The 60948-nt window shown below is 36.3% G+C and overlaps 3 protein-coding genes across 3 annotated transcripts in view; 2 read left to right on the forward strand and 1 right to left on the reverse strand.

Annotated features, from left to right (window-relative positions):
• LOC126976384 (conserved oligomeric Golgi complex subunit 3) overlaps positions 1 to 3854 on the forward strand; it is an 18130-nt gene extending 14276 nt beyond the window's left edge. Inside the window, exons 10-11 of the mRNA XM_050824689.1 lie at positions 2148 to 2327; positions 3472 to 3854. Coding sequence (XP_050680646.1) covers positions 2148 to 2327; positions 3472 to 3738 — 447 coding nt within the window. The 3' untranslated portion in view covers positions 3739 to 3854. The remainder of the gene's footprint in view (positions 1 to 2147; positions 2328 to 3471) is intronic.
• A 9071-nt stretch (positions 3855 to 12925) lies between these two features.
• On the reverse strand, positions 12926 to 14605 carry LOC126976400 (mitochondrial-processing peptidase subunit beta). Its single transcript, XM_050824711.1, has one exon. The coding sequence runs from the start codon at positions 14506 to 14508 to the stop codon at positions 13105 to 13107; it is 1404 nt and encodes a 467-aa protein (XP_050680668.1). The 5' UTR covers positions 14509 to 14605; the 3' UTR covers positions 12926 to 13104.
• A 9902-nt stretch (positions 14606 to 24507) lies between these two features.
• LOC126976418 (mitochondrial folate transporter/carrier) lies at positions 24508 to 51266 on the forward strand. The gene is made up of 6 exons (XM_050824739.1): positions 24508 to 24853; positions 26382 to 26535; positions 30660 to 30909; positions 40678 to 40791; positions 41819 to 41964; positions 48219 to 51266. The coding sequence occupies exons 1-6, from the start codon at positions 24706 to 24708 to the stop codon at positions 48361 to 48363; spliced, it is 957 nt and encodes a 318-aa protein (XP_050680696.1). The 5' UTR covers positions 24508 to 24705; the 3' UTR covers positions 48364 to 51266.
• The last annotated feature ends 9682 nt before the right edge of the window (positions 51267 to 60948 follow it).

Here is a 60948-nt window from a genome sequence, read left to right on the forward strand (position 1 = left end):
AGAATGTGGCTGTTTGTTGAAACTCTTTGAGCATGAAGGGAATGAAAAAAAATAGCAGTGTTGTTATGAAATTCAGTACAACATTACAACAGTCTTTTGGATGATGTAATGGTTATTAGAACATTGGGTGTTTTAATGTTGGCAATAAGCTAACTGTTTCAGAATCTTTAAAGCATGGGTGTAGATAAACATACTTACCTAACTCAGTGTGATTATTATTTTTTGTACTCTTCTACTTTTATCTGCCATTTATATAGCCACGTTACTAATATGTATAAACATTTAGAACATACTTTAGTGAGTCTTTAAATAGACTTTATTCTATTGCCGTTTATTGGTGCAGTTTTATTGGTGCCACAGACAACTAAACCTGAGTTAGGTATGGCAGGTTCATAGAAATATTAGGATATGAGTAGTACATACTATACTACATATTACATACATAATATTTCTATATTTAAATCATTAGACTAAACATTTTGATGTCAACTTAAGAAAAACCTTGTTAATATAATTTGCCAAGATGCAGCAAGGTATATTCTCACATTTTCCGAATGAATGGGTGTACCTTTGCCATTCGAATAAGTACCTGTGTATAAAATGCATTTCCCGCCCATTTAATCGGTAACTCGAAAAATTTTGGTTTTTGTTTAAGTTTTTTCATTTAAAATTACCCAGTCGCAAAAAAAAGTTTTTATGCGACACGTTGTATAACTAGGTCAAAAAACGCACATTGTGGCATCATTCATTCGCAACCCACGCCCAGGGGCGTGCATATCATATAGGCAATTAGGCAGTGCCTACCTCGTTATGTACCGAAATAAATATAGCACTAGTGGTTAAGTGAATTTAGTTTAATTTGGTTCCGTTATTTTATTACCAAACTTCTATTGAACACCCACTCATAAAGTTTTTCATTACGCCAAATACTACATACTTACCTAGGGAAAGCAATCTTTGCATATTCAAAAGCTCAACTACGACTAGTTAGATCCACAGTGCCTACCTTGCTAGAAAAGCATTCCATGCCACTGCCCACGCCATTCACCTTTTTTGACACTTCTTATACAACTGTTGCATAAAATATTATAAGAGGAATTTAATTTTTTTTTGTTGTAAAACAAATGAATCTTTTTACTGAATGTATCATAGAATTCAAGTATTAAAAAGAAGCAAAACATATTTTCTGCTATAGTGTGCTAATCCCTTTTCCTTTCCTTTCCTTTCCCAATCAACAGAGGCGCCAGACAAGGTGATCCATTATCACCAAGACTGTTCTCAGCAGTGTTGGAAAGTATATTTCGGAAGATAAACTGGGACGAGTTGGGTATCAATATAAATGGCCGGAACTTAAACCACCTTAGATTCGCAGACGATCTAATCCTTCCAGAAATTGACCCCAAAAAACTTGAAAAAATGATCCAACAGCTAGCGGAGAGCAGTGAGGAGGTGGGACTAAGAATGAACCTGGAGAAAACGTTATGTTATGATCAACTCGTCTCAGGTGGAGATTTAACTTGATGAGACATAGCTTGAATATGTAAGTGAATATGTTTACCTTGGACAAATAATATCCTCAAGGAACCAGGTGACCAAAGAAATAGAAAAAAAATAGCAGTCGGATGGAAGATGTACTGGTCTCTCAAGGAGATCATGAAAAGCAAGGAACTAAACATAAACATTAAAAGGAAAGCGTATACCACCTGTGTCATGCCCTGTATAACTTATGGCTGTGAAACTTGGGCCCTCACTGAATAACATAGGAACAAACTAGCAGTGTGCCAGCGGGCAATGGAGAGAAGTATGTTGGGGTTAAAAATTAAATTAAATTTTTAATTATATTTAATTATTTTAATTATATTATAATTAAATTAAGCGTAGCCGAGGACGACCAACAAGACGCTGGGAAGACGAGCTTCGCTATACTCTTGGTACACACTGGACTAGGGTGGCTCTTGATTGAGTACATTGGAGAGAATTAGAGGAGGCCTTTGCCAATAGACACTCCGGAATTAGAGATATAATTTAGATTTTTATGCCCTTTATTTATTATTAGCATTTTTGTAAATTTTCGGAGAAATAAAGGCCTTTTTTTATTTTATTTAATTTATAGTGTGCTAAATCAGGTATCATTTTTTTATTCAAAGGTTCATTCAACTCCTGTGGACCAAATAAAGCTTCAGCCCTGGGCAACACCTTCCCAGATAGCAATAGCCGTACATGAAGCTCAAAGACGTATCAAGTTGCATCTGGCAACATTGCAGCGTTCTATGCAGCTCTATCTGGCCAATAAGGAAACGGAATTTATACTATTCAGGCCTATACGGGTGATTATATTATATTTAATTTCATTTTAATTTTTTCATAATATGAGAGAAGAATTTTTCATTATATATTTCTAATAAATGTGTAATGACGCTTCAAAGTGAGATAGTCATTTTTTATTTTTCTTTTTTTTCCTGGTGTTAAATTATCCAATGTGGTGTCGGCGCCGACTGTTTAGGATTCCTTGGCAGCTCACCGCACAAATGCCTCTGTCTTAAAAAAGATCATCAGTCGTCTCAGCTTTGCTCTAAGCCACCGACCGTAACTGACGAGGTGTGCTGTAGGACAGTCTACGAAGTCACGACCCTCAGCAGTGAGGGGACGATGAAGAAGAAGAAGAAGTGATCACAACCGCCATTACTCTCCCAACAACCTCTGCTGTTGCATTGCCGGCCTTTAATGGAAGTGTACGTGATTTTTAAGGGAATTTGTCGTATCGACCTGGAAACATAAGGAAGTTCTTTCCATTGCTTGTTAGTACATGGTATTATTTCTGAAACGAACGCCATATACCCAGATTGTAAGGTAGATAATATTTGATATTGTGGTGCGAAAATGGCATGGGTCGCAGGGATCAGGTCAGACAGCTCTTCGGAATACTCCCTGTGGTAGATCCGGTAAAAGATACACATCTAAGTGACGTCTATAATCATTTCGTCTCAGTCATTGAGCCGTAAATAGAATGAAGAATGTTCACCCTTTTTTTTTAGCTTTTCGTCTACTCTATAGAAAATATAAAAATTATTTCGATACTTTAATTAGTTTCCGAAATATGGAATTGTAAACGTGGCGCGAGTTTCGACCGGCCGGTGTTCGCTACGTGTGACGTCATAAGTCAACACTCACGCAGTACTTTGCGCGCTCCGGTACGGGTCACTAGGAGATTACGCAAATATTGTTTGACATGTTTAATTTAAGAACAAGAAATTCATGTGTTGTGCCGAAATATAAAAGCACAACCACTAAATAATGAAATAAATGAGTGATTGAGTTGACCTGTTTTATGGGAACTTTCGATGCGTGTAAAATCTAAACTAATAGGTATTTTGCTAAATTAATAAAAGCTAAACTAACAGCTACACTTTAAATTATATAAGCTTACCATAATAAACTTGACTAATGGACTAAAATATTTTTTTTTTTCAGAATAATGTTGTTGGCCTTTTTATGCAGCTTGAGCAATATCTCACCAATAATGGCTACACACATGACGACATCCTAATTGTAGCTTGTCCAACTCCAGAGCAAATATCTGTCTTTATTTCATCTGCCAGCCTCATTAGCCACAGCGAAACAGTGTTGCCATATGGCAAGAAACGGCCGATTAGTGCAATCCGAAAACCTAGTGCTACCAGCATTCCAGAAAAAAAAGGGGAAACGACTGTAGAGAGCATTCAAAGTCAAGCAACTTAATGTTATTTAGATCTCATATTTAAGTAATAATTATTATTTAATGGATTTTATTGTTGTTATATTGGTGTAGAGAAACATATTATTTTAATATATTATTCAATTTATTAGATACAAAACTGTGTTTTATTTTTAATTAAGTACTTGTTGTCAACTTGGAAGCGATAATATAAATAAATGAATATTTTTTTATGAGACCAATACGGGATACACCATACAATAATGTAAAAGTATTATGCATAGATCTATTGCGTATTCTGTGGTGCGTGACCATTCGGCATTAGGAATTCACCTAAGACTACGATTTCAGCACAAGGGAACTGTGCAAGTGAAAATCTACGCCAAAGAGTAGATAAGTCTCCACACTCAAAATTGCCGAAATGGTGACAGCAGATATCATCCCTAACGAACAGAAAATGATGCTCAATTTTGTTCCCAGGATATGTTAAATTTGCAGTGTCAAATCAAATCAAAAATAGTTTATTTCCTAGGATGACATTTTCTTCATACAGCTCATTCGGAAGGCAGATTTGCTTAGAGAAGAACGAGCAAGAAACCTTCGTGTCTAAACACACTATGTCGAAAGTAGGCGACCGAAGTTCCGCGGCTGATTTTACGTTCAAACGTATTCGGCTGATATGACACACATAAGTGCCGAACTTTCGCGGTATAAATTAAAAAGAAACCCGAAAAATTTACTCTGCGCCCGGATCTTCGTCCGCAATGTATTGTTAAACGGAGAGGTGATAGAACCGGTGGAATCTGCTATATTTCTTGGCATAACTCTAGATTCCAAATTACAATGGGGCCCCCATATTGAAGGATTGGCGAACAGACTTAGTTCTGCAGCATACGCGGTTAAAAAGATTAGACAATTAACTGACATAGATATTTATTATAGATTAGTTATTTCCATAGTATTATGTCCTATGGTATATTGCTATGGGGCAACGCTGCCGATATTAATACAATATTTGTGCTGCAGAAGAGGGCTATTCGCGCTATTTATAACCTAGGTCCTAAAGAATCATTGAGAGCAAAATTCAAAGAAATTAACATCTTGACTGTTGCTTCTCAATATATTCTTGATAATGTAATGTATGTTCATAGGCACATAAGTGAATTTGCCAGAAACTGTCATAACCATAATGTTAACGCCAGGAACAGACATAAACTTATGATGCCTACTACTCGGCTAAGTCGAGTTAGTAAGTCTTTTGTGGGGCGATGTATACAACAAGATCCCAGAAGTTGTTCAAAACAAAAGTATAACGTTATTCAAAAGAATTGTTAAAAAAAGTTTGTGGTAAAGGTTACTATAACATAAATGACTTTCTCAATGATACCACAGATTGGGAATGGAGTGACCGCCCTCAGGCTATTAAATAATAAGTTTAATTGTACAATATTACTTTGTAAACATATTTTTTATTCGATGAAAAAAAAAAGCCCGCTGAGTTTGTTGCGCCCATTCGTCTCAGGTCTGAGGCATTCATTTTGGAATGGGTGGTAGTTTTTTGACTTTCAAAAAGTGGTGTCACATCCTATTTTGAATAAAAATATTTGAATTTGAATGAAACCGAACATCAATTATATTGTAATGTGTGTAATATTTGGTCTACAGAATAAGTTGCCGCTGAACTCAATGTTATTTCGGCATAATGTGTCGTTAGTAATTCAAATAGCATTGCAGGCGTAGTCATGCCGAACTTCGGTCGGTTCCCTCGGCATACTGTGTTTAGACACTTAAGGTTGCTCTTTTCAAAACAGATTAGGTAGATAGTATTACAAGTTCTTATTTTCAATTAAATTTCAATCTATAATTTCAAATACAATATATGCAAAGTGATGCAACAAAAATTCTCAAACGTCAAGTACTAAATGCCGCAAATAAATTAATAAGTAAAAACACAAGTTATTGAGTACAGTAGATGCGTTAATCCGCACATACCGTAAATAAATAAAGGCATTAGGTATGTGAGTATTTTATTAGCTATTATATATGGACGAGGAAAGAACCTCTGCATTGTTTTTAAAAGGTGTGACGTCATTACTGTTGACAACACAATTGCTATCTTGCTGAAGATCACTCATTGGTTCTTCCAAAGAAAACTAAACGAGTAAGTATTTTATTACTTTCGTTTATTCAACGGGCAGCGTAACGACGCCCCAGAGAGATCCGTACCGTACGACAGCCCGAGCACGACTGACTGCAGTGTCGTCGTCGAGTTTTCTTCTCACCCCCTGTGTGAGGGCGGAAGGAGGGTGTCAGGGCGGGGCCCTATACCCTGGCACTTCTTCTCCCAAGACGTTGGGAGAGTCATTTGATTATATTTGGAGTCTTCTTGGAATATGGTTGTGGTCGCTACATGTGATGTCATCTCACGCGCGCCTGAAGGGCGCGTGGGGGATGATGATCGAGGCGATAGCCTCCTGCATCAGGAATCAGCGCTGGACATGACTACGACCAGGTCGTTGGGGTGGGGTTCTTGCGTCCCCCATGACGTTTTTCCTTCCGTTTATCAACATTTTTGTCTTCATTAGGCTTCTTGGTGGGCGCCCCCGCTTGTCCCGAGCGATCGAACCCCGTAGAAAGGATACACGGGGCGATCGGCTGGTTGGCGAGGATTCTTGGCTTCAAGGCTTCCGGACTAAGTATTCTAGTTTGAGTCCTTCTATGAGGATGCCCAAACTTTCTAATGCCCCATCACTTAGTTTATCCATCAGTTTTTCCATCGTGAGGGTACTCTTGATTTTCTTTTTTCCTTTGGCCTCTCGAGGCAGGGCTTGATTTGCCGAGGCCATGGGTATGGAGTCGTCTGCCGCAACATCTTCTGATCGTGGGGGTGGCTCTGGATGGTTGCTTTCTGGGCGCAACAACTCTTCACAGTTATTGTGGGTATCTTCATTATTGTAAGTATTTTCAAAAAACTCACTGCGGGTAGTTTCATTTTCCTCAGCTTGTAGGAGGGGCGGTAGGGGAGCGGCGTCATACCTCTTCGGGTGGCTGCTCTCAGTGTACAGCAACTCTTGGTTGTTGTGCGTGGCTTCTGGTTCTTGCTCCACATCTTTCGGTGGGGGCGGCGTGGGGGAGGCAACAGGTTTTCTTGAGCCGGTGCGCGTTACCGTGCTTGCCCTTTTGTTGCGAGCCTCTTCTTTGTAGACCCGGCAGCTTGTGTTGCTTGCCGGGTGGGGACCATCGCAGTTAACGCACGTGGCGGGCTCCGTCAGTGGGTGGCTGCAGTCTCTGGCTGGGTGCGGTCCGCCACATCGTACGCAGCGAAGAGTGTCGGAAGCCCTGACAGCGGTCGCACTGTGCTGGCCCTTTCTTCGAGTGCCACGGTTCTTCCATCACCATCTTAATGCCCGCCATGTTGAGTAGTTCAGTTATCTCATATATGGCGGGGGTAATTCCAGGAGATCTCTTCAGGATTATAAAATATATACATCCTGGCCGGCCTCTTCTTGCTTGCACTTGCCGGCAGTACTCGGGACTGTATCCCCGTGAGCGCAAAGCATCTTCAATTTCTGCTGGTTAAGTATCGACCGGCAGGGCCCGAATCGCAAATTAAGTCTGCGATCTGCCGGCAACGAGTAACTGAACCAGGGGAGCTTCGTGGTTTCCTCTTGACTTGAGAGGTACTGTTGTACCACTCTGTACTCTTCTTCGTCCGCTGGCATGAAGCGGACCCCTTTGATGAAAGGGCGGGCATTTGGGGCCCGACCCAACTTTTCGCGCAGGATCTTGAAGTGTTGGATCCAGTTGGGCATTTCTTCAACCACCAGCGGCGGCATTCTTCCCTTGCTTGGTGGCGGCGGCCGTGGGGCCGGTAGTGGCTGTGGGGGCAGTCTGCGTTCTCATTTGGCGCCCGGGAGACGATACAATTTCGGCGAAGCTCAAAGTTGGGGATGCGTTCTGTGGCGGCATCTGGGGTGTGCTCATCTGTTGATGAGCGCTGGCTGCAGGTCGATGGAGGTGCGCTGTAGATCTACATCTCCTCGAGGATGCTCTCCACACTAATAGAATGATAGTTTGGAGAGAGCTTCTTTTCAACCGCGTGGCAGGCGGTCGTGACCAGACGCTCGTATTCCGCCTTAACACCCGCGACCTCGATCCCCAGACCAAATTGCGCAACTGCGAAGTTGAGCATGCTCTGGCTACACAACATAATGTTGTGTGCTAGGGATTCGGTCTTGGGCTTCAGGGGAGCGCACTGGATGGTCTCGACTGACGTGTCGTCGCGGGTCTGCTGTGGCGTCTTGCTGGGCGCAAAGCGTGTTTTAGACGCGGCGGGCGCTCGCGGCGGTTCTGCGCTGATGTGCGGCGCGGAAGCGATAGGCGTCGTGTCCATCGGCGATTGTGGTCGCACGACGGACGGCTTCTTTTTCTTTGACTTCTTCGAAGACATGGCGTCGGGCTCCAACGTCGGTGGAGCTGGGACCGTACTTCACTGCTCAAGGCTAGCAGCATATCCCTCCCTGCAGTTGTGCCGTTCTCCGGGGGATCCCGCTGGTGGGAAGCCGGGTAGTAGGTACTGAGCCTGGAGGGCAGCTACGTAGCCGGAGATCGGAGCTGGTGACGGCGTCCTCGCACCACGGATGATGGCGCGGCGCTTTCTTAGGGTAGCTTTAAAAATAAAGCGACTCAGAGAGCAAGGTTGACAGCGAGCACGAGTGAATAGCAGTACGGTTGCCAATCCCTGACTGCAGTGTCGATCGTTCGGGCTGTATTTATAGGGTCCGGCGCACGTGCTACTGCACGTGTTTTCAATTCGTGTTGTAGTATTTGCGCCGATACGGCTATTCTGACAGGCGGTGCGCGCTCTGCACCAGCCTGGTTGGTATTTGTAAGTTGTAGTGGATTCCTATAGATTCTCGTTAGTTCTTATCGACTGTTATTGTAACCGTAGGTTGTCGAAGGTTCTCGTAAAGTTCTCGAAGATTCTCGTAAAGTTCTCGAAAATTCTCGTAGAGGATTGAGTGTTCTCGTAGATTTCTCAAAGATGTTCTTAGAGAATTGGGAGGTTCTCGGATATTTTCGTAGAGATATATGGATATTTTGGTAGTTTTTCGCAGAGTTCTCGGAGATACTCGTAGAGGATTCGGAGGTTCTCGTAGAGGTTTCGGAGGTTCTCGCAGAGTCCTCGCAGATTCTCGAAGGTTCTTGTTGACCTGCAAGTATAGGAAGTTTTTCTGAGTAGTGCATCTGTTATCAACTTGAGTTGCTTTGTTGTAGTTACATAAACACAAATGCTATAATTATAACCGAGGGTTCTCGTAGAGTTCTAGGAGATTCTTATAGGATCTCGTAGAGTTCTCGTTGAACTGCAAAAATATAAAGTTTTAAGAGGCTTTTCGGAGGTTCTCGAAGAGGTCTCGTAGAGTTCTCGGAGGGTCTCGTAGAGTTCTCGTTAAACTGCAAAAATATAAAACAAATTAAGAGGCTTTTCGGAGGTTCCCGAAGAGTTCTCGGAGGGTCTCGTAGAGTTCTCGGAGGGTCTCGTAGAGTTCTCGGAGGGTCTAGTAGAGTTCTCGTAGATTAATAAAAGGTTTTCATCAGGATGTTTTGAATTATAGAATAAAACTGTTCACATTGTGTATCCATCAAGAGTCCGTGGTTACCACAAGTGTGTAACGTGAGTAGGTCAGAGGTAACACGCTCCAGACACTCGTATGCATCTGTGGTGTGTACGTGTCTAATCATAATTCCACAAGGCTTCCCAACGGTATCTCCATGGTTCTCTTATGGATACATCATGGGTCCGTGGTTATCCAAGTTTATGAGATGATTAGCTCAGAGGTACCACTCTCCAGATATTCATACGGATCTGTGGTGTATACGTGTCTAATCACAATTCCACAAGGCTTCCCAACGGTATCTCCATGGTTCTCTTATGGATACATCATGGGTCCGTGGTTATCCAAGTTTATGACATGATTAGCTCAGAGGTACCACTCTCCAGATATTCATACGGATCTGTGGTGTGTAGGTACGTGTCTAATCACAATTCCACAAGGCTTCCCAACGGTATCTCCATGGTTCTCTTATGGATACATCATGGGTCCGTGGTTATCCAATTTTATGACATGATTAGCTCAGAGGTACCACTCTCCAGACACTCGTATGGATCTGTGGTGTGTACGTGTCTAATCACAATTCCGCAAGGCTTCCCAATGGTATCTCCATGGTTCTCTTATGGATACATCATGGGTCCGTGGTTATCCAAGTTTATGACATGATTAGCTCAGAGGTACCACTCTCCCGATATTCATACGGATCTGTGGCATCTACGTGTCTACTCAATATTCCACAAGGCGTCCCGACGGTATCTCTGATAGATACATCAAGCATACGTGGTTATCACAAATGTATGACGTTGTTAGCATGAGCTACCACTGCCAGAGGTACCACGTTTCAGGCACTTTTCTCGTAGGACTCCCTCGTGGATTTATAAAAGATATTCGTCTGGTTGTTTTAAATTATTGAATAGAGGTACTTCGCTTTACTCTGATTATCCTCACACTGAGTCTTAGTGTGGCTGCAGTGACAGCCTTTCTCATATGATTGATGGAATGGGCTGGATGTGTTGTGCAATAGGATTTCGGTGAGTGGGTAATTCGTTTTCCGCCGATACGGTCAACACGTAAATAAGCATGTACAGGTGCCATCCTGCAGCACCACGAGCTGACACCAAACTGCATCGTTCTGCACTACGCATTGCAGCGCACTCGTTCCAGTCAAATAAAGTAGACTTGAATCCTTTATCTTCGCTTCGGTACATAAAGTACATAAGTGTATCGACATTTTCTGCATCGTCTCCATCAAGAAATGACTTGGTATCCCTCCCATCTGATTTCCATACTATGGGTATGCTTGCAGTCCTTGTGACCCTGCTTCCAATGGCGTATTGTTATCTACCAACGGTCCCTTCTGCTGGATGTTGGTTGGTCGCAGTTGATCAGGTCATATCCCACTTCTGATGACGAGGAAAGAACCTCTGCATTATTTTTAAAAGGTGTGACGTCATTACTGTTGACATCACAATTGCTATCTTGCTGAAGATCACTCATTGGTTCTTCCAAAGAAAACTACACGAGTAAGTATTTTATTACTTTCGTTTATTCAACGGGCAGCATAACGACGCCCCAGAGAGCCCGAGCACGAGTGACTGCAGTGTCGATCGTGCGGGCTGTATTTATAGGGCCCGGCGCACATGCTACTGCACGTGTTTTGAAATGCGGCCGTATTTATGGGGCTCGGTGCACGTGCACGTGTTTCCAATTCGTGTTGTAGTATTTGCGCCGATATATAAAAAGTATAACAACATTAGTAAAAAAAATTGTGAGCCGTCACGGGACGACTGGCAAATGTGAAACATCGAAATTATTTTGTACAAGTAATAGGAAATTATTTAGTACAGATTATGACAGGAACTAATTATGGCATGATAAAAAAATTCAATATGACGAATTTTCTCCAGAAAATGATGTAATACTTATATAATTGTTAAAATAATTATGTAAGTTCTGTTTTACCACAATAAACAGGACTTAAGAAATTCGAAGTTACCACAAAAGAAATTACTACGTAATACGTATAGATGGCGGTAACAACAATATAGCGTGGCGATGCGTCGCCACGGCCTGTATCGCCACGATATTAAAAAGAATAAAGCAGACGAAGCGCCTGTTCACGAGCATGACGCGTGAACCAACGAGGCACCCTACGATGCCGCCACAAGCAGTGGCATTACGAGAGCATGACGATGCCTGTCACTTGAGCGAGATATCTGCGTCTCTGAAAATAATAACAAGGCCCGCTGTGCAGTCTCAAGGTGGTGGCGTTTTAATTGCAGTGGATTCCCCTAACGTTGCAAAACGCCACATTGAGCGTGGAGCGGTGCCGTGGCGTTGATGCGTCGTTTCCTTCGAAATATGTGGTTCTGTGCTGCTCTCCCCAGACTATGAGGCGCAGCCCGAGCTAAAATGTTCAAGATGCGATTCTCTAATTGCTGAGTCATACCGTTAACCTCCGGGGATAAAATCTCTTTATTTTTGATGAAATGAAATGAAATGAATGATGGATAGAGCATCTGCCTAATATTAGACTGTATACCCCAAGTCATATTGATCCGGGAACTCAAACTATCCTAAAACCTCTGGTACTTCAGATATCCATCTCTTGTCACCCAATTTTTAATTTGCAAGTGGTGAGCTAGCTGTCCCCCTCAAATATAAATGTTATTAATAATGCCTATGCCTAATGCCTGTTACTTCAAATTGTATGAAAAGTTATAAAATTACTTATCCAGTTATTCCTACACAAAAAATTGATCAATTGGTGTTGTGTAGAGATGTCGCTTCATTGTGTCTTCTAACCGCATTTATCAAGAGGAGAGTTCCGAAGAGCTCTTTAACCTGATTCCTGCAGCCGAATTCCACTTTCGCACAACACGCCACAAGTTAGGATATCATCCTCACCATCTGGATGTGTGGCGGTCCTCCACAGTGCGGTTTTCAAGGAGCTTTCATAGACATACTACAAAGCTGTGGAATGAGCTGTCTAGGGTGGTGTTTCCGGGACTATATGACATGGGTACCTTCAAAAAAGCGCTTACACCGTCCTTAAAGGCCAGCAATGCTCCTGTGATTCCTCTGCTGTTGCAAAAGAATGTGGGTGGCGGTGATCACTTAACACCAGGTGGCCTGTATGCACGTTTGTCCTTCTATTACAATAAAAGAAAAAAAGTGTGACAATTGGATTAACTTAAATTATACCATACCAAGCAGTTTCATTTTAGATATAGCATTTCTTTATCAAATCAGTATGTTAATGTAGTACATCTTTATAAGATCTAGGTTGACTAACAGCCGTTTTCAATAACCTATCAGCTATCCTTAGTTTAACTTACTAGACGAAGACAAATCTATCCTTTTGCGCTTACCTACATTTCAATAACCTATTGACAGATAGCATTGGACTTTAACTATATTGGACATAACTATGGATAGATAAGATCTTGACATTCAATGGTGACAGCAATGTATCTGTAAGCTAAACTAAGAGTAGATAGGTTATTGAAAATGGCCATTAACCTGTAGCTCTGTATAGTAAATACATAGCTACAACTTATGGTTACAAACCAATTTTATAACACAATAGGGATACATGCATAAATAAAAGAAAATATTAATTAGATTGTTTATTTACAGGAAATCATAATCTTATGGAGCTATAATAAATACATAATATAATAGAACACCATAGAAAGTGTTTTAATTGAATAAAACAAACAGACATTCTGGTGAGAATATTTTTATTTAATCTTAACTGATTTTTAAATGGATCTAAAATACTTCTACATGAATTTATACTCTAAGCCAGTACATACCAGAACGGAGCCTAGTATATTCGGGTAGTGCTTCTGTAGGACCAACAGCAGCGACTGCTGGGCATTTGTCAAACAGATACTTGTAGCAAACATCACGAACATTCTGCACAGATACAGATTCTATACGAGCATCAAGTTCGTGGAGAGGGATACGACGGTTGTAGCACAAGATCTGACGGCCAATGTCCTCACATACTGGTGTAGTGCCATCAAGCTGCAGAAGCATATTTGTCTTCAGAAGATTTTTTGCCCTCTCAACTTCACCTTCAGTTACTGTATTACAAAGCTTCATCCATTCCTTATGGATGTTGTACACCATATCGTCAATCTGCATTGGTTCAGCAACAAAGTAAATTCCCCAAAGTCCAGTATCCTTGTAGCATGTGTTGAAGGATTGGAAGCTGTGGCATAGATTTTCACAAGATGCTGCACGGGCCAAATAAGATGCATTATTGGCACCACCACCCTGGGATCGGTCCCAAGCCCCAATAAGAGTGTTGGCAACCATCAAAGGAATGTTATCAGCATCAGTCCAACCAGCACCCTCAACAGCAATAGCAATGTGAGCCAATGGCATTGAGTCATCTCTTACTCTTATCTCTGAGCCTGTGTAGCGGCATGGAGTAATCTCTGGTACATCAAGGGCAGTGTTCTTTAGACCACCCAAATGTTTAGTAGCGAGGTCAACAAGTTTGTTGTGTTCAACACCACCAGCACCAGAAAGGACTATTCTGCTAGGTTGGTAGTGTGTCTTAATGTATTGCTGGAGGTCAGCTTTAGATATCTTCTTGATGTTCTTGGTAGGTCCTAAAATTGTCTGTCCTAAAGGTGTACCTTGGAAAGCAGTTGCATGAAGGTGATCAAACACAACCTCTTGCAGGTTGCTTTCGACATCTTGCATTTCTCGAAGTATTACCCCTCGTTCTCGTTCGATTTCTGGTTCGGCGAGTGATGAATTTTGGATGATATCAGCAAGAATTTCGATAGCTGCAGGGACATCATTAGCCAAACATTTGGCGTAGAAAACAGTTTGTTCCCTTGAAGTGTAAGCGTTCAAATGTGCACCCATGTTTTCAACAAGGAGCTCTAAGTCAGTTTGAGATCGTTTACTTGTACCCTTGAAAGCCATGTGTTCAAGGAAATGTGCAACTCCATTATTTTTCGAAGTTTCGTACCTTGACCCGGCGTCAATCCATAGTCCTACGGTTGCAGTTGGTGCGCCAGAATCTTCAGTAGCGACACGAATCCCATTATCGAGGACTGTCAGCCTAGTTGGTGGAACATTAACTAGGGCTTCCTTTTGCTGCGCTGCAGTGGCAAACGACCGGGTGTTCTTGCTTTGCTTTGAGAGAAGCCTCAACGTTGCAGAAACTTTCAACATTTTTACTTATATTCTCAATTTCAAATTTCTTGCCGATTTACGTAATTGTGTAATTTCTGCTTCTGGCAGTAACCCTTTTTGATCAATGACAGATAACAGAGAACTCAAAAGTCAAGTCAAAAGGCAAATATAAATTGTCATTTTTGTCACTGAGTATTGTAAGAGACTGTCAAAAACCTCCGAGCAATAATATTAAGCCTGACGAGCGCATATTTTAATTGAACATTTTCTAAGTAGTTTGCACTCTTTCATCAAATAGACCTAGTAATGCGATAGAAAGAGACGACTTGCGGCAGTCTACTTTAATTCAAATCTATATGAAGTCGGTTTTTATTCCAGTAAGGTAGTGTTTGGCACTATAATATTATAGACAAAATATGTGTTGTTTTTGTTAATTTAAGCCATCCTCATGAAACTTAAGTATTTATGTGAGGAATAGCGAGTTCACTTATTCTCAACTTAAACTATTTTAATATTAAATAATAATTGTTCTAAAAATATCCAATTAAAGTCGAAAACTTTTTTACATATAATAACATGACTGAATTAAATAGCAAAGGAGACAAAGCAAATTAAAAACAATAGAAATAATGAAACAATGAGACACCCAGGCTATGCTCATTAGTAATAGGCATTTCTTAGAGTATGTATCCATGATCAACGTCACTCATTTCCAAGAAATGTCTCTTACATCAACCTAAAAACAATGATTTTGTATTACTGGTATCTCTAATAGAATTTGGAATGTCATTATGATTTTGGGCAACATATAGTTCCATTTTCTTTTACTATATTATATGTTATTGGTTTTTGGCAATTCAAACCTATTATATTAAGCCAATTTACGCCAATTAGCGTTACGCACCCTACCTTTTAATCCTTCATGTTAAGATATTCCTCCTTACGGATTGCTAATCTTACTTTAGTCCGTAATAGCAGTATTTTACAATCGTTAAATAATTGGTCATTTCTTATTGTATTTTACTTTTTTTTTCTGGGCACAATTGTTTTTAGTACTTATTTTTTGTTGTAGAATATATATGAGATCTAGATAGGTTTTAAAAATCTACCACAACTGCCTAAACCGTAGTCAATTATGGAATCTGCCAGTTTGTATTTAAGAACATACAATTTACTTAGAATAGCTCTTAATTTTTTACAAATATGGATTGCATGAGGTTCCCAGTTGAAGCGATAATCGATTTTGATGCCGACATACATATGTTCACTAACCATTTCCATCGGCGGACAGTTACAATTGACTATGTGGTCATGTAGGCAAATGTTAGTATGAGCCACTATAGAAGCTTTACGACACGATTTGCTATGCGCAGTATATGCATTGCTTTTGTTTTATTAGTATTTATAACTAACCCTACGTCATGTTCCCATTTATATAAGGTATCAAAATTAGCTTGCATTATTTGTTCGGCCACTTGGACATCCTTGTTTGCTGCAATGAGACATATGTCATCTGCAAATTGATACACGGATTCTTCCTTGAATAAGTTACGAGCAAGAATCGAACCCTGAGCTGTTCCTCTATTCGTTCTTATACTATTAAAGGCATCATCGATTTTGACATGACGTGCTAACCTATTTCGATGGTAGTCTTTAAACTACTCATGTGTCCATTTTAGTACACAGCCTCTCAAAAATCAGTAAAAAAAATGCCTTAATATTAAAAATAATTCCGTATCTAACCCCTACAGAATAGCAAATGAATTTAATGATTACTTTATCGAATTGACTGATGACATTTTGACTACAAATGGACATCCACAAGCACCTACCAATCAAAGCTTTTTGCGAACTATTTTCTTAAGACCTATGTTGGAAGTTGAGGTTGGAAACGAGATTATGTCATTAAAAAATAATAACGCCGAAGGGTATGACGAGGTGTGTACAAAGGTTTTGAAGGCAAGTTGTGGTGGTCTAGTAACTGTTCTGACATTTTTAACTAACTTATCTTTTGCCGGTGGTACATTACCATATTTACTTAAACTATCAGTGATAAAGCCTATATTTAAGAATGGTAATATGTCTGATATTAGCAATTATCGTCTCATAACATTAATTTCAAACTTTGCAAAGGTTTTTGAAAAATGCATTCACAAAAGATTAATAGAATTTTGCCTCAAATTTAATGTAATTAATACTGATCAGTATGAATTCCAGAAAGAGAAGTCTACGACTCAAGCAATGTTTTCACTACTACAGAATATCTTATCTAATCTCAAAAAGAAAATCTGGACTACTTGGCTATTTTTTGATCTTTCAAAGACTTTAGACAGAGTATCTCATCCTATATTAATTAAAAAACTTGAAGATCATGGTATAAGAGCAACCACCCTTGAATGGTTAACTTCATACCTTTCAAACAGATCTCAATATGTTATCATCACGAAACTTGACGAACATAACGAGATGAAGTCCTACGCATCTGACCATAAATTTACTAAATACGGAGCTCCTCAGGGAAGGGTTCTTGGCCCGTTTCTATTACTAATTTATATTGATGACATAATAAACATAACAATATACAAATGTGTCCTCTTTGCAGACGATATTTCCATAGTTGTGGCTTCTGACAAAAATGCCCCCGTAAGTGATCATGAAGCTGATAAAATGCTCCGTAAGTGACTAATTGAATTTATCGTCATCTTTATCATGACGATGAATTCAATTAGTCAATGGATTAGACATAATAACCTTAAGGCGAGGTTTTCCCAACACTTCAGGCAAAAATCGCTCGAACTTAAGATTCGATAGGTACGCATGGACACGGCCATGGCTGAGAACCAACCGAGCGATGCGGGTCGACGACCGCCGACCCGGAAGGACCGCGTAATATTTTTTGAAACTTACAGTTGCGCTAGAGTACGAATTACTGTGATATTTTTTATGCATTTTTGAAGTAAATCTTTTTTATAGACGTATGAGACGTATTAAGCGCAAAATTATGATTTCCACATTATGGATATCGTATCCGAGATTCTCGAGGCTGCAGAGAACGAATTTGGGATCATTTTTGAAATCCAAGATGGCCGCCACGCAAATTATTTTTTCAACAATATGGGTATCATATCCGAGGTTCTCGAGGGTACAGACAACGAATTTGGGATCATTTTTTAAATCCAAGATGGCCGCTGCGTATAATTATGATTTCAACAATATGGGTATTGTATTTGAGGTTCTCGGGGGTGCAGAGAACTATATTGGGATCATTTTTGAAATCCAAGATGGCTGCGTGGCAAAAATATGTATTCAACAATATGGGTATCATATCTGAGGTTCTCGAGGGTGCAGAGAACGAATTTGGGATCATTTTTGAAATCCAAGATGGCCGTATCGCAAAAATATGGGTATCGTATCCGAGGTTCTTGAGGGGGCAGATAACGAATTTGTGATCATTTATGAAATCCAAAGTGGCCGCCGCGCAAAATTATGATTTCATCAATATGGGTATCGTATCCGAGGTTCTCAAGGGTGCAGAGAACTATTTTGGGATAATTTTTTAAATCCAAAATGGCCGCTGCGAAAAATTATGATTTCATCAATATGGGTATCGTATCCGAGGTTCTCGAGGGTGCAGAGAACTATTTTGGGATAATTTTTGAAATCTAAGATGGCCGCGTCGCAAAGATATGTATTCAACAATATGGGTATCGTATCCGAGGTTCTCGAGGGTGCAGCGAACGAATTTGGGATCATTCTTGACATCCAAAATGGCCGCCGCGCAAAATTATGATTTCAACAATATTGGTATCGTATCCGAGGTTCTCGAGGGTGCAGAGAACGAATTTGGGATCATTTTTGAAATTCAAGATGGGCACCGCGCATAATTATGATTTCAACAATACGGGTATCGTATCCGAGGTTCTCGAGGGTGCAGAGAACGAATTTGGTATCATCTTTGAAATCCAAGATGGCCGCTGCGCAAAATTATGATTTCAACAATATGGGTATTGTATCCGAGGTTCTCGAGGGTGCAGAGAACGAATTTGAGATCATTTTTGAAATCCAAGATGACCGCTGCGCAATACTGTTTTTGGATCCATACGTTAATGCGTGGAGGTTATAATGATAATCCTAATGCCAAACACCTAAAAGTAACACAAAAACATTCGGAAATTGTTGTGCCATGGAAATTAAATCGTTAAAATCAGGACAATGTGTGCTAAAGAACACGAAACACTAGAAAACGTCACTATGTGTGTTTGTTCTTCTTCACTGCATAATACTAAGGCGAGGTTTTCCCAACACCTTAGGCAAAAAGCGCTCGAACGCATATATCTATAGCTTTAGATGTATGTTCGACGCGGGCATGGCTGAGACACGAGCCGAGCGATGCGGGTCAACGACCCCACCCCGGAAGGAACGCGTAATATTTCATAAAACTTATAGTTGTGCAAGAGTACGAAATGCTGTGATATTTTTATGCATTTTGAAGTGAAACTTCTTTCGGCGCTTGAGGGTAAAAATTTTACAAATGAAACGGAGTAGAGCGTCACGGAAATTTGAGACGTTTTTGTTCAAGAAGAGGAGGAGGTTTATGCTCAAGGGAGAGAGTGATTGACACCGATTAAGGGAGAGTATTTCTTACCCTCGGACTTGCCTACTAGCCGTGCAGGCTTAGCGCGCGGCTGCTAGTAAGTAGAACATCTTCCCTACTAGCCGTGTATCGTGCAGTTTTTTTTTATTGTTCAACCTCGGATTCGATATCCATATTGTTGCAATCATAATTTTGCGCCGCAGCCATATTGGATTTAAAAAATTATCGAAAATTTGTTCTCTGCACCATCGAGAACCTCGGATACGATACCCATAATGTTGTTATCATAATTTTGTGCGGCGGCCATCTTTGATTTCAAAAATGTTTCCAAAATCGTTCTCTGCACCCTCAAGAACCTCGGATACGATACCCATATTGTTGAAATCATAATTTTGCGCGGCGGCCATCTTGGATTTCAAAAATGTTTCCAAAATTGTTCTCTGCACCCTCGAGAACCTCGGACACGATATCTATATTGTTAAAATCATAATTTTGTGCGGCGGCCATCTTGCATGTCAAATTGATCATAAATTCGTTCTCGTCACCCTCGAAAACCTTGGATACGATACCCATATTGATGAAATCATAATTTTGTGCGGCGGCCATCTTGGATTTATCTAACTTCCCTAAAGTACATACATACAAAAATCCCGCGTGGCATAATATTACGTACATTTTATTTTACTACTTTCCGACTTCCATTTACCTATATATTTTAATAGATACGCTGTCGCATCATCATCATTTTATTACTATGATTCCCCATTTGTACTTGTTTGCTAAAATCTTACGCAATGTGAGCCCGAGAGAAACGAACACAGTACCGTCCTTGACAGTGGTCACGGGCGTACTGCTGGTATCATGGTATGAGCGAACATGCAACCAAGGCGTCGCGTTTGGTTTATAACGAAAAAAAATAATATAAAATAATTCATAAAGCGAATTGATAAAACCCACGCGGAATATTTATAAATTCTAATAAACTATCGAATAAAATAAGACTTGACGACGTCTAAGTTAGTAAATAATTGCGTTGAATTCCTGAATTCATTAGGCATGAAAAACAGAGTTATTCTCAGATGGGTCCCAGGGCATGACGGAATCATAGGCAATGAAATGGCCGATGAGCTCGCAAGAGCTGCGGCTAAAGCAGTCCAATATGGTCCGGAACCCATTTGTGGACTGCCTAAGAGCGCCATCTGACACACCCTGAGTAACTGAGTAACCAATGTAAACAAGAAGCACTTAAACGCTGGAACAACTCTTCAGGTTTAAACCACTCTAAAGCATTGATAAGGGCATTCAACAGCAGCTATGCGCATGAAGCTCTATCTTTGAACAAGAAAAATCTATGCATACTCACTAGGTTAGCATGCTACTAACCGGGCACTGTCGCCTAAACAAGCACCTCAGTGTGGTCGGCATCAAAAGCGACAAAACTTGCAGATTCTGCCTTGAGGATGATGAAACGCTTATTCATCTACTCTGCGACTGGGGCCCACTAATGCATAAGCGTAACACAATCTTTGGCGACTACTTCGTGCCACCAGATAGTGTTTGCAACACTCGCGTCAAGGAATTACTGCGGTTTCTAAAGGCGGCAGGGCTTGACGACGAGCTTTAGTATGAGTGGCGAACACAATAGTTCAACTTTGGACGCGGTGTTACTAGGAATCTTTAGGACTAGGAAATAGCCACCCTCTTCAAATAATAAATAATAATAATACCTACTCTAAAACTTGTTTTAGTAGTTTGATAGTTCAGCTACCTATATACGCACTTGTTTATTAAAAATTATGACATTCACTGCAACAATGAGTTTAATCATCATTTCCTAAAATATTCTACCGCGATCATCCCGCAACAGACAGCATCAATATTTTTTCATTTCTGTACGTTAATCTATGATCGGCTTGGTGGCGATCGGCGTTGTCATGGCGACTTATTTATTTTGTTAGTTAATAATGAAATCAAATAAAATGTTAAAAATCATGATTTCTTAACTGTGGTATGTATTTCTATGATTTTTTTACTTTCGTAATTAATGCATCTTCCCTTTCACAAGACAGCATTTTAATGTTTTACCTATATCAAATTGTAAGCAATTCTGTCAACAACAAACGCGTGTGTACCGTTTTCGTATCGAGAGAGCGACTACGACCAAAGGAACCAATTGACTCAATTTAGGCGATTGATTTTCGGCGCGTTCGTGACATATCTACCTCTTTTAATACTATAATATCATTGGATCCAAATAGACTAATTTTCTACGAAATCCCACTGACCTTGCAATATGACATAAGTTGTCTTGCTATGGTTTGCTATTAGGTTAGTGTCAGAATATACAATAAACTGCCCATTTATTTAAAATTATTAAATGACTTTTTAAGAAAACACTCAAGCACTGGTTAAGTGAGTGACTATTTTATACGACAAATGAATTTCTGAACGCTAGTAATGTGATAACATAAATGTGAAACTTTTTGTTAATAATTAATTATTAGACAATATTTATTATTATTATGTGAGTCTGCAATTCTGTATTATTTTTTCTGTAATATTTATTGTTTCTGACATGTAGCACATATCATCTAATCTTGTTATGTGTTATTTACCTTATACTATTTACTGTATTAAATTAATTTGCATGCCTAGTTAACCCTGGCACAACATGTGAAACTGTAAGATTATACCATCGTAATATACCATGTTTATACGCAAATAAAAAATATATTACTAAAGTCAATGGAAAACAACGATAACATGCATTTTTCATTCATGTAATCGTTGATTTCATTGGTAAACTGGCATAAAAGTTGAGAAGTAGGTATTTCGTTTTTTTTGAAAACCAAATTGTATAACCAATTATTAATAAGATTGTTATTTTAAATTTTTGTTTTATTTTAATTTATTTGAAAGTTTTAATTTTGTCACTGAAATACTTTTCAACTATCTTGTTGTAATACAGGACTATATCATAACTGGTCGATAATTGTTAAAATCTTTGTGATCCCCTCCTATAAATATAGGTCGAACTAATCCTATTTTAAGAGCATCTGGGTAGACAGAGCTAACAATGCAGGAGTTTATAAGATGCATCAAAATCGGCGTAAGTTCTCTACTTATGTCCTTTATACATACGCTCTAATTTTATCGAAGCCTGGACTTTTTTTCCTGTTTAAATTTTTGATTATTGTATAAACTTGGTCAGGTGAAGCTCTAACTAGTTTCATAGCTACCTCTGCCTCCCCCGGGCCTCCATGCATAGTATAAAAAGGTTTATTTCATGATACAGAAATTGATTTAACTCTCTTGGCATACCAATTATATCTAACGTGTTTTCCATTTTGTTCTGTTCGAAAGTATTTAGTGAAGTGTGCACGGATTCAAAGTTATTTTTAAGGTTTGTGTATTTTTACTTAAGTCTTTGCACTGGTTATCTATTATTCTGATTATTTCTTCACACAGATCTATGGTTTGTTAATAGTCTTCAATTTTTTCTGAGTAAAACTGAAGAGTTCTCTTCAGTTCATTTTGAATCGTGTTAACCCTTATTTCGCAGCGTATGGTAGTAAGCACATAGATAATATTTTTTGGATGTTGTTATCAAAACCTTTCCCCGGTGTTATTGAGTCCGTGTCTGTAATATCGCCTTCCTCTTCCTCTGGCAGGATGACGGAAATTCTTTTCTTTTTCGCATTGCCGGTACACCCACGGCACTTCCAGTCTACAGCTTCGGTGGAGTATGATGCCGATTACTATTCGTTGCTTATCGAAGCACATGTCGCGTGTAACCACTTACTACACTTCCCATATTGCAATCCAGGACTTTTCTTCGTAACCATTTTGTTACGACTTGTACACTTTGCCATTTTAGAAACTTATTATCGTATTAACTTGTAAGGTAGATATAAAATAAGCCGCCCGCGCAGGTAACACTTCAGTCACACTGGAAACACGTGCACACGTCCTTCGACAGCACGCGCTTGCTGTGAACTTCTTTTTTGAGGAGTGTTATCAATAGGTACGCTTAGTAAATTATTCAGGAGTAACGGGCGCAGCACACGAATATCTTGATTGTTATTTCAACAACAGTTAGCTCAGCAGGTTGAAGGTTTCTAGGGGTAGGGCGAAGCTTTCTTTATAAGTCTATTATTTTATTTCTCGCTTAGGTTAGGTTTAAAGATATTTATTTCTCATTAAAAACATAATATTGTCACTTACATGAGAACATAAATTGATGTAATAATTTATCCGCCGTTCTTTACATGTTCAGTTCATACATATACATTATAGTACTTATTCTTCTACACAAAATGGCTTACTTTAAAGATTCCTGCAATTCAAAAACAGATAATATGTAAGTATATATAAAAAATAATATACTGCGTATAAAAATTTATGTAAAACTAAAGATTTATATTTATGACAATTGAACCAGTAGTTAACAAATAAATAAAATTGTTTTAATATCAAAAAAATTTTTGAACTCATAGAAAGCTTTCGAAATTTTCTAGTTTATTGTCGAGACAGAACTTTGAATTTAGACTTGATTCAATTATTATAATTAAAAACAAACATGACTTACAAATTATTCTAAATTAGCACGTGCTATTTATATTTATTTAAAAATTGAGCCGATTGATCAAATCTTTTGTTTGAATACAGACTAGTAGCAGGCTAATATAAAGTAGACTGAAGCGAGGTAATCTCGCTTCGCTCAAATATAGCGGTACGATGAGCGACTGCGGCATCCTAGTATTTTTAGTCGTGTCTCTGAATTTGAGTGCATCTCCGTGTCAAATATCGTAAAGAGGTTTTTTAACACAGAAGTATCTAAAGATAAAACCAAATCAAAATGTGTGATAGTCCGAAAATAAGTGATTGTCATTCAAGATAGTGTTTGGTTAACATTTATACACGTAAAGAAAAAAAAAAATGTGAGCCGTCACGGGACGCCTCGCAGATGTGAAACATCGACATTATTTTGTAAAAGTAATATGCAGAAAAGAACATATTGTGATAGGAACTAAATATGTCATAATGATAAAATAAAATATTACGATTTTTTTCCAGATAACGATGACTATTTATTGAATAAACATTTATTTTCCTTAAATACAAAAATTTACGAATTTATTTCAAATCGTGACTACTTAATTCGTTTAATCAGTGACTTCGGTAATAGTTATATTCGATGTTGCCTCTGAGGACGGTATTACTGTGACAAGGCGACGCGTCGCCACGGCATGCGTCGCCACGCCTGAAATCGGTTTTACGTGCGGCTATAGATGTTTCACATCAATAGACTATAGTTTCAAATGTATTTACTATAATATATCTATCCGCCGATTTTGTTAACATCACTTTTAGTCAAGGCAAGAATTGTGGCTTGAATCCTGTGCCATTATTTAAATATATAGCGTTTATGTTGGCAGCACCGAATAGAAGTCAAAAATCATGTGGAAATATCCATCATTTTTACAAGCACGTATATTTCATTTGGTCGAAATATTAGCGAAGCAATGATGTGCAGTGACAAAAGATTCCTAAATTTTGATAAAGATTCGTGGGAAAGTGTGAGGAAAGCGTAATTGCAAATTCGACACCAACAAAATGTTTCCGCTCTGATCGATTCAAAAATGTCTACAAAGAATCCTAATTCGTCGTCTTCAAAGCTAGCTCTCCTCAGTCATATAAAGTATGAGCATCTGGTTGCTGGAATATCAGGCGGTGTTACATCCACACTTATTTTACACCCTTTGGATTTGATCAAAATACGATTTGCAGGTATGTGTAATGCTTACTTTTACTTTTCTAATACACGGTGTTATGATGAAGGGGCGACTTTTTAAATTTTTGTCATAAATTTTAGAGTTTAGAGGAACGTTTTTGTTATTGTTTATGAATAATGTTATTTTAGTTTGAGACACGACATTATGCTACATGGTATGCTATATAACTTGAATTTGGGAGTGGTGCATTTTGAATTTTTTTCTACTCCTAGCAAATGATGAAATGTGTTGCTGATATTTCACGATTTACATGTGCATGTTCATTAAGTTTATCTTTGCATTCAAATTTGAATCTTGTGGTCGTGATTTTTTAGGATAGTGTTGTTCTTGACTCAAAACTTGTTCACATCCCCAAATTATGTAATATTATAGTTCTGTTTGGAGTGTATATTTTTTGTTACTGTTTTTTTTACAAGATGAAGTACACAATTCAAAATTCATATGAGTTATTGAAGATATTTATTATAACATGCCATCAATTTTATGGTTAAGGATGTTTTGTTATTATTTAAATTGTGGTGAAATAATAATATTAACTAATTGAAGACATATACTTACTGTGACATTGCATATTATATTATTTGAAATTAAGGATACAAGATTTGTTGTTTTATCATGTACCAATTTTCTTAAATAATGTTGAGGTACTCAAATAATCAATAATAAAATAAAACAAAATAACCACTACAAAGTCATTTTATTTATGATGTCATAATATGAGATACTTAGGTATAAAGTGATGAGATATGATAAATTTTATATAATTATGTATAAAGTTAGTTTAAGGTGTATTTTTTTGTGTTTCCATTGTTCAGTGTGACAAAATTCTTATGAGCTATATCTTGCTTGTTCTTTATCACTAAACTCACACTTTGGGTTTCTTTATTTGCCCCTATTATTGATATAACACTAATTATTTATACAAACAGGTATTTTATATGCTAATTTATATTATCTAGATAAAAATCCAACTTACCCTATGACACAAAATGTTATATTGAAATGATGTCATTCTCACTAGCAGCAGGAAATATTAATTAAAACCCTTTAAGCTTAGTTAACATATCATTAACTTGAACATAAAAATTTAATACTGTTTGAATTTAATTAATCATTTACTAAAAGTTTTGAAAAATAATTATAAATAATATTCTGTGAATTATTCTTGAATGAAGCTGGTATGGATATTTAAATATTAAATTAATTCTGTTGCGCTTCAAATAAAGGTTCAACATAGGCATGTTGTATGTTAACATGATTCAATATTTGTTGACCAATGGCACTCTACAAAAATTTGTAAATAAATTAATCCTATTCCAACAGTTCATATGATTTAGCAATTTCTTAACCAAAAGTTAACCTTGTGATCTATGTTCTATGAAACTTTTGTAGCGACCTGCTTTACTAACACCTATTATTGTACAGTCAAAATATAATGATATGTACACAAAGAAAACAATATATTATGTAGTATATGGTAGCATTTTTGTTCATAATCAATATATTTGTTTTAATTTCAACAGTAAATGATGGCAGAACTGCGACTGTTCCACGGTATGATGGCCTCAGTGGAGCATTTGTCACAATTGTAAAGAATGAAGGTGTCAAAGGCCTGTATAGAGGGGTAACTCCAAACATCTGGGGCTCTGGTTCCGCCTGGGGATTCTATTTCTTGTTGTGAGTATGAAAAGTTCAGATTCATATCAAAATGAATTACTCTTTAAATTATAACTAGCAATGGTTTTATGTGTTTTGGGCTGATCTGACTTACAATCTTGTCTTAAGGTGACAAGCACAATTTTCATGCCACACAGGAGGTCTAATCGCAAAATCGACTATGATATATTCGGAATTATACAATACTACCCCGAATATATCATTCGTATTCCATATCGTTTATCGTAACAACATCATAACTAAAGACAAATATTTTGTTTTTTTTTGCAATGTTAGAGTGAATGAATTATGCGCAGACCTTGAAAAACTAAATATTATCTGTGCAATGTCTCTGTTAAGTGTCAAAAGTCAAAAAATAGTTTAGGTGGTGGTGGTAGGACCATGCCAGACTCTGCACCACTAATTTGCATCATTTTCACAAATTCAAAAATTTTGTAATGAATGTAATATGACCATTTAAAATTAAGTAAATAATACAAAACTTACGGATATTAAAACATAAAAATAAGTAACTCAAACCTTCTTGTCGACATAAACATAACATTTGTCATTTGCATTACTTTCTACACATAAACGATCAACAAAATGACTTAAATTACTTGGTAGTAAAAAAATCTTGTTGAATAGTAAATCATATATAATTGTTTTAATAATATTTATTGAGTATGTTTTAAGGCAAATATATCTATACAAACGATAACAACAACGACAGCCTAAAGGCGTCGTTGAGATCATCGTAAAAGTAATGTTTGATTATTTGTCAAATTCGAATATTCGTCTCCCACATTTTCAACTTAGAGTACGGGTAGGACTGATAATATCGAAAAATGTTTCATTTGTTCAATCATCATTTTGACATTGAATGTGATGTTACTAAGACTAGGATTTGACACGACTAATACCACGATGTATTGAATATCGATTTTAGGAATAGGCCCCCAGACTTGGGTTTTCCAATAGATGGTCATTTAGGTATAATACTTGCAAGTCACATTACTTATAATACAAATAAGCCTTTTATTCCAAATTGATTTGAAATTATTAGGGTACAAAATTTATAATATTTCCTTCAGCTCTTTGCAGCTTTTGGCAAAGGCTTCTTCCTCTGCTTCCACTGTACTCTGTCCCTTGTCATTTGTTTTCAGTAAGTTCGCCTACCAAAAAAATCGACTTCAATAGTCTTCCTACTCTTTTGGTAGAGGTGCGCTTCATTGTGTGTTTTCTAACGCATTTATCAAGGGGAGTATTTCGAAGAGATCATCCGATTTCTGCTGCCGAATTCCACCTTCGGCACGCCACCTATTAGGATATCATCCCCACCATCTAGATGTGTGGTGGTCCTCCACAGTGCAGGTTTCAGGCAATTTTCATCCACTTACTGTGTGCTGTGGACTGAGCTGCCTTGTGCTGTGTTTCCGGGACGAAATGATATGGGTATCTTCAAAAAAGCGCGTACACCTTCCTTAGAGGCCGGCAACACTCCTGTTATCCCTCTAGTGTTGCAAGAGAATATGGGCGGCTGTGATCACTTAACACCAGTGTAGTTATATATATTATGGTTGTATATTGAATAATGAAATTATTTCATTTTCGCAACCCCTAAAAGCATTCATTAAAACTAAAGGTGTGTTTGAACTTTGTGCGTTGGAAGTTGGAACATTTTTAATTTTTTTTTAATACCTAAATAGTAAATAGTTCAGTACATACAAAAATAAAATGTTTATGATTGTTATGTATGTACTTTAATGGCATGATTGAGATAAGGTTGTTATTCGAAAATACAGATTATATAATGTAACACCCGTGTTTTATTTACACCAGTTTTTGCTAAGATAACTTGTATTAGTAACTTTTACATAATCCAAAACTAGTTGCCCATCCGTTTCAGTTTTAAAAATACAATATACATAGTTTATTTTATGTATCATCAATAGTTTTGCTACACACACTCAATACTGACTTGTACTTATGCAAATTTGGGAAACCTTGGGTTGCATTGTAGCAATTTTCGTAAATTTCAATTTTTTTTTTAAATAATTTACAAGTCCATGTTACTCGCCAATAATGTAGCTAATGCTGAAACATTTTTTTTATCTTTCTTTCGTCTTTAACTGTTAATTATAGAATAAAAAAAAGGTTGGTGCGACAGTTTGTTTAATAGTAAAAATCGTTGTTATACTTATGTTCGAATATTTTTACCTATATTCCTAGAATGCCTAAATTCTATTGAGATATTTACTACCGAATAACACCGAAACCTATCTAACTACGTAGGTTTTAGTTGTAGTCGATAGTCGGGTAAATAACCAATTATCGATTGTCGAGAGAGGCCCTTGAACGACTTTCCCCTTTTATTTATAGCCTTGAAGGTCGACGACTGATTTCATAGTTTTGAAGGACTGGCTTTATACCATTAACTAGCTGACCCGACAGACGTTGTTCTGTATATAATGTTGTTGTAATGAAATTGTTTCACAGCAGAACTGTCAAACCTTGCGTCAATACATTCTCTCATAGAAAATATGTCCATACAAAACAATTATTGGAAATAATTAACGCCCCCGCAACCCCTCTTAGGGGTGGAATTTCGTAAAATCCGTTCTTAGCTGACCTCTTCTCGGTGAAAAGAATATTCATACCACTTTTTCCTACCAAATTTCAAGTCTTTAGCTCTAATGGTTCCAGAGATATCGTGATGAGTGACTATACATATACGTGGAAATCTCTAATATATAATGTAAAGATTTAATACCAATCTAACAAAATCGGTTGCATAATATAGATCAGATAGAATTTTCAATGGCCAGATTACGTAATCAATTCAAAACATTTCTAAATCAAAAATTATATGCTTATTAATTATCTCATAGCTTGATTGTGGAATGAGCATTCTTGTGCGGTGTTTCCAGTACGATACGACATTACCTTTACCAAAAGATCGGCAACCCTCCTGTGATTCCTCTGGCGTTGCAAGAGATTGTAGGTGGTGGTGACTACATAATATCAGGCGAACCTTCCCCTCGTTTTACCTTCTCTTCAAAAAATATGAGACTCCTTAACACTTATTATAACGTTTTTTATAAAAAAGAACAAACGTCAGTAACCAAAGGACCTCGGGCGGAATACTTATATTGAACTAATGATTAGTATCGATTCAGTGTCGGCTTAGATTAGATTACTAATCGCTTCTACAAAAGCAAATGGTTGAAAGTATCTATGCTATAATTGTTTGTGTATCAGTCTGTAACTTACCACTGATTATAAAAATGAAGGCAGTGAAATGCTGGAAGGTGATTTTTGCTAAATTTCCAATTGATTAAAATGCAAACAGTATATTCTAACGATCTGATAAAGATCGCCGGAACTCGTTGGATGAGGGCAACGCAGGACTGATCGTCATTGCGATATTTGGGGGAGGCCTTTGTCCAGCAGCAGACGTCTTCCTGTTGAATGATAATGATGATATTCTAAATTAGATTTATTCAGAATCTACCATTCGTTCGAAGTGTGTCAGACCTGAGAGTACAAAACTCAGCAGAACTTTTTCTCTTCTTGTGCTTCAAATTGGCTTGGAAGCGATCGTTCCATACATAATAAGTTGAATATTGTTCCTGGTTTTACCTGGACTAGCTGCCATCAAGGGATAGTGGATACGATAAAAACACCTGCTGCCCTTCAAAAGTTGCTTCATTCACATTGTTTTCCAATTTTTCCTACGCTACTCGGACTCATCCGAACAGAATCTCATTCGGTCCGATGTAAACAAATAATATTTGTCCGCGAGTTTGTCAAATATTGTCGGGTTCGAAATACAGCAAAAAGTAAAATCCGTAAAGTGGGTATTGTGCGATTATTAGTTTGTTACTCTACGGAATACTCCTCTATTGAGTGACATATGGACTTATTCAGTAGCGAACCATCGAGTTTTCGCCTTTAGGGTGTGGCACACAAAGTTACATGATATTTGTTAGGAATGTGATATTTTTTATTACTTCGACGGAATTTTCCGGAAGTTATATTAACGCATTATGTATGCATCCTTGGTGCTATAGTATTATTTCTAGATAAGGTCTTTGGTACTCCAAAGACAATATATAGCCTGACACTAGAATTGAATATTACAGCTACAACGCAATCAAAACATGGATCCAGGGAGGGAACGCTCGCACTCCCCTGGGGCCAGGTCTGCACATGCTGGCCGCTGCCCAGGCCGGGGTGCTGTCTCTCATGATGACGAACCCCATCTGGGTGGTGAAGACAAGACTCTGCCTGCAGTACAGTGAAGAACATGTGGCAGACAACAAGAGATACAAGGGCATGGTCGATGGACTCTCGAAGATATATCGGACGGAAGGCTTTAGAGGTCTTTACAGGGTAAGTTTTTGTTGCTATGTTAGATCATTAGGTAAGCATCTTCATAGTGATTCACGTATATGTACATTGAGGAAGCGCTTAGTCCGTCTTTGACCGTAAATTGATGTTATTTCAGTGTAGCCTAGGGATTACCTTAACGTGGGTATTTTTCCAGCGCAGATTGCTCGTCAAAAAATTAAAAATAGTCCACTGAACTTTCAATTATCATTGGGAGGCTTCTTTGCACCGGATTCTCGCTAGAACGAAATAGAGGTCCCTTTTTCTGCTGTTTGTTTCTATTTGAGATAACTGGACTAATATGAGACTTTGCATCTTGCGTCTCCAGGTGACGAGCGCAATTGCAGTTCATGTCTCGTCGTCACTTTTTCTCATCACTCGGACGGTTGGCTCAGTTGGTAAGAGAGTTCGGATGGAACCCAAGAGTCCCGCATCGTCCATAATTTATTCCACAAATAGGTATAGTTGCTTTAATCAGTAGGTAGTAATTTATCCTTTTGGTTAAAAGGGCATTATTCTAATATCCGTCGATCAGGTTTAGAATGAAACGAATGTCTCGTTTACATAATATTATGTAATTATTTCTCATTAGAGCATTTATATTATGATGCAGTAGAATTAGCTAATATGAAAATACATTAGCGAAACTAAATAATATTACACGATACCTATTTCTTAGAGTATTTCCTTTTGTTTTTGTGATACAAATATAATATATACAATAATAGTTTATAGTGAGAAAAATCGTAACTGTAATTTGTCTTAATATTATTTAAATTATTTAGTTAGTTGAAATTGAGGGTAATCGGAAATTTACTCTCTTTTTCAATTCACGCACCGTAGTTTTTATAAGTAAGTAAGTACATGTAGAGTTAAGAATATTCAAGATTGATTAATTAAACCACAAGAAAGGTAATTTAACAGACTATAAAAGTAAAAATATTTAATTTTAAAACTTTATTTGTGTAAAATACGACAAGCCCTCAAAATGCGGTCAGCCGTAAAAATTACCTGTAGCAGTCGATTTAAAAATTCTTTTTTGTATTATCTATGATGTTTTAGTAACTATTCTATTACTAATTAGTAACTTTGAAGTATGTTTTAGTTATCAAAAATTACTACATTCATTAGTAATAATCGACAAGTAATCTGTAGGTAAATCTAAAAAATCATAAAAACTGCATGACAGCCCTACTTTAAACGAAATTTGTTTAAATTACGCAGTATCTATTGTTTATGTTATCTAACAAAGCGCTAGCTTGTTTAATAACAAAAGCATTGACGTTCGTTTTTATAAACAAGCTGAAACACTTCAAAAGCAATAAAATTTATTGTGTAACCCGAGCCCGTTGAACTTGGCGTCGGTAACGCGCGGCGGCTTAAGACTGGTCATAGCGCCATGCGCTTTCTGGGCATAGGCCGCCCAACGGACGGGTAGAGATTGGTAAATTAGTTTCGTTGTTAGTGTCTGGCGATTAGTAGAGATTCTCGAATATCTAAAATAGCTAAAATAAAATCAAAACAATACTTTCACGTCAGCCGTCACTTATCGTAACATTGATCGATCTAAAGATTTGAATATCCATTGTATTTATCGGTCGACCTTGAGGACCAAAACAATTATCTATCAATAAAATCTTGAAATCACGTCTAAATGCATTATTATATTCTCCATTGTTCCACAACTTCGTTGTCAAAAAACAATTACTCTTAAGACTAACAATAATGTTAATCGTTCATCGTTGTGGCAATAATATTTTTTTCGTCTTTATGTGAATGAAGGTTTGTTGTTGTTGGGCTTAAGTAAGGCAAGATTTTTTTTTTCTTCTAGGGTAAATTTTTCAAGTTGGTGTGATTCAGCCTAGCGATACTCTCTAAGAAAAAAGCGATTCCGTCGATTAATCTTAATCTTGTAAAACACTGAAATAGCCGAAATCCACTACGTTTTATGCAACTGTTCGGTTTCATACTTAGCCGGATTATACTTCGTCGCCAATCACCATACTGTAATTACTACTATTTCAAACTTATGTCAAATACTGCACGTGAACTAAATTTCAAATTTTACTTAGGTCAGTTCAGCCTCTTATTAAGTAGTATTTACATCCTCTTGGTGTGATTGGCGAAAGCTTCAACTTTGAGGAACAGCGAGAAATAGGTACTCAAAGACCATTTTGATTAAAACTGCTTCATTGGACTTTTGAAAGACCGTTCTCTGTATCGTATATTTTACGTTTCAATGCGGTTTCTATGCGTAGGTTAAATATGTATACGGTATATCCTTTTGATAACGATCACAGGCATTACTGCAACAAAAAAAATGTAGAGAATAGTGAGACGAAGCTGCGAACAAAGCGCTGTGTTTTATCGATATATATTTTTATGATAAATCAATGCTCTGTAGATATAACTAGAAATATTGATACGTTCTAACTCTTGATACTTCCTCGTTGTTGATACATTTCCTGAAATGATTAATACTTCCAAGTATGAATTGTATGTCGTGTTAGCATCGTTTATATATATATATATAGAGTTGATTTAATATTTCTGGTATTTGTCCCAGTCTGTGGTGCAGATTTGATAAAGTAGTAACTAGAAGGTCAAAGGGAACTTATTAGTCGTCTAGTCTTGTGTCTATGTCATGTTACAATGTGTAATGTTGGCACTAAAACAACTCAGATTTGTAATGGAGCGGCCGCCTTCAGGTTATTAAAATTATAAATTTTGGTCGTATCGAAATCTTACAAAAAAAAGCCCGCCGAGTTTCTTGCGCTCGTTCTTCCCAGGACTGAGGCATACTTTTTCGAATGGGTTTTGACGTTCATCAAGTGATTTCATATTGTATTTTCATGGTGTTAATTTTTGTTAGGAACTACTCTACTTTCGCAGTTACAATAATTACGTAAATTCAACTTTGCTATTTTACGACTCTATATATTTCTTAAGTTCCGTAGTTAAAGGGAATTGAATGTGTGCCAATTAGTTGTGAAATACAGTAGTAATGTTAAAGCCTCGTTATGCTCGCTGTAGATATATAATTTTGTGTTTATAGCTTCCATGAAATTATGTACTTTATAAACTCAAATATCATAAATCCTCCATGATGTGTTCAAGAACCGCACATTATGACCACAATAAAAATATTGTTTTGTTAGAACAAATTGTTATCTGTAAAATTTTTTATTATTGCTAAAATTATAACATCGATTTCAATAGTATTATTTCATTCAAATTTCGAACATCTCTGAAATACAAAGAAATTTCGAGATGACGTTTAGTTCGAATGAAATGTCAATTTGTAAAGAAATTTGTTAAATGATGCGTGTACCTAAGTTAATATCATAGTTGGGGCCGACTCTAGTTTGTCTCTGAATTAAAAAAAAACTATTACAGCTGCCCGATAACTTTTCATTACCACCACTATCATAATATGCGGCTCCTGATTGCAGCCTAGCAAAACTCTATGATAAAAGTAATTCGCTCGATTCTTTGAAACGTGTACTCATTGATAGATTGTCAGATGACTGCTATAATGTTGCAAAAAACGGAGATAGCCGAAATCCACTTCGTTTTAAGCAACTGTCCCCTTTCAAGCTTAGCCGGATTATACTTCGTGGCCAATCGCCATATTGAATTACTAATATTTACTTACTTATGTCAAATCACTGCTCGTTCCATACTAAACAAAATTTCAATGTTAACTTAGGCATTCCCGATTTTTATTACGTAGTATTTACATTATCTTTGCTTGAATGCATCGTGGAGGCTTATGATACGTGGGTAGATCTTTATAGTGTATGTGACTATACATAATTAGACACTAAAACACTCGTGTGATGTTATTATGAAATTCGCCTTCAGCTCTTTTCCCACCCACTCTCATGTTTAGTGCCCTTCATTGTTAACAGTCACATAAACTACTATTAGGATAGCCACCAGAATAATACACCGTCAAACTCCATTACGGAAATTACGATACAAGGCTACTAAGAACTAACGTGTATTCATTAATTAAAACACTCATTAAAATTCGCACCCATTTGTCTCGTTTCACAAACGTGTCGTTTTCATTATTTAATTGAGAATTTTTGGAATTAGCGCTTTGTAGAGATATTTTGCTTTTTTATCATTATCCCAATGTCAACTCAACCAGATATATAGGTTTTGATAGTTCAATTTTTGAATCATTACTATTCGCATCGCATGCCCGATAATGACTTGTAAAGGCATCGATTGAACTATTAAAACCGTGGGAGGCTCCTTTGCACAGGATACCGGCTAGATTATGGGTCCCACAACGGTGCTTATGTTTGCCGTGAAGCAGTAATGTGTTAGCATTATTGTGTTTTGGTCTGAAGGGCGCCGTAGCTAGTGAAATTACTGGGTAAACGAAACTTAAGATTGTATTGTTAGCTGATGATACTTTACTTATTTTTAAAGTGAATCGACGTGCAGATATTGATGATGAGGTAAACAATGCACTCTCAAAGATAGTGCGTCGGTTTGAGACGAATAATCTGAACTTAAACAGTAAAAAAACAAGGTGTTTACGGTTCATTACACCAAACACAGCGGAGGTACAAACCAACGTACTTATAAATGACCAGAGATTGGAACTTGTGGACACTACGGTCTTTTTGGGTATCACGTTAGATAAAAAGCGTCAGTCGGGTCCACATATTGTCCAACTAGCAGATAGACTCAGCTCTGCAGCATATGCCGTTAGAAAGATTAGAGAGTACACGAATGTTGCGACCGCTAGATTAGTGTACTTCAGGTATTTTCAAAGCATCATGACGTACGGTATTTTACTATGGGGTCATGCTGCTGACATTGATATAGTGTTTGCTCTGCTAAAGAGAGCTGTTCGTGCTATATATCAGCTTGACAGTCTCTCAAAGAAAAATTTAAAGAAATAAATAAATTATGACGGCTCACTGTCAGTGCATTTATGAAAATTTGATAAACGTTCACAAAAATTCACCTTTCATTATTATAACACTAGAGATAAGGGATTGCTTTTAACTAATTCTAGTAGGCTTCATAAGATACATAATAGCTTTCAGGATAAATGTATACACTTTTATAATAAAGTCCCAGCCACTGTTCTGGCATTATCTATAAATAAATTTAAATGTTTTATAAAAAAAATGGCTCTGCCGTAAATTCGTATTACTCCACAGTTGAATATCTAAATGATCGGACAGCCTGGGACTAGATTATGATTACTTTATAGCGATAGAAATAATTGTACAATATTGTATACTTTTATTGAAAAGAGCGCAAAAAAAAAAGAATGCTGGGAGAGTTTCTTGCGCCGCTTCTTCTCTCTCAGAGCCCCATTTGTTTCCGAAGCGGTAGTAGTATCTAGTATATTTAGAAGTGACATCAAAAAGAATTCTAAGGGAATCAATTTTGAGAAAATAAATGCATTTTATGCCTTATGTCTCAAGGAGACGAGCGCAATTGTAGTGCCGATCATAATTTTTGGTATTTTCAAGAATCCTGAGCGGTACTGCATTGCAATGGGCAGGGCGTATCCATTACCATCAGATGAACGTCCTGCTCGGCTCGTCCCTTGTTGTCATTAAAAAACCTTTGGTAATGTAATACAGCTAATTTTACTCTTTAAGATTAAATAATATTTTACAAAGAAACATACATATGTTTATGTCCTCACCTCGAATATATTTTCATCTTTTGTAGTTATCTATGTGATTCATGTATTCCTTTATTGCTCAAATAAAGCGTGTTTATACTTGACAAGGTGCCAAAGTCACGTGTCCGTCGGGTTGACGTGTATTTTTGGATACAATTGTCCCATTCATTCCACGAATCCGTTGTCGATTCTGTTAGAGTTACAATTTCTTATAAATACCTTCGTTATGCTGCATTGTTGTCTGACTAATCAAATGTCAGTTCTGGTTGTATTGTTCGTGTTAGGACGCTCTTCTTCCAATAGTAATTATATGTATTATCCACTGACTCGGCAAATATTTAATAATAATAATAATAAATTATTTATTGCCATACAAAATCATTGTGTAGCTAATGACATCTTAATATATATAAATTACGTGACACGTTGTTTGTCCGCGATGGACTCCTAAACTAATGAACGGAATTTAATGGGGATTACTTCACGGAGTGCAGTTTGGTCCAACTTGAGAGATAGGATAGTTTTTATTTCGATTGGGGACCCATAATTATTTTTATTTTCAATATTTGTTTTGTATGGACATATTTTCTATGAAAGCATTTAGTGACGCACGGTTTGACAGTTCCGCTGTGTTGTTCTGCTCCGCTGACTTGTTCCAACAATTTCATTATAACAACAGGGAGCATTTTTTACGACAGTATTTTTTTATTATCTACAGTCAGCTAGTTATATTATAAATTAAAATGAATAAGCCTATGAAACTATTATATAAACTATTATAACTATAAACTATTATATGACTGACGTTAATTCAAGTTTGCTTGGGATGTATATCTTTTTTAGTATAGTACAGTATATTATAATTGTTACAGAAATTAAAACGTGAACTGAATTTGTATTCCATTATAATTTTGCATGCCTTATGGGTTAGGATAAGAGCACCAGTTAATTATAAACCAACAACACCTTATTATTGCCTTATCTTGCAAATAAAGATGATTTGATTTGAAAATATTACAAATATAAAATGAATAATTAGGCTTCAGGATGAAACAATAGGGCAAAAGGAAAAGGCTACACCTGACATGGAATAATGGATTTATGTTTCCGTGCAGCGCTGGTTTTCAGCCATCCCCTCCTCCCTAAGGTGTTGAGTGGGGGGCTCCCCGATTACTTATATTTTGTTGCCATATAAATTATTTTTAGTTTTTGACTGTTTTATCTCCGACTTACTTTGCATATCCGACTACCACGAAAATGTTTTACTTTCGGGTTAATATATTGCCTATGAGGCATACAAATAATGTGGCTAACTATTAGTAAGAGAATTTTCAAAATTGGTTCAGTAATTTTATAATATTAGTATACATAAAGAAAGTTCAAAAGTATTTAAAAATCCGTGTCAGTGGGGATAAGAACTTGTATTGAAATCTGCACACCTTCCTGAATGTAAAACACCTGGGAACAATCATTGAAAAATAGGTTTTGAGTTTTTTGGGGTTTGTGATGCAAACATCAATATGTTTTGGAAGTAACTGGATATATCCAGTTCTTGACATCGAATTAAAGATCAATATTTAATAAGACCAGGTTATCTATAGTGACCTCTGTATATTAACTAAATGGTTACGCAACTTTTATGCTCATTACCTACTAAATATATGAATATACCTCAAAAATAATTACGGATATATTAATAAGATTTGTTTTTAAATTTATTTGGCGGTAGGTGTTGTTAAAAATAATAAATTCCAACAGGCCGTGCCGTCTGTAAGTCTAATAAAAACGCATGCAACCAACTCTAAGGTCATGGTATTACAAGAGAGTATGGGCATTGGTTATTACTTAACATTAGGTGACCCATACCTACATCTACTTTTCAATAAAAAAGTTGATCCCTTCAAGCGCTCATTACACATTTCTGGTTTCTTTTCGCGTAATAGTATAAATAAACTTGTAATGAAATCTCTTTGCCTGTATTATTGTATCTGGCTGGTTTTGAAGACTTCACAGAAGGTCCTACATTTATAAAAAAAACAAGCAGTAAAATGTTTCCAGCAATTAATTTTTCATTTGTTTTTCTTCCTGTCAAAAGGACAATGTTATGAAGAAATTCGATATATTTTAAATATAAAATTCCACGATTACTAATTTTAGGTGTATCAATAAGTAATGTGATTTATTATCGTTTTTTAATGTAGAAAAGGTCTAGAAAAAAAATTAAAGAATTAAATCAGGTATATACAAATAAATAAAATACGTTATATGGTCCTAGGTTTTTTCTTCTCTTTCCACTAACATAATATATTAATTCAAAGCGCCAATGTGCTAAACATTAGTAATAAAATAAAAAATAAATAAAAAATATAATTATTTATCTAATTCTAGTTACGACTATTGTGATTTTTGGAGTCGGTGTCATCCAAGATAGGTTTGTAACTACATAGATATGTAGTATCTTGGACTCATCTCACCTATAACTATGTAGTTATAGGTGAGATGTGCTTGAGTCGTGAGGAGGGGAGAGGCGAGAGCGGGTCGCGGCGGAAGGACACCGATTCGAAGAATAACAATAATCGTAACTAGAATTAAATGAATTAATTAGACTGTATAAAAATACGCAATTATTTTTATACTTTTTAGTGCCTATTATATCTATTGTTTTGGAATAGTGTTTTTGAAGTCGGTTGTTTTTTTGTTAAAATATTTTTGATTTTTTTATTTTAGTGAATTTGAAGTACCCTAACTAACAATTTATCTAAATATGTGTAGATGTACAAAATGTTACTTTATACTTTTTTAAAACTTTGTTTTACTGTTTAAAAATATTAATTTATTATTATCGAACCATATAGGCAGTGGATAGTGACCCTGCCTGCTGAGCTTGAGGTCTCGGGTTCGAATCCTGATAGGTGCAGACATTTATATGATGATTATGGATATTTGTTTTTTTTTATGGAATAGGCGGACAAACGAGCGTACCTAGTGTTGAGTGATCACCGCCGCCCATATTCTCTTGCAACACCAGAGGAATAACAAGAGCGTTGCCGGCCTTTAAGGAAGGTGTACGCGCTTTTTTTGAAGGTACCCATGTCGTATCGTCCCGGAAACACCGCACAAGGAAGCTCATTCCACAGCTTTGTAGTACGTGGAAGAAAGCTCCTTGAAAACCGCACTGTGGAGCACCGACACACATCCAGGTGGTGGGGATGATATCTTGTGGCGTGTCGTGCGAAGGTGGAATTCGGCGGCAGGAATCAGGTTAAACAGCTCTTCGGAACACTCCCCGTGATAAATGCGGTAGAAGACACACAATGAAGCGACGTCTCTACGCAACGCCAAGTGATCCAGCCGTTCACAGAGCACTTGGTTCCCGACAATTCGAGCTGCTCTGCGTTGCACGCGGTCAAATGGATCAAGCTGATACTGGGATGCGTCAGACCAGAGATGACAGCAATACTCCATGTGTGGTCGGACCTGCGCTTTGTAGAGCGCTAGAATGTGGGCCGGATTGAAGTATTGCCGTGCTCTATTGATGACGCCCAGCTTCTTGGAAGCCAATTTGGCTTTGCCCTCCAGATGGCCACGGAATTGGCAATCGCTCGAGATTTGGAGACCCAGTATTCCGATACTAGGCGAGGCTTTAAGGGAAGTGTTATCGAAGAGCGGTGATTCGACAAATGGGGTTTTTTTAGTGGTAAACGCGCAACTTGAGTCTTTTGGGGGTTAAATTGGACAAGGTTCAATTTACCCCAATCCGCGACCTTCTCGAGAGAGGACTCGATAGAAGACACAAGTGTCTCCCGGCACTGGTCGACGTTTTCCCGAGAGAGACCTGCATGGCCCGTGTATACGGCATCACCAGTGCTGTCGTCTGCATAACAATGTATGTTGGAGGTGTCCAACATATCATTGATATGCTTTCGAGTCATGGATGTTTATTTATATTTATATATGTTTAAGTATGTATATCGTATTAAATATATCGTTGTATTGCAATCCATAGTACAGGCTATATGCCTAGTTTGGGGCAAGATAATTTGTGTAAAAGTGTGTCAATTTTCCTATTTATTATTAAATTCATATTTATATTGTTTGAATGTTTACAGGGATTTGTTCCCGGTATGTTTGGTGTGTCACACGGCGCCCTGCAGTTCATGACATACGAGGAAATGAAGAACCGTTACAACCAGTACAGGAACTTGCCTATTGATATCAAATTGGTGAGCAACTTAAAATATTATACAACTCTGACTGTTAACATTGTTTTAGTTTTATAAAAGGAATTCTCATTGTATATTTATATTGAGACAACTCTATTTGTGTCAAAATTTGGCTTAAATATGTAACATTATTTGCTATATAAGCCAAATTAGTAGTAAATTAAATTGCTGTTGCATTCAGTTTCTGTGATCAGTTGTGAAATAGGTTTATATAGTTTTGTGATGTTCCTTAGTTAGGCAATAAGAAGTATTGGTTTATTGACTTATACTTTCATTATAGTCTGCATCATTACGCTAGACATAGACGTAATAAAAACATAATTAAATATATTTTTTACTTGTAACTGTTTGTTGTTACGAACTATGACGTCATAGTACATAGTACATAATATTGTATTGTATAAGCGCACCAAAATTAAAGCTCTTTGGTGTTGCACCATTTTTTAAATACTTAGTTTAGTGTTTTTTTCTGGACTAAATATTTTACTATATTATAAAGCGATGAAAACGATCGAATAAATAAAAAAAAATATTATGTTTATTATAAAAAGTGTGTGTGTGTACATTTATATGTACGCAAAGTTTTTCTATTTGATAACAATAAAACAGATATCTTTAAAAAATAACCGCCGTGTTATTTTACGTTTGTAGAAAAAAGAATATTGTTATAAAGAAAGTATTAAATACAGCCGATGACAATATTATTATACCGCATAATTCAGTTAAATAACGCGTAATTAAGAATAATTAAATTATAACAATCATAGAGCATTTTATTTTATATTTTATAACTTATATAAATTGAAATATATATATTAATATAATAATATTAATTAATTCTCATCCATTGGTTGTGGTTACAAGAGGCTTGGTAGCTGAAGTATGATATAAATGGTCTAGTTGACCAGCTAACGACGGTGTGTGGTATTTCCCATATGAAGAATAACATCAAACAGTTTACTTGTAACTGTTAATAACCATTATGCTGCCTTTGTAAATTCCTAACCAAATGTATCTATAATTCCAGACGTCGGTAGAGTATTTAACATTTGCCGCGGTGTCGAAGCTTATCGCCGCCGGAGCCACGTACCCTTACCAAGTGGTCCGGGCTCGTCTGCAAGACCAGCATCGAAGCTACAATGGCGCCTGGCATTGCATCACAGAAACGTGGAGGTACGAAAGAATCCGTGGCTTTTACAAGGGTCTAACGCCGTATCTCCTCCATGTAACGCCAAACATTTGCCTAGTTATGCTCATTTGGGAGAAATTCACAAATAACGATTGATTACTTATATATATCTGATGGGAAACGTTTACACGAATTCATTGTATTATCTGTATTATGTGTTTATATCAATGACGTTCTATACACACAGACATATCATTCGCAGTCTGGGCAAAAGTGTGCTTAAAGAGACAATGTAAGCACACTTTTTTCCTTAGTCGTGTGTCAACTGTCACTGTCCTACCATGAACTCTTATTGCGATTCAATTGACAACCTAAAATGAACTGCTTTGCTATTTCGTACCACGACGTCATTAGAGCTATCCATTTTAGGTTGACGTCAAATCAAGAAATTGAATCGCAAACTGATTTAGTTCGTTCATTCATTCGTACCATGAGGTAATATTTCAACCTAAACTGGATAGCTTATGTGTCAAAGTGAGAGATTCGAAAAAAGTTGCTACTTACTACTACAACACGATTCATTTTTCATGAGCGATCCAAACGCCATTCAGTAAAAGGCACTTCATGGTACGAATTTTAGCGGTTCAGTTTAGGTACCTAAACTGAACTGCATCGGAATCGCATCGCTAATTAAAACTTGATGTTAATGTTTTACGTACACTGCTGCTTATTGACCAAGAATATTTTAAGCAACTCGAGTAAATGTGGCCATGTATAGACACAGCAGTCAAAACTTATTATGGTGTAAGTTGTGGCATATTTAATATTTCGGTTTTTTTTTATATGACGTGATATGTCTATATGTATAGAGGTGTCATTGGGTTATCTGTTTTACAATTTGACAGCTGTCAACAACAGGGTTTAAGGGCGTGTTAGATTTTCTCTGTGAAACGTCGTTAAGGTAAGCGTTTAGGTTAAGATGGATTTTATAATTTATTGTTTTTATTTTAATTCATTTGTTAAAGTGCATTTTCTTGTGAATGTGTATCGTTTAGTATCGATTTTAGACATTGTCAATTTATTGTTTTTGAAGAGGTTTTGTTGATTAAGGTTTGTTGGTTTGTATTCGGCTGTGACAGGTTTTCAATAATGTTTATTTTTTGACTATAATTATATTGTGATGTATTCAAAAATTTAGAAATGTATCAGTGAAATTATGTTTAAGTGTAGTTGGTGCAGGGTTGCCTATTTTAGGAATATTATTGAACAGTATGTGTTGTACATGTGTTTCTCTGAAATAGACAGCCCTGTTCTTGGACATATTTTAATTTTGTAAAGCCTGTCTCACGACACATATGTTGTGTTTATGTTAATAATTGACATTATTATTTATATTATAATATAATCTCTTATAAAGTAGTGTATTGTTCCCATCAGATCGTTGTAATTGGCTGGTAACATAGTACGGTGATGCCACATTTTAGTTTTTAATTTTTTTTGTGATAATAGTACTTAGTAGACAATAATAAAAATATTAAATAAATGATACGCGAAAGACATCTGTTACGTTACATGTGTGGTGAGACGACATTAGGTTCTATAAATAAATAGATTTGTTTTTAATTACTAATTATCATATTAACATTGATTAAAACTTAGTAATAATATGCTATTTTTCACATATCGAGGCTTGAACTCTACTATCCGCTATTATTATTAAAATATTACAAAAAAAACATTGTAGATTTTCATTAGAATATAGGTTACATAACATAATTATAGATAGTTCCATTTAGCTGAATTTATAAAGAGTATTTTATTAAATTATCACTACATTTTCACACATTTCCGTTAGTTTTATAATAGATTTTGTAAATCAATTATTCTAATTAATATACTTTTCTTTAATAGATACTGTATGATCAAAACTATGTATATATGTATAATATATATCTGCAACAAAGATCGTAATTGTATGTAAAATACTAAGAAAATATATCAAATTGTCATTGTGATTAAAGTTATACCACAAGATATTTTTATACTTAAGTATAACTAATTTGAAAAGTGACTTATTTTTATTGACTAACTTAACTGTTTGGCAACTTAAGACTTTGAAGGAAAATGCTACTGGCTAGTTAGTATTTAAACTCAAACGTAAATTTTCAATTTGTTTTTAGTAAAATTATGGTTATTTCATTTTCATCATGGGTTTTGCATAAAGTACTTTTTCGCTTGGGAGAAGTTGAGTTTCCCTTATTAGGATGTATTGAGACCATCTGATCTGCATCATTGCTGCAAGAATACCTTAATTTGAATTACCAAGGGACGACCCTTGTAATATTAATTCTTCTTTCTAAACCGACTTTAACAATTATTGGCAGTTTAAATTCTACATCTTCTGAATGAACTTAAACATTATGCATTTAGACTTAGAATATTTATACGTCCAGATAGATTATGACAGCTGTGAAAACGTCGAAATAAATTGAGGTTGGAATTAACTTCTATTTTGAGCAATGCACACACACTAACACAAAGAGACATACAAATCGTGTAAGATCACTTGTCACGCACACTAACGTAATAAACCTGGCCTGTTTTCATCGGTTGTCTAGCAGCAAGAGGTTCTATCTATATGGATAAATAATTTAACCATATAGGGGACTGTATTAAGATACATTTATCCAAAGGGATACTAATACATCTGCTTCTCTTTTGCGTGCGAGGGTGGTAGAGGCTACTCCAACCAGCCAAGCTCCTCCAAGAAGTCACCCAACTTCTTAACGTCTCGGAAGACTTCCCGAAGAGCGCCTGGTGACCCCAGCTGCTTCGCCCTGTAGTTTGCCACCTCACAGCATTCCAGCAGAACGTGAGCGGCTGTTTCCTCTGCCCCCAAGCAACCATAGTATTTCATGTTATATGTATTTATTTATACAAAATTACTGGGCAAATGAGACTCAACATCTTATGTCTCAAGGTGCCAAGCGCAATTGTTGTGCCGCCCAAAATTTTTGGGTTTATCAATAATCCTGAGCGGCACTGCATTGTGGTAGGCAGGGCGTATAAATTACCATCAACTGAACGTCCTGCTCGTCTCGTCTCTCAATGTCATAAAAAAGGAAAAAAGTTGCAAGTTATCTTTAGTGACCCAATTACTTTGACAGTTATTGTCTGTTATAGAGTATCAACATAAAATGTCTGACAGTTTCATAGTTTCTCGTTTCGTTCCCGATATTCAGTCAATCTCTTACTTGAGATAAAAATCGTAACTTTTCTGTCCTAATAAACTTCTCGACGGTAACTCACCTTATCCGTACACGCTGTCTGTCAATGGGACGACGTATAGCTTACCAGCGATAGAAGTTTGTATGGAAATTGCAATTCACGCGTCCCAATATAGGGCGATAAGAATGACTTATCATATATATTGGTACAGCTTCAGATTATTGACAGCTAATTACTAACAGTAGAAGGTAGTAATTTATCTCTATCTGTAGATAGTATATTGGGAACGGCCGTTAGAGCGGTTAACATGAACCCATCACGAAGCACTTTGTTCTTGAATTCAGGCTACTTGTATTACTACTAATTCGATTCTTATCTACATCCAGATGATCACAATTACATTACCATTACATAACTCGTACCATTCTTTGTAATAAATATCCAGTATATTTTTCATTTTGACAATAATCTAAGTACGGACTAGCACAATTTATTTATTTTTTAAAATACAAACAGCTAACAAAATAAGACAAGAAATAAGTGATGAACTATGTGGGTTGTTACGCGGTGTTTTTGTGATTCAAAATCCTAAAACCATAAGGTAAAAATGATCAGGTATACAGAGAGATTAAAAAGTTGTCGATGAAATATTATTTTTATATTATTCAAGCAGTCTTGGTTGCCAAGTTAATCTATCAAAGAGCGTCCGTGTTGTAAATTATAGTTACGTTGCCTATCACCTTTCGCGTGTCTTTTTTTTATGGAATAGGAGGACAAACGAGCGTACGGGTCACCTGGTGTTAAGCGATCACTGCTGCCCACATTCTCTTGCAACACCAGAGGAATCACAAGAGCGTTACCGGCCTTTAAGGAAGGTGTACGCGCTTTTTTTGAAGGTATCCATGTCGTATCGTCCCGGAAATACCGCACAAGGAAGGTGTCTTGACTTTCGGATTTCTTATGTACTTTTATGACACATACGGTGAAGGAAATCGTCGTGAGGAAACCCAGTACAGACACACAAACATAAATTTAATAATTGTGCTTTAGGCTTAACTATTCGCAGGGCTCAAATTTTTGACCTTATAACTCCTTATGCGCATAATGAACATAGGAACAGAGATCTTATTTGCTTGCGATTTGTTGTGATTATTTCCTGACCAATAACAAGGTGTTGTGATCGTTACCTGACCAATCAGCGTTCAGTACTAAGAAGGTTGTTGTTTGCATAGCGAACATATAGGTATTAGGCATTGACGTACTATAGACAGCTAGACTCCCAAACGTCTATTAAAATGTCGTCAAAAATGTCCGAATGGCGTTGTTTATACATAATATACGTTTACAGATAACATTAAAAAATTCATGCAAATTAACACCTTATTTCGTGGCAGTAATGTTCAAAGTGTATTTATTGTATACGCTCACGAGAAGCCTATTGATTATGGTGCACATTACGTCAGCGATGTATTTTGTTTTAGCAATTGGAATGTAATTATTTAGCAAAATGATTAAAAATGACAAATTAGTAACATAATTTTGCTAATTTAAAGAGGCACTTACCTGAAACAAGCCACTCCATCCTTTTTAAGTTTGGATATGCTGTTGCGTGGCATTGTATTCAAAGCGCGGTTGACACAGAACTGAACGAAAACTGACTAATCTTCTTTAGATGTTCTTCTCTCTCGCACACTTTGTTCGACTATACGCTAGTATATTTTAGGCCTATGGTTTGATCATACTGTACACAAATAGGTACTTTCTTTAACCTTTAATTAAACTTAATTTGAAACATTTTTCTAAGAAGTGTTTCTAATATGACGTGTTTAAGGACAGAATGAAATTAATAATATTATTATTGCTTATAAGTGCGTTTAAGTTTAATGTACTCTGAAATAAGGAAAGGCTTATAAACTAGAGTAATAAATATAATTATCTCGACTCAGATACTTGGTAAATAATATGTACACAATTACGATCTTTGTTACACAAAAAATAAAGCCGAGAATGCAAACCATCAAACATAGCATAAAATTATTGTTAAGACTAGCAGAAATGTGTGAACATAATTTTAATACACCAAATGGTAATGTGATAGTTATAATAATTGAAGGCGTTATTTATTTGTTTCTCTCATATTAACGATAGTTGAGTATTGTGGCTGGCCACACGTCGTAAACTGAGAAATATTTTTATATGAATGCAACTACAATTTAACTGTTCTATCTCACCTTTTCAATTTGTGTAATCAATAAATGATAGCAAATTGGTGAATTGATAGTCTTTTATTTACCCAAATAGATTGTCCATCGATCGCGTGGGGTTCGTAAAAAAAACTTAATATCACAAGGGCGGAGAGGATCGGGTAAAGTCGCTATTAATAAAATTGACCCATTTAAGTAACCAATACATATAAAATAATCAATTTACTGATTTCAAACAAAATTATTATACAACAGTGTAACTTTATGAAAAAATTAAAAAAGCAAAAGCTAAATAGATATATAATATGTTTTCATTTTCATACCTTTGTTATAGTTGTATTGTACTATGCTATATTGTACCAAAAATAAATCAGGGTACAGGAGTGTGACACTGCAACTTCATCACGTATCAGCCTAGGGGAGGAGTGGGTATAAAAGTTGCTATAAACACGTGATTAATGGACAATTCTTAGCCGAAATCTTAAGTTCCGATTGATTCATGTTCCTCTTTTATTTTGTATTATAATAATATATACTTTCGTAAAATATTACGGTAAAAAAATGTTCTTTTTTTAGTAGAAATTATAAATACATAAATTGATCTCTGTAATTCTTTTTTCAATGGCACGATACATAATTTTGATTTCCTTTTGTTTTGGCGTAATTGTTTGTTTATATTCTAATGGTAATCATATAAATGAGGTCTTAATGTTAGTTACAAATTTGTAAAAATATTAGGGAATTATTATAATTTTTCAGAAAACATTCTTGTCAAATATCGTCATAGGTGGGTATTATTTTTCCTTACTTCCTTTATGCATTGAATTTACCATTTTGAAGTTGTTTTCACTGTATTACGTTTTCAGGTACGAAGGTTGGCGAGGCTTCTACAAGGGTTTGAAACCGAATTTAGTTCGAGTTGTGCCCGCTACAATGATCACCTTCTTAATGTATGAGAATGTATCGCATTTTATGTTGCGCCGCGGACAGGACATTAAACTCGCGTCATAGGTTTTATAATATTAAAAAAACAATATCAAATTCTCATCAGGTAAAATTAACGATAAAAAATACTCGGAAATACATTGGCGTACAATAAACAACTAGACTCACAATCACGCTCAGAATTCGTCTGAAGCAAAACTCTACCTACGCGTCCATGTGGCAGAGTTTAGACCGCGCTTTGAATACAACGCCACGCAATGACAAAGTGTTCAGTGAAAAACTGTACAAATAAAAAAAAACAGCATATCCAAACTTAAAATGAATGAAGTGTCGTATTTCAGGTAAGTGCCCCTTTAGATTAATTAAAACTATGTAACTTGACCTTTTTAATCATTTTGCTAAATTATTACATTGCAATTGCTTAAACAAAATACATCGCACCACTATCAATGAGCTTCTTATGAGCGTATACAATAGACTTTGAACATTACCACTACGAAATAAGTTGTATATTTGAATGAATGTTTTAATGTTAATACGTTTACACAACGCCACTCGGACATTTTTGACGACCTTAATGGGCAATCATGAGTTTAGTTGTTTATAGCAGAAATATCACAGATCCAATAGTCGACACGTGCAAAACTTGTTACAACTATGAGGTCGCAGATGCGTCAGATCTGACAGTTGACAGAGGTCATAGACAAAATAGTCTTGACCGAGCTAATGCTACTTGATTACTGTCAAAACCATAGACTTAGAACTAAGTTGATTTGCCAATGCGTGCGTTGTCTGGTTTAATAAACAAACTGCCAAGGAGCTCTTGCCAAGTGGTACTAGGTAGTAACTAGGCAGGTACAGTTTTAGGTAAAGAAGTCAACCCTAATGTCGTCAGAAGAGGTAAGAGGATGTTCTGTCTCGCACGCTTTATTTGTCTATCCATACGCTAATGGCTAATATATTGCTAATGTATGACATGATGCTGACAGCATAATATCGTGTTAGTTTTCGCAACGTTATTCTTGTTTTTTACTTATGTGTTACTAGTATCAAAATCAGTTTTCTGTCTACGTCTTGCGGTTCCATATGAATATTACAACATTTTACTGCGGTTAGTGTAAACGTAGGTAAATATAATATTCTACTTGCATTTGTTATAAATTAAGGTCTGTATATGCTTGCCAAATCAGAGAGGCTGTGGCTATTAGACATCACAAGAATAATTGATGATTAATGTTTTGCAGGGAATACAAGATATTCCTACAAGTATAATTATTATTTCTTCTATCATATATTGACTAGAGATTAAATATTGATTTGGTGTACTGAAATTTGCAATGGAAGTCAATGCTGAGTGGTAGGAAATTTAAATTAATAGATTCCGAAATGGCAACACAATTGTGATAACCGTGAACTAGGATTATCGTTTCATGAAATAAATTGGGCGTTTTTATTGTTATGCGTTTACGTTCGTGTATAATATTAAAATAGTCAAGTTGTTTTTTTTTCTAATTCGTTTTTTTACAGCAATTAACTGTAATTACGGTGAATAATAATTCTACATATTTATATGAAAAAGTGAATTTCCGATTCTGATGTCCGAACGCACTCTTGCGATTTCGCTCTTATTTAAGTAAGCTACGCATAAGATGACACGGATTTGATACAATATTATTGGTGTCAAAAAAAATAGTAATATTTTTTCGTGTACCTGTACCGTATATATGTAGATTAAATAAATTCACACTTGTTTGAAAAGTGTCATTTTACTTAGTTAACTTTATGAATATTGGTAATTTTTATTTATTTCTTATTTTATTTACTTTGATTTGAACAGTTAACACCAATTACACTAATTCAAAAACAGCCAATTCATTGTTAATTCAGATATTAATCCCGCTGACAGTCATTCTGACATTATTTCCGTCCGTTCATCCGCGAAAAAGTCACATTCAGGAATTGCGTTAAGAAGCGCGCGGTGAGGATGCGGTAGGTAGGTATCACTGAAAAACATCGGCTGTTTTTTTATAGATCAGTACGTAAATTGCGATAATTTTGAAATAGGTAAACATCGTAGCTAATGTTGCTTTGCACTACTTTGACCAAAAAAAAGCCCAAGGCGTTATATTTTTGCTTTTTACAATATGAAATCTACCTGAACGAAATCGGTCTATAACTAGCACATCTTCGCGATAAAAAGGCAACAAACATAAGACGCTTTCCGGCGATCACTACATTAATGAAAGTTATTAAAAAATTACGTGTCTTACATTTGATGTTAGCGACCACAACCCAAAAAAGATCAAATATTTGTTCGTAGATGGTATGTGAACAGCCCCACACGCGTTTCGCGTTAAACTTGCGTGAACCAACGCTAGTAGGGAAGATGTTCCACTTACTATTGCCAAGAATCTATAACGCTCCATCATATACAACTGTATACAAAGTATACAGAAGTGTCGGTTTGTGATTGTTTAAGGAAGTTTAAAACACGGAACTTCATTACAGAACGTAATTATTGTCATGAAAGATGTGACTAAGTGAGAAAGTAACGACGTAATTCTTATTTTTAATACCAAAGTACCTACTTGTCTGCGGGTAAGACAAAAACTTTGGATTCCAGAAGGAATTAAGAATCCAACTTACCACAATAATTTTAAGGTATTTTTCCTAAAACATACGATTAAATCTAATATTCTCTATTCTACAATAAATGTAAGAGGTACATTTTTTCTTTAAATACGAATTATTTGTGTGAAATTGTACCACAATTAATCTAATATTAGGCTTATATTTTTTTTATTATAGTTAGGAAATGCCCTTACCATTTTTTTTTCACAATTTCTTTAATTGACATTGCGACTTGTGGTTGGTAAGATTTTATGACAGTTAATTTTTGTTTGGGTACATCGTTATGGTGTACGGTATGTAGGTATGCAAATGTTACTTTAAATAAATAATTTTTAATATGTAATCGTTTTATTTCTTTACCCCAATTGTGGGTTCAGTATTTTATAGACGGTTTTGCTGATGTGGTACGATATTATATTGAGACACTGCGAGATTAGTTTGATACCTGCTACATGACCCATTTTCCTACCAACAAGCAGCAAAGTGCAAGTACTTGTGTTTCGATCTGGATGTCACCAGTGGGAGGCTCCTTTGCACAGGATGCTGGCTAGATTATGGGTACCACAACGGCGGCTATTTCTGCCGTAAACCAGTAATGTGTAAGCAACAGTAGCTAGTGAAACAACTGGCCAAATGAGACTTAACATCTTATGACTCAAGGAGACGAGCGCAATAATTGTAGTTCTGTTTAGAATATTAGGGTTTTTCAAGAATCCTGAGCGGCACTGCATTGTAATGGGCAGGTCGTATCAATTACCATCAGCTGAACTCCCTGCTCGTCTCGTCCCTTCGACTGAAGACGCAGAGTATAGCAGAAAACACGCAAACAAGGTGTTTTTACACAAGTTTTATGGTGAAAATATAACATTTGGAGCTATGAACATTACTTAATCCTGTTTCACATACCCTTGAGTCTGATTTGTAGGTTGCCAATGCTTGCTGTTGGTTAGAGTTAACACTCCAGAGCTATTTTGAACTACCACTTTTCTTTACAGTTAAACAAGTTTTTTCTTGGCATGACGCATTTGTTTGGTATGAAACTCAGAAGAGTTATTCTTATAGCTTGTATTTTTTTGTGTAGGTACATTCATTTAGATTACTAATTAATAACAATGATTTTAAGCACATAAACTGCGCCTAAAAATATTTCGTTTTCCAAGAAAGAATTGTGCTCGAAAATATGATCAGGCGCTTTATTATGTTTTGCAAAGGATGATGCGTGATCTGCGTCAGAGCTTACACTTGCACATAGAGTGTCTGCCTACTTTGACCTAATTAGCGAGCGTGTGATATTGTTAGTTTTCAGTTACCTGTGTTAGATCCAGGCGTTGGCATTGTTTACTACTTTGTTACATAGATACGGGCGGGCGGCCGTTAAACACCTACCGCCCAAGGTCGCTGCGCATTTATAGCCTAAAGACATGGTCGGATTTGGTACGGCCGGACCAATTGTTCCGGCGTCATACTTGGTACGGTCCGGACGGAAGTAATACTAATTTTGTGCGATGGACAATGTGACATTCCATCGAATATGGTCCGGTACCAGATCGCGTCCGATGGTTCGGCCGTACCAATTCCGATTGGGTTTTTGAAGTCATTCTTATCGCCTTATATTGGGACGCGTGAATTGCAATTTCCATACAAATCTCAAGTAGGCCACAACCGGTAGATAGACTGAATATCGGGAACGGCTGTAAGTCATATTTTACTTTTTTCTATCAGTCTTAGAGATGACTTTATACCTCTTAAAATTAAATCAAAAACATGTCTTTCCTTAAGATATTCTGTTATGTCTTGAAATATTATATAATAAATATACTTATCGGTTAAGTAACCGAAGAAATCGTCAGTCAAGAAACAAAATGAGATAATATGTCTAAAAAGTGCTACATCATCGTATGAATTAACACTATATCATATACCATGTAATTCTTGACCGAATTAGTGACATCGGTGATCGGACATTATCGTCCGTTTCATTATATTCCGTCAAAGTGCGACTACGCCGATACGCTTTTTTTACTCCAACCCTCTGAAACCCCGTATCAACGTGGTCATCCCAGGGCACGAATTTGTCAAGGGATTATAGCTGCATCAAAGACAAATTATCTTAAAATCTATATTCACGATATAGTCACGTATAGTATAGTGTAGATAATATATATTTCCGCCAAAACCTTACGCGACATCGTTGACCTGAACGATCCTGTGACTCTTCTGGATTTGCAAGAGAATGTGGGTGACGGTGATCATTTAACATCAGGTGACCCGTACGCTCGTACGCTCGTTTGTCCTCCTCTTCCATAAAAAAAGTAATTGTGAAACAACTATACTTACGACATTATAAACTTTTTCAGCCTTACAAATTAACTTGGTATAAAATTATACCTGAGAACAAACCAGAAATATGCAAAATATTTACAAATAGACTTTTGCTTGCGATTGGTTTATTCGGAAGATTCGGACGTATAACGTTTCCCGCGTTTGTTTGCAGTGACATCCTGAAAACTTCAGAAATATCATTGTATTGACAGTTTTGTCAGCGATATAGTCAACATTTTGTATAGGTACTCTTGGTTATGTTTATTATGCTCATGTATAACTTTATACCAAGTTTATTAATTGTAAGACCGTTTGTACTTATAACAACAATATGTTAGATAAACTGCATGTTATCCAGTATTTGACTGTGCAATCGTCCTTATCTATTGGTTGCGAGCTGCGAGTCTTATACGAAGGTACTCGTGGTCAAGCCGAGCGGCAGTTAAACCGCGGCGCCGGTATGTTGCCGACAGCTGATGTTTACGCGAATATCAACATTATCGTTTATTATTATTTGTTTTGAATTAAAATGGTGAGTTTTTTCTATGTTTATAGCATAAAAATATCTCTAATTATTCATTTAAAATATAGGCACATATTTGTTGTTGCAATTCAAATTATATCTATTAGATACCTATATAATAAAGCCTTTTTTTTATTTCATATCCTTAATATATGTACATATCAAATGTTATTTACTGTTAGTTTATATTTTTCTTAATATCTATATGTTAGTACGTGTTACTTATTTGTATGGGTTATTTATTTATTTGGATATGAACCCCTCCTCGGGTGAAGGCCTCCTCCAACTTTTTCCACGCGTCTCTGTCTTTACCCGTTATTTGCCAGTTTTTCCCGGCTATTTCCATTACTTCATCAGCCCACCTGCTTTTCGGTCTGCCTACTCGTCGTTTTCCTTTCGCATACCTATATATTATATACCAAAATATTGTTTCTTGAGTTACCTATGTGTCTACTGTGCTTTAGGTAACTTTCAGATGAGAGACTGGGTAGTAACAGTTAAGTCTGAGTGATGATTTAGTTAAGTATCTAGTTATGTATATAATTTACTTATTTTTTTTTCTATGTGATAAACATATGTACGACAATATTAATAGAATTGGCGTTTGTTTCACTGCAATATAAAATAAATGATATAAGTTAGTAATCAAATTAATATTTAGTGTTACCTAATACTACCTACATAAAAATATAATACGTTCCTAAAGGAAAAAAGGGATGAAAAGAATTTTTTAAACTGTAATTTATTTAATACATTTTAGTACCTATTAAGAAAAGCGTCAAAAGTAAATACGTCTAGATACAGCATGCCGATATAATAAATATCCGGTGATCCTGGTTAGAATATCTACAAGGTCAAAGTTATGTAAATATTGCAGTTATCGTCCGTTGCAGGTGTGCAAATTTTGAAGTAAATCGGACGGTAAGTGCGTGAGAATTACGTTCAGAGATTTCATTACATACCTACATAGAACCTGGATGAAGATTATATTTTAAAGTGTTTTAAAAGTGAAAAAGGTTTGATTGATTATTAGTAACCTACATACCTACCTATACTTATTTATGGAAGATTATTTCTTCTAACATAGTAGTTAGTAACTTTAACATTAAGTTGATTTATACTTGTTTCTGATAGGTTGGGGAAAAGTTAATTTTGATATGAGAACTCAAGATTTTTTAAAAGTTATTTCGATTCGACATGGGTGCCTTCAAATGCGCATTACAATTTGCTAAAGGGAATGTGGGCGGCGGTGATCACTTAACATCAGGTGACCCGTAAGCTCGTTTGTACTCTCTTCCATAAAAAAAAAAACTGTTAAGGGGGTGTCACACTAAGGGTGAACCATGTAAGTACTAATTTGCGATTATTTACTGGGACGTAATGAAACCGAAACATATGTCAAGAGATTGATAACTGTTGATGAAAAACTATTGCATCTAAATAACTAAAGCTGTTTTTGTGATAAGCTCCCAATAAACACTATTATACCCAACAAATACTCTACGGGTACCCCGGCTCGATCTTCGCCCGCCGCGTACCAACCTGTTTTTGGTTTTCGAAACTTTTACAAAAGTTTTCTTAAACTCGTTTTATAAGTAACAAAATGGCAAAAGGGAATGGGCCGTGGTATGCTCGTTTGTCTTCCTGATAATATAACAAAAAGGCCCATCCTTTGCTAACATAACAAACCACACTTCACCTTGCTATTCATTGGTTTGTTATGAACTTAGAAAGCTTATAGTTATTCTGTAATGCCAGATTTTCCTCGTGAGCCATCAACAGACAGGCATGAATCACATGTTATTATATGTTATGTTCACAGGTCAAAATATAACTTACAAATCACATAACATCAGAGCGTAGATCATGTACATTACACTATTTTTTATTTCACTTCAATCAATGCAGTATTTCCGAAGTTGTAACGACGAGAAGTTTTAAGCCCTTTTTTAATTTCTGTGATTACGCGCGTTCATACAGTTTTCTCGTAATTTTTGTATATTTTTTTGGCATGTCAAGTATAAAAACGTTTGTTGGACCCATTCGCAACATTTATATTTTTAGCTGAAGTGATTTACCTGAAGCTCAAACCCATTTCGTCGGCCCTATTAAATCTCATATTCAGTTTTAATTAACTTTGCAACTTTATTAATGGTAATTTTTTGCTAATCTACTACACTTTGTTTGGCACAGTATGAAAATAATGCAATAATGCAGAATCGAATTCTCAATACTGTGGTTGTCTATGATTATATATATATTAAATTCACCGCGCTAAATGTCAAAAATGTAGATGCGAATATTTTATTAAATGGAGAGGTGGTAAAACCAGTGGAATCTGCTATATTTCTTGGCATTACTCTTGATTCCAAATTGCAGTGGGGCCCCCATATTTAAGGATTGGCGAATAGGCTTAGTTCTGCAGCATATGCGGTTAAGAAAATTAGACGGTTAACTGACATAGATACGGCGAGATTAGTATACTTTAGTTATTTTCATAGTATTATGTCCTATGGTATATTGTTATGGGGCAGTGCGGCCGATATTAATACTATCTTTGTGCTGCAGAAGAGGGCTAGTCGTGCGATTTATAACCTAGGTCCTAAAGAATCATTAAGAGAAAAATTTAAAGAAATAAACATTTTGACTGTTGCTTCTCAATACATTTTTGATAATGTTTTGTATGTTCATAAGCACATTGCGGAATTTTCTAGAAACTGTGACATTCATAATGTTAACACGAGGAACAAACATAAACTTGTTATGCCTACTACTCGGTTGGGTCGAGTTAGTAAGTCTTTTGTTGGGCGATGTATATGCTTCTACAATATGATCCCAGAAAATGTACAAAACAAATGTGTTACGAAATTGTTAAAAAACGTTTGTGTGGGAAAGGTTATTATAGCATAAACGATTTTCTTAATGACACCACGGACTGGGAATAAAGCGAACACCCTCAGGCTCTTTAATTATAAATGTTTATTGTACGATATTACAGTGTAATCCATATTTTATATTTAAAAAAAAAGCCCGCTGAGTTTCTTGCACCCATTCTTCTCAGGTCTGAGGCAGTCTCTTTTGAATGGGTGGTAGATTTTGACGTTTAGTAAGTGATTTTAAATCCTATTTTGAATAAAAATATTTGAATTTGAATTGGCTTGAGGGCTTGTCGAACAATGTTTACGAAGCATCCTTACACAAACAATGAATTCAAGCTCGAAAGGTTGATGTATCCAATATAATATGATAATTTATATTTATACAGTTTATTCTCTATTACTTTTTATGATATATTTAGATGCTTTTAATTTCGAACACGATTCATATATTGGACCTTATAAACTTATTTGTAATGTATATAACAGCCATTGTAAAATACTCTATTTAATTGAAAAGTGGCCGTTGAGTTTCTTGTATGTTCCTCTCATAAGCTCTACTTTTTCCTAACATAATATTATGGTAGATTCAGTAATTTAATATAAATATTCATAGTGAGTTCAAAAGCACTTTGTTTAAACCTAATTGAATAAATTTCAGTTGACTTTGACTTTGAAAATGAGATATTGGTGTTTAAATATAAGAATAAGTAGTATGGTTGGTATGTTCCAAGTATTTATACTATAGGTAGGTAATATATATTGAAGAAATCAAGCAGAAATGGTAACCGCGCGCTGGGGAGTAGTAATATGATAACTTAGGTCAAGTACAAGATATCTCACATACATGATACTTCTCTGTTATATCTTTATTGCTTTATTTTATATTCTATTTATAGTCTCAATACAAGACACAAGTTCTTAGACCGGAATGACAATATGTACCTACTTATTGTAGTCTGTTAATATTTGTATTGTTTTTGTAAGTAGTGTTCGTTTTGGCCTTAGACTAACCCCCTTATCTATTCATAATAGTCTGCTAACTTAAAGCATTGCTAATTCTCACTCTGTCTTCTTCTATTGACCTAAGTCAGAATGAGAAAAAACACTCCTTAGCGGCTGTTTAAAGTTAGCGGACCATTATGAATAAGGGGGTAGAATATACTAACATATAGACGCCCTGACAGAGGTTTAGTTACTCATATGCTGACAGCCCGAAAACTCTTTTTTTATGGAATAGAAGGACGAACTAACGTACCTGGTGTTAAGTGATCACCGCTGCCCACATTCTCTTGCAACACCAGAGGAATCGAAGGAGCTCATTCGACAGCTTTGTAGTACGTGGAAGAAAGCTTCAACAAATCCGCTCTGTGGAGGACCGCCCCACACATTCAGATGGTGGGGATGATGTCATAACTTGTGGCTTATCGTGCGAAGGTGGAATTCAGCGGCGTATAATAATGCGTGAATTATTATGATTGGTCAGTGTGTGCGTTAGGGTAGTGGTTAGTTTATCTTAATTTAAATTACTAATCAACAATATATTCGCTTGCCCAGTCTATCTTATCAACTGAAAATATAAGTTAACGATTTGTCGCTATATTTTTCGACGTGTTCGCAGCTGTCACAGTCTATCTAGACACATAATTGCAAACATTCCTTACATATATGAAATCTGAAATTGTTTCTTTTAACCGCAACCCTTTAAACCGTTATACCGAGAATGTGGAGGAAATATAATGCAACAACCAGTCGGTATTGTAACTAAAATATTGTCTTTTGATAAAATATAATACATCACATCTGATCTAGCAGTATCGCCTCATGTGACCACGATGATGGTAGCAAAACTGCAGACCTCATTCAATATTGTGATGCCATTTTCATATTCAATTTATAACTAGCTGACCCGACACACGTTCGTCTGTCATAATAAGAAAAAATCTTGTGGGTGGAATTTTGTAAAATCCTTTTTTTTGTGACACTAAGGGACGAGACGTGGAGGACATTCAGCTTCTTCAATTGCCATCAAATAATACGCCCTGACCTATACAATACAGTGCCGCACAGGATTCTTGAAAAACTCAAAAATTCTAAGCGGCACTACAGTTGCGCTCGTCACCTTGAGACATAAGATGTTAAGCCTCATTTGTGCAGTAATTTCACTAGCTCAGGCCCGCCAGTACATTAACGCTTCCACATTACTGCTTCACTCAGAAAAAGGCGCCATTGTGGTGCCCATATTCCAGGCGGCATCCTGATAAAGGAGCCTCCCACGGCCATTGCCTTTAGTCTCCTCTTATGACACCCTTGGTTCTGGGACTTACGCTATTCTTTTATATATATATAAATTTAGCACGATCTTAGATCTGAAACCTTAAGGACGCGTTCTCAAAACAGAGAGGTATCGAATCGCACCACTACACTGACACCGCTCAAACACATACACGTACTTAAAGTTAATTGCGGGAATCAAATGAATTTGATACTTTAGCAAGTTTGAATTATATTTTTTTAATACCTTTGTATTTTTGATAATTGGTTGATGTATTCGTTTAGTAGTTAAATATTAGAATTTTAGATGGCAATTCTGTCGCATAACGTCGTGTGCAGTAAACGCAGTTTTTTTTTAATCCAAGGTGGCCGCCGCGAAAAATTATGATTTCAACAATATGGGTATTGTATCCGAGGTTATCGAGGGTGCAGAGAACAATTAGATAGGTCTTTCAAAATCAAATTTTGAGATTTTGTAGATTTCATAGGCGCCATCATGGATTTCGATTTAGGCCCGCTATTCGTTATTGTTGACCCCAAAATCCATGAAAATGACACCCATGATAAGAAGTTGGTAAATTTTATAGTCGCCATCTTGAATTTCGATTTTGACCTGATCGATATTCGATATAGTTAACCCCAAAAACCATGAAAATGACACCCATGTAAAGAAGTTGGTAAGTTTCATAGGCTTTTATGTAAAAGGCATTAATTATTTTCTCAAAATTGATTCCTTTAGAATTCTTTTTGATATCATTTCTAATAACTACTAGATACTACTACCGCTTCGGCAGGCTTAATTAATATTATTAAAAAAACATGAAAATGACACCCATGAAGAGAAGTTGGTAAATTTCATCGGCGCCATCTTGGATTTCGATTTTGACCCGATATTCGTTATTGTTGACCCCGAAAACCATGAAAATGGCATCCATGAAGAGAAGTTGGTAAATTTCATCGGCGCCATCTTGGATTTCGATTTTGACCCGATATTCGTTATTGTTGACCCCGAAAACCATGAAAATGACACCCATGAAGAGATGTTGGTAAATTTCATCGGCGCCATCTTGGATTTCGATTTTGACCCGATATTCGTTATTGTTGACCCCGAAAACCATGAAAATGGCATCCATGAAGAGAAGTTGGTAAATTTCATCGGCGCCATCTTGGATTTCGATTTTGACCCGATATTCGTTATTGTTGACCCCGAAAACCATGAAAATGACACCCATGAAGAGAAGTTGGTAAATTTCATAGGCGCCATCTTGGATTTCGATTTTGACCCGATATTCGTTATTATTGACCCCGAAAACCATGAAAATGACACCCATGAAGAAAAGTTGCCAATTTTATAAGCGCCATCTTGGATTTCGATTAGACCTTATATTTAGAGATGACTTATAAATCACTAAATCTTCAAAAAAATACAGAAACATAATTTATTGAAAATCTGACTGCTTACAAAATATGTAAAGTATCAAAGACAGTATTGTAGAGCTTATAAAGAATATTCATGTTCGTACAGCGATCTTTCCGAGTACGAGCTGCTGCTTACAACCGACACAGTGTCTGCCCCAACGGCGGCCGAGCGCGGACTGAGGTTATTTCGATAGATCTTTCTGTGCAATGCGTACGGAGTGACAAAATAAAATAACCCTTAATTCCACATTTTAAAGCTCATGCTTATCAGAAATATATTTGAATTTTAGACGATTCATTTTTATTTTTTTCTGAGATTATTTATTAGATATTCATTAATTTATTTCGCGTGTTTTTGAAAATATTATATCTGCTTTCCTTACATAATTTTTAAGAGCCAAAATTGTGTAAGTGGTAGCATAAAACTGATCCTGAATGAAGCCCCATTTCGTCAATTTTGTGTGAAGAGGTAAAGGATAATCGTTTTTACGACATAAAATATCAAAATTTCAAAGCAAACATTTCCCGCTAATTGGAGATAAAGAAGTAATCTATTTGTGGCAATTTTTAGTTTTGTTAGACTTAGTTTAATTTCATCACAAACTC

The sequence above is a fragment of the Leptidea sinapis genome, chromosome 40 (genome assembly GCF_905404315.1).
Source record: "Leptidea sinapis chromosome 40, ilLepSina1.1, whole genome shotgun sequence".
NCBI classification, from domain to species: domain Eukaryota; kingdom Metazoa; phylum Arthropoda; class Insecta; order Lepidoptera; family Pieridae; genus Leptidea; species Leptidea sinapis.

What these genes read in the sequence shown, in the direction of transcription:
- LOC126976400 (XM_050824711.1), bottom strand. Translation starts at nt 14,508, where the DNA reads ATGTTGAAAGTTTCTGCAACGTTGAGGCTTCTCTCAAAGCAAAGCAAG.
- LOC126976418 (XM_050824739.1), top strand. Translation starts at nt 24,706, where the DNA reads ATGTCTACAAAGAATCCTAATTCGTCGTCTTCAAAGCTAGCTCTCCTC. An exon ending in TGGGGATTCTATTTCTTGTT is followed by an intron (nt 26,536 to 30,659) that starts GTGAGTATGAAA and finishes TGAATATTACAG; the next exon opens with CTACAACGCAATCAAAACAT. An exon ending in TGCCTATTGATATCAAATTG is followed by an intron (nt 40,792 to 41,818) that starts GTGAGCAACTTA and finishes CTATAATTCCAG; the next exon opens with ACGTCGGTAGAGTATTTAAC.